Source organism: Pinus tabuliformis, chromosome 1_2 (genome assembly GCF_031772625.1).
Source record: "Pinus tabuliformis cultivar Carrire ecotype Pingquan chromosome 1_2, CPIR1, whole genome shotgun sequence".
NCBI classification, from domain to species: Eukaryota; Viridiplantae; Streptophyta; class Pinopsida; order Pinales; family Pinaceae; genus Pinus; species Pinus tabuliformis.
The window spans coordinates 775732376-775802658 of NC_142298.1; the positions used below are offsets into that span (position 1 = coordinate 775732376).

Genomic DNA, 70283 nt, shown 5'->3' on the forward strand with positions numbered 1-70283 from the left:
GCAGTTACAACTGTGTCAAGGTTCCTCTACTGCAAAAAAGCGGGGAGAAAAGTGAGACTCTAAGAGGGAGGTAATAGTACCACCTAGGAAGAGACACACATGAACCAGAAAGATCTGTCTGACATCCAGAGAAATAGTCCACAACGAATGAAGGATATTGGTGCTACAAAGTATATTTGAGCATGGAAATTAAATGAGATCGGGCAAAGAGGAAGATCTGGTTAAACCATAGGAAGTATGTCCATACAATACTGCAAAGGTTTAATATGCAAGATAGTAAACTGGTGAAGGTTCCTATTCTTGTAGGTGTAAAGTTATATGTTGAACAGTGTCCCAAGACACAAGAAGAGGAAGAGGACATGTCTCGTGTTCCATACGCAAGTGCAGTCATTAGCCTGATGTATGAAATGGTCTGTATTAGACCAGACATTGCACATGCAGTGGGAGTATTGAGCAAGTTTATGTCAAAACCAGGGAAGAAGCATTAGATGGCAGTGAAGCGGGTTTTCAGTTATTTGTGTGGCAATAGTGATTATGTTCTGTGCTACCAAGGAAGACCAGGATTGGATAAATTTTTAGACATCCATGGCTTTGATGATGCAGACTAGGCTGGAGATTTGGATCGGAGAAGATCTACAAGTGGGTATGTGTTAAACCTATTTGGAGGTCCAATTAGTTGGATGAGCAAGAGACAGTTTGTAGTGGCACTTTCAACTACAGAGGCAGACTGCATGGCAACCATTCATGCAAGCAAGGAAGCACTTTGGTTGCAGAGATTGTATTAAAGTATGGGGTTAGTACAACGAGTTATAAGGATAGACTGTGATAGCCAAAGTTAAATTTTCTTGGAAAATAACCCTACTTATCATTCAAAGACAAAGCACATTGATGTTCAATACCAGTTTGTGAGGGATATGGTTGAGCAAAAAAAGGTGTTGTTGGTAAAGGTGGACACTTTGAAGAATTTTCTAGATGCATTGATGAAGTATGTGAGCATTGAGAAGTTTTCTTGGTGTAGAGAAACAATGGGAGTTGCAAGGCTAGACCAATGACTAAGCTCTCCTATGACCCCCTATGTGGAAAAGAAAACAACAAGTGGGAGAATGTTGGGTGTGTGTTATATTATTTCTACGACGAGTCGCAAGTGCGAGGGGGTTTCAGGGGGACAGTAGCCCCCTTATATGGGGTCCATGGCAGTGCCCCGAAAAAAAAAAAAAAATAATAATAATAATAAATAAATAAATAAATAAATAAATAATAAATAATAAATAATAAAAATAAAAATAAAAATAAAATAAAATAAATAAATAAATAAAAAATAAAAAAATAAAAAAAATAAAAAATAAAAAAATAAAAATAAATAAAAAATAAAAAATTAAAATTAAAATAAAAATTAAAATTAAAAATTAAAATTAAAATTAAAAATTAAAAATTAAAAATAAAAATAAAAATGGACCCTATATTAAGTGGCTGGACCTACCTATGGTTTTGTGCATGGATTTTGCACATGGTTTTGGGCATGGGTTTTGCACATGGTTTTGGGCATGATGGTTTTCTACCCATCGTATTTTGTAGATCTGGTCAAGGGAACTACGGTTATGTTCTAATCTCGTTTAATGGATTGGGGTTTATGAATGTTTCGGCATGTATATATATGTATTGTAACATTTAAAGGAACGTAATGAAAACTCAATCTGGCAGTCACAGTTTCGGGATCCATGGGAAAATCTCTTTGTATTTTCTTTGTGTTTCTCGCCATTGTATATTTTCTGTTTTTTAAGAATTTGTTTTTCAGTTATTTTTGTACAGGGTTAAAACCTACAAAAATAAAATCTCATAAACACATTTGACACACAATATGACCCGGGAAACCCTTTCAAGAGAAAAACCTAGCTGGAAGGTGAGGTCACTCCACTCTCTTTCTCTGAAATGGAAATATGATTGTGAGTAAAAAGAAGTATGGTTTGTGGATGGTGAGCTGCTATAGTGAACAAATCCTCTGCGTGCTCTACATCCTATCCCTCTTGGATATTTTTTCTCATCTATGGAACAAATGCCCTTGAAATAATGGAACCTCTTTTCCTCCTAGTGACCCGGTCATAACGCAACCCAATAGCCTACTAATGGTTAGGTTTGACTACCTCAACTCTTAACGAGAGTTACAATATAGACTCTTCTGGAGTCTTCTACATCATAATCATGCGGCTAGACCTATTTTTCATGAATAATGGGGGCTAATGTGGTATCCTCTCGAATTATGGTGGTGAAAACAAGAAGGTCAAATTCTAAGTGGCATAAATTTCACATACAGACTCTAGTTGATGAAATTATTGCGTCATTGGAAATTTATTTGTGTGTAGAATAGGAAAAGAAAGGTGTTGAGATAAATCAGTAAAGCTTAACACCCACAAAATTTTGTGTTATGCCTTAAAACACTCTCGAAATGTTTCAAACCCCAATTTTCCAAATTGGGTCTCACCGGTAAAAATGGTCCTGAGAGTTGATTCCTCCACTTTTTCCACTATGGAAGCATCGGGATGGATGAAAAACAATATAATGATCCAATATCGATCACACATCCCCATTTTGGGAGGATTTTGGTCCCCAAACTCTTTTACTGAATGAGGTGAGGAAATTTTTCCTTTGCCTTCTCTCTATTGTACCATTTATATTTTCCTATAAATTTTCCTTTCGACCTAATATGCCAAAGGTCATGATGCCCATGTCTTGTAGTTATAGACCTCTTCTATAAAATTGTATTTTTTTTAACTCTCTTTGTTAATTTTTAGGGCTAGATTTCCCTTTGGTGAAGATAATTTCATTTATGAATTTTCCATCAATTTCGCATTACATTCACCCCATAACGTCATATAATCAGTGAAAAATTATATATAGATAACACTAACATCATCAATGAATCTTAGCAATAAATAAAATTAGAATAAAAGAATGCACAAGAGATACATTGGGATTTAGGTCAAAGAACAGGGAAAAACCCACAAGGGGGAAAACCCAACCAGATTCTTCTTCTAACAAATATTCATCAATTATTCAGCAAAGATACAAAGTACAACAAACATGACACATCTTCATCAATCATATTAGGCCACATAGGACTAATCCATTAGTCCACAACTTCATTTGTGAACTGAATGAAAAAATTCCAAGAGAGATACTACAATATCATATTTTCCATAGCAACAAAGTCACATTTGTCAACCATGTTCTTTTTATTGTCATCAAAGTCATTGTCCTAGTCATAGTGTTAGGTCATGAGCACTGTCATATCAAGATCATTATCATGTATGCCAAATAGAGGTTATTGTCATATCTTTCGTATTGGGGTGTCAAGGTCATTGATTTCAAGTCATTATCATCATTGTCAAGAGTCATCATTGTTGTCAAACCATACATCAGAGATGCATTACTAGAAATAGCCAAACATCAATTTTACTACTATCATGCATCACAAGAACAGATTCATCATCTTGTATCATAAGAACAACTTTGCTTCTATCATGTATTACAAGAACAAGATCATTGAATAATCACAGTGAGATCACTGTAATCATAAGGTGAGGTCGTTGTTATCGTAATAACACACTAGCAAAGTCACTTCTACCATAATACATTATAAGAGAGGTTGTCCAAATGTCACTGGTTAGATCTGTTAGGGTCAATGCCAATCACTGCCACTGCCAATCATCATCATAAAAAAAATCATTTCCATATAAAGTTTAATCCCAAATTTATTGCCATGAAGAGTATTATCATCACAACCATATTACGTTATCATTGTTTCACATTAGGGTTATTGTCAATTACAAAGCTAAAAGATATTGTGAGCTCTGAGATATAATGCGGGAAAGAAAGTCACAAATTTTAAATGTGAGAAACTATAATGTGGTATGAATGTAATGTGAGATAATAGTAAGGTAATGCCACTGTTGAAATTTATGAACCATACAACATATATTTAAGCCATTGATGACTAATACGTGCTACTCATATTTATGAAAACCACAAAACGATTCAGAGTATAGACAATGGAAATATGTGAGCTACAGGAGTATTGATTTGAGCCTCTGATGATAAACGAACTTCCACAGTAATATGTGAGCCTTAGAAGATGATGTGAGTTTCTTCTTACAAAGTGTAAGCCTTATAAGTATGGTGCGAGCCACTGAATGATATGAATGCAAAACAAAAAGGAGCCACCACATAATCACGATGCCACTGAAATATCAAGCCACTGAAAAATAGTACTTTGAGCCACCGAAAGTGAGAGCCTTAATCCACAAATAAAATATGTGTGAGCCATAATAAAATAGATATGATCCATATGAAAGTTGATTGAGCAAACCATTGTTTATAATATGAATTATACATATAAAATTTGAGCCACATAATGAATCACCGAAGTCATCTCTATCAATGTGATGAACCAAATGAGCCACCTAGTTGTAGAGTAAGAGAGGTATCTGAATTTTGTATCCATAGAGACATACGAACTTGCCACAGAGCCATATGAAACCATATGAATTTTCATAGAGATAATATGGACCTAAGCCACACAAAAATCTGAAATTCCAATACCAATGAGGAGGAATAGGGACCAATATATAGATGAATGATCATATGAAGGGTCACCTCTTGTGGATCAGCGAACTTGTTCTATTTGAGGGTCGACATATAATTTTATGAGGGAACAAATTGAATTCAAATTAATTTGACCACATTAAATAATAATCCTTTTGTCCAAATTGAATTTTTTTATTTGACCAAATTTGAATCTTTCTTGGGGTATATTTGTTTTCCTTTAAGAAAAGGGTATCCCAAGGAAAATTCATCCCGAAGCTACCCAATTTTCAACACTCCCTCTCAGTTAGGGAGGAATTCCCATTCACATCATAAGTCTCATCTCGAATGACATGTCTCAATATAAGAAGGCAGGAAGTAGCATCATCATTAAATTTGGACTCATCTCATAGATGAAGAAGAACGCACAATAAATGTTAGGGGAGATTGATCCTCCAAACCCTACTAGTCTCCAGGTCAAGTCCCATGAACTTCATCTCAGTTACATCAATAAGACATCCATTGCATCACATCTCATCTCAACATGACTCTTTTGATCATCGAATGAACAATTATCTTTCGATCTAAAGAAGAAAAATCATCATAGGGGAGCTCTGAATACCACCCTATATCCACAGACAATGGGGTATATTAATATACCATGCTATATATCCAATCGATAATAGGGAGGATACTCAACTTGTCATAAGTGACATGGATCACACATCTTATTTCTTTCTAATCTTCCCACCTTGACCCTCAAGAATCAAGTGGTATAACACATGCATCCCATCACTTGATCAAGATACCAATTACCATAAATGGTAAGGATCACAGTCTATCTCAAGTCTCCTCACCCATTGCCTAGATGGGGGGCAATCCTAACAAGCCTAGAATGTGGGTAGGATGCATACAAGGGTATACTTTGCCACATCCAAAGGTTACAATAGGTAGTATATTGCTTACTATAGAAGGTAAGGATTGCATTCTATCATATTGTCAGGAAATAGGAAGGATACTACTTACCATGGAAGGTAAGGATAGCTTTCTATCCAATTTTTGAGAGTTCCCTCAACCCCAAGAGTTCTTAAGCTCAATTCCTCTCCCTGAGAGCTCAGATAGGGGAGAAGAGCATAGCTTAGTGTCCTCAATCAGTTGTGACCCCTTCCTCTCATCACTTCCTTCACTAGCCTTACGGTTGTCAGTCCTAGCCATAGTGCATGACGCCTAGAGAATATCAGGTCAACCACAAGTTTACATGCTACAACACAAGTATTGAATTGTCTGCCTGCTCATCAATCAAAATGTGATGGAGTCTCATTTCTCTTTTCTGCACCATATCTTGAATATAGTGATATTTGATCACAATGTGCTTAAACCTGTCATAGGACACAATATTATTTGTATGTCATATTCCATAATATGTCATAGTATATCATAGTCGTGACCAACATATGCTCAAACATCTCTCCAAATATATTTCTCGGCCATAGTATCACGTAGCCAACCATGCTATCAACAATGCACATTGTCTCTCAAAGCAACAAATTTCTATGCCAGGAAACTAGGGTAGACCTAAGGTAACACTCAGATGTGCTTTCTAGTCAACAACATTCTCAACATCAGTGTATCCATAAAACCTCAAGTAACTGACAATGTGTCTTAGTTCATGAATGACTACATTGTATACGTATCCCAAAACCATATTTGTAATATTCCAATATATGTATATAGGCCCTATATGGCTCAAAGAACATACTGCAAATCAAGAATCCATCAAAATTGTATTTGAAGAGGAGGATCTCTCAACCTCTTAGTGTAAATCATCATTCCAAGTCTTTGACATCATACTTCCCTTGACAAGGACTTCCTCATCATCTCTTTGTTATACTTCTAATCTCAAGAAGTGGATCATCTTGGTTTCAAGAGTCAACTCCTTCTAGCACAGAATGTTGAGATGATCTTGATCCTGTCATAAACAAATTGTAAGCATATAAAACCAAATATCAAAGACATAACTTCAATTATGAGGATAGGTGGGGTTTTCATCAGATGTCTATCATTCTAGGCATGCCATGGCCAAGGGACTTTCTAGAGTCCATATGGAGCTTTCTTCAATCTGGAATCATGAGTCTACTATTCATACCCCTCAATTCCTGAGATAACTGAAAATATGCTCGTTCCTCCATAGAGGAAGCTTACTTCACTTATATATGATAATAATGCACTTGGAAATAGGAGCTAACATCTCATCATAACCTTCTTTCTCTAAGAGCATACTTCTTATCATAGTTTGAACCATATCATGAAAGCATCAAACACTACTACATCTTAGTCATCAAGAATGGTCCTTGCATGAAGGAAATATCACTCTCAGCATCATATCATACTGTTGCACTCAATCTACTCCCTTTGAATAGGAAGCTTATTCAATTATAGTTATCAAAAAAGGAGACCACAACCCTTCCTTCGAGGTCTTAAGCTCTTATCCATTTTCAAGTGTCACTCTAACCATGAAATGGTTCCACATCTTCCTTAATCTAGATATAGAGGACTTGTTACTTACATGTACCTGTTGATCCCAGAACAACAGCAAGAGCAATAATAGCAAAGTAAGTATATATGTTGAAAGTGTACTTGATAATAAGGCAGGATTATCTATATGAGAGTGGCTTCTTCATTTTCCTCCACCATCTCCCTCTTGGAGCTAACTCTTCCTACAATACTCTACATCTTGATGATCATGAAGATGAATCACATCTTCATCCAAGAATTTAGTTAAATAAGTGTTCAAATATTTATGTAAGAACAATAAACAATAGTCTAGAATGATAAATTTAAACAAGATCTTAAAATAATACAAGTCTTGAAAGTACTTATATTTCATGAGGATTTAAGAAGCTATCGGCTCCCTCTTGATCTTATCTCCATAAGTCACCACATTCCATCAGCCATCCGAAAATGTCATCTGCAGAAGGAATGTGCCACCTTGAATACCACATGTATCCTTAATTTCCTTCATTAACACCCAAGGTTAACTATCAATGACCATTATATCTTGCCTCATACCTCACCTAAGGTTTCTCTAAATTTATCACAGGTAGTTGAATAATTGAATGACTTCTTAATAATCATGAAATATTTAGAATAATACCATACCCTCTCCATATCAAGGCCACTCCTAGGGTTTCTCCTATCTTCTTCAAGAAAAAAGGTCTTCCCTAGGGTTTCCTTCAAACCCTCGCATTCTTTTAGTTCTCTTCCATCTTCATCCCTTTCACTCATCATGTTCTTCAAAAACGGTGTCTTCATAGGGGTGACCTGAATGACTTTTCTTCAGCCCAACTCTAGTACCATGTTAATTTTTAGGGCTAGATTGATCTTTGTTGAAGATAATTTCATTTATGAATTTCACATTGCATTCCCCCATAACATCGTATCATCATCAGCGATTATATAGATAGAAAAATAACAGCATCAATGCAGCGAAAAAATAAAGAACAACAGAGGAAACACAGGCACAAGAGAGAAACCTGGATTTCGGTTAAATACCAGGGGAATACCCCACAAGGGGGAAAACCCAACCAGATTCTTCTTCTAATAGATATTCATCAATTGTTATGTTGAGATAAAAAGTACAAAAAACATGAGAAATATTCATCAGTCATATTATACCACCTAAAGCCAATCCACATCAGTTCACAACTTTGTTAGTGAATTGAACGAAACAAGTCTAAGAAAGCTACTACAATATCATATATTCCCTAGCAACACAGTCACATCTGCAAACCATCTTTTTTCCATTGTCATCAAAGTCACTGTCCCAGTCATATTGTCACTTCATGAGCACTATCATATCGATATCATTGTTACGTATGTCGGATATAGGTTATTTCCATATTTTTCGTATTAGGGTGTCAATGTCACTGCTTTCAAGTCATTATCATCATTGTAAAGAGTCGTCATTGTTGTCAATACATACATCAAAGATGCATTACCAGTCATAGCCAAACATCAATGTTACTACTATCATAAGTCACAATAATAGATTCATCATCATGAATCATAAGAACAACTTTGTTGATATCATGCATTACAAGAATGAGATCACTTAATCATAAGAGTCAGATCACTATCATTATTAGAGAAGCTCGATGCTATCATAATAGAACACTAGCAAAGTCACTACTACCATAATATATTATAAGAGAGGTTGCCTAAATGTCACTAGTTAGATCTATTAGGGTCAATTCCAATCATTGTCACTGCCAATCACTGTCATAACAAAGATCATTTCCATACAAAGGTTACTCCCAAATTTCCTATCATGAATAGTATTACCATCACAGCCATATTATGTTATCATTAATTCATGTTAGGGTTAATATCCATCATAGAGCTCAAAGATATAGTGAGCTCTAAGATACAACGCAGGAAAGTGAGTCACAGAGTTTATATGTGAGCAACTATAATGTAGCATCAATGTAATGCGATGGCATAGTAAGGTAATGCAATTGTTGACATTTACAAACCATATAACATATATATATATATATATATATATATATATATAAGCCATCATTGACTAATATGTGCCACTCATATTTATGCGGACCATAGAATGATTCACAGAGTATATCCACTATAAATATGTGAGCTACAGGAGTATTGATCTAAGCCCCAAACAATAAATGAACTTCCATAGTAATATGAAAACCTTAGAAGATGATGTGAATTTCCTCTTACAAAGTGTGAGCCTCATAAATATTGTGCAAGCCACTGAATGATTTGAGTGAAAAACAAAAGTAAGCCACCACATAATCACGATGCGACTGAAATATCAAGCCACTAAAAAATAGTATTGTGAGCCACCGAAAGTGAGAGCCTTAATCCACAAAGAAAATGTGTGTGAGCCATAATAAAATATATACGAGCCATTTGAAATGTTATTGAGCGAACCATTGTTTATAATACGAATCATACATATAAAATATGAGCCACATAATGAATCATCAAACTCATCTCTCAATGCGATGAACCAAATGAGCCATCTAGATGTGAAGTAATAGAGGTATTTGAATTGTGTATCCACAGAGACATACAAACTTGCCACAAAGCCATATGAAACCATAGGAATTGTCAAAGAGATAATACGAACATGAGCCACATAGAACTCTAAAACTCCATGACCAATGAAGAGGAATAGGGACCATTATATAGATGAACGATCATATGAAGGGTCACCTCTTGTGGATGAGCTAGATTATTCTATTTGAGAGCCAACATATAATTTTTTGAGGGAAATAATTGAATTCAAAATACTCATAATAATGTTTTCTTTGACCAAAATAAATAATAATATTTTTGTCCAAATTGAATTTTTCTTTTGACCAAATTTGAATCCTACTTGGGGTATATTGGTTTTCCTTTGGGGAAAAAGGGTTTCCCAAGGGAAATTCATCCCAAGGCTGCCCAATTTTCAACACTCCCTCTCAACTAGGGAGGAATTTCCATTCACATCTTAAGTCTAATCTCCGATGACATGTCTCAATATAAGAAGGCAAGAAGCAAAAACATCATTACATCTGAACTCGTCTCATAGAAGAAGAAGAATCCACAATCAATGATAGGGGAGATTGATCCTCCAAACCCTACTAGTCTCCAAGTCAAGTCCCATGAACTTCATATCAGCTACATCAACAAGACATCCATATCAATACATCTTGTCTCAACTTGACTCCTTTGATCATCGGTTGAAAAATTATGTTTCGATCTAAATAAAAAGAATCATCATAGGGGAGCTCTAGCTAACACTATATATCCACGGACAATAGGGTATATTAATATACCACCCTATATATCTGATTCGCAATAGGTAGGATCCTCAACTTGTCATAAGTGACAAGGATCACACATCCTATTGTTTGATGATCTTCCCACCTTCACCCTCAAGAATCAAGTGGTCGAACACCTACATCCCATCACTTAAGAAAGATACTGTTTACCATAAATGGTAAGGATCATATTCTATCTCTAGTCTCCTTACCCATCGGCCAGATGGGTGGAAATCCCAACAAGCCCATATTGTGGGTAGGATGCATATTGGGGTATACACTGCCACATCCAAAGGTGATAATAGGAAAGATACTACTTACCATAGAAGGAAAGGATAACATTCTATCCTATTTTCAGACAATAGGAACGATAATACTTACCATGGAAGGTAAGTATCACACTATATCATATTTTCCAGAGTTCCCTCAACCCCAGGAGTTCTTCAGTTCAATTCCTATCCTTGGGATCTCAAACAAGAGGGGAAATCATAGCTCAATGTCCTTGACCAGTCATGACCTCTTCCTCTCGTTAGTGCCTTCACTAGGCTTGCAGTTGTTAGTCCTGGCCATAGTGCATGACACCTAGAGAATATTGAGTCAAAAACAAACATGCATGTTGAAACACAAGGATTCAATTGTTTTCCTACTCATCAATCAAAACGTGATGGAATATCATTGCTCATTTCTGCACCATATCTAGAATATAGTGATATCGGGTCACAATGTGCTTGAACTTATCATGGGACACAGGATTCCCTGTATGTTGGATTCCATAATATGCCACAGTATATCATAATCGTGCCCAACATATGCTCAAACAACTCTTCAAAGATCTTTCTCAGCCATATTGTCTCATGGCCATCCATGCTAGAAAAAATGCACATTGTCTCTCAAAGCAACAAATTTATACGTCAAGAAATATTCGAGGAAACCAAGGCAAACCTAAGGCAGCACTCATATGTGCTTTCCAGTCAACAACATTCTCATCATCAGTGTATCCATGAAGTCTCAAGTATCCAGTAGTGTCTCCCAGTTCATGAATGACTACATTGTTTATGTATCTCAATACCATCTTTGTAATAGAACATACTACAAATCAAGAAGCCATCAAAATTTTGTTTGAAGAGGAGGCTCTCTCAACTACTTAGTGTAAATCATTATGCCAAGTCTTTGACATCATACTTCCCTTGACAAGGAATTCCTCATCATCTCTATATTACATTTCTAATCTCAAGAAGCGGATCAGCTTGGTTTCAAGAGTCAACTCCATCTAAAACTGAATGCTAAGATGATATTGATCTTGTCATAAAAATTGAAAATTTAAGGAAAAAGGATAAATAAATAAGATTAATTAATTAATAAAATAAAATAAAAAATCAACATATAAAATCAAATATCAAAGACATACCTTCAATTATGAAGAGAGATCGGAGTTTGCAGCAGATGTATATCATTCCAGGCATGTTAAGCCCACGGGGGCTTCACTGGGGGAGCAATATCATGCCACATGGGTTCATATTGGGGGATATATATTTAGGAAAAAATGACATAATATATTAAGGGATATATAGGGGGGAAAGGGTTTTCATATTGGAAAATAGAAAAAATGGAGCTCAAAGTTAATGAAACAATATAAAGGGGTATAAAACATGTTAATGAAAAAACGGATACCTACAATATCTAGTGAAAGTAGGGGGTTTTTTAAAATTGGGAAGTTGTACTGGGTTCATATTGGTAGGGGGTTAAATAATGTGATTTTTAGAGGGATTTTCCAATATGTAGTCAAATTAAGGGTATTATTTAATATGCCACTAATGCACGTGATATGTCAGAGGTTCACTGAGTGAATCCCTCGTGGTTAAGCCCAAGGGATTTTCTAGAGTCCATATGGAGCTTTCTTCAATCTGCAATCATGAGTCTACTATTCATGCCCCTTCAAGTCCTGATATAACTACAAATATTCTCCTTCCTCCATAGAGGAAGATTACTTCACGTATATCTAATAATAATGCATTTGGAAACAAGACCTAGGATCCCATAGCTTTATTTCTCTAAGATCATACTTATTAACATAGTTTGAACCATATCACAGAAGCATAAAACGTTGCTACATCTTAGTCATTAATAATGGTCCTTTCATGAAGGACATATCGCTCTCATCATCATATCAGAATGTTGCACTCAATCTACTCCCTTTGAATATGAAGCTTCTTCAATCGTAGTTATCAAATAAGGAGACTGCAACCCTTCCTTTGAGGTATTAAGCTCTTTCCATTTTCAAGTGCCTAACCATGGTATGGTTCCACATCTTCCTCAATATCGATATAGGGGACTTATTCCTTACATGTACCTATTGATCCCAAAATAAGAGAAAGAGAAATAATAGCAAAGTAAGTGTATATTCTGAAAGGGTACCTGATAATAAGACAGGATTGTCTATATGAGAGTGGCTTCTTCATTGTCTTGCACTAGCTCCCTCTTGGAGCTAGTTCTTCCTGCAATAATCTACATCATGATTATCCTCAATATGGATCACATCTTAATCCAAGAAGTTAGTGAAAGAAGCATTCAAATATTTATGCAGGAATAATAAACAATAGTCTAGAATGGTAAATTTAAACAACATAAAATAATATGTCTTGAAAGTACTTATATTTTATGATGATTTAAGAAGATATCGACTCCCTCTTGATCCTGTTTCAATAAGTCACCACATTCCATCAACCATATAACAATGTTGTCTACAAAAGGAATGTGCCACCTTGAATACCACTTGTATCCTTAATTTCCTTCATCAGTAGCCAAGATTAACTATTAATGATCATTGGATATTTCCTAATACCCTCACCTAGGGTTTCTATGAATCTATCACAAGTGCTTGAACAACTAAATTACTTCTTACTGATCATGAAAGATTTAGAATCATACCAGACCCTCTCCATATCAAGGCCACTCCTAGGGTTTCTCCTAGCTTCTGATTTAAAGAACAAAGGCCTTCCTTGGGGTTTCCTTCATGCCCTAGCATTATTTTAGGTATCTTCCATATTCATCACTTTCAGTCTGCTTTGATCATGTTCTTCATCAACAATGTCTTCACGGGGTGATCCCAATGAATTTTCTTCAGCCCAATTCTAATACCATGTTAATTTTTAGGGCTAGATTGATCTTTGTTGAAGATAACTGCATTTATGGACTTTTAATCGATTTCACATTACATTCATGCCATAACATCATATCATCATCAAAAATTATATAGAGAAAATAATAGCATCATCAATGTAGCAGAACAATAAAGAAAAATAGAAGAAAAGCATGCACAAGAGAGACATCGGGATTTAGGTCAGAGACCAGGGCAAAAACCCACGAGGGGGAAACCAAACTAATTTATTCTTCTAATAAATATTCATCTATTGTTCAACTAAGATACAAAGTACAATAAACATGAAACATCTTCATCAATCATATTAGGACACCTAGGGCTAATCCATGTCAGTTCACAAATTTGTTTGTGAACTTAATGAAACAAGTCCAAGAGATCTACTACAATATCATATCTTCCATAGAAACACAGTCACAACCGCCAACCATCTCGTTTTACTGTCATCAAAGTCACTATCACAGTCATATTTTCAGATCATGAGCACTGTCATATCAATATCACTGTCACATATTTCGAATAGAGGTTACCGCCATATCTGTTGTATTGGAGTGTGATGTTAATTTTACTTAGGGTGATAATGTTCTTTGCTTTTGCTAATTTCATTTTAACCTTTTTCATCATTTACATACTTATTTAGCCCATTACATATTAACATCGGTTGAAATTATGTAGAAAGAACAATAACATCAATATAGCAGCAAAACATAAAGGAACAATAGAAGAAAAGCATGCACAAATAGGGACACCATAATTTGGTTGGAGACCAGGGAAAACTATCACAAGGGGGGGACCTAGAATTCAATTCTTCTTCTTCTATTAGATTTTATCGATTGTTCAACGAAGAGGTACAAGGTATAAATTCATCAGGCTACCCAAGGCATATACATGTCTTGTTCACAACTCTATTTGTGAACAAGTTTCATCGCCAAAACTACCACACAATATTGTCATAAATAAATCGATATACTGTCATTATAGTTAAATGTATAAATACTACCAATTCTCTTAATTGCAACGATTCCATATATATATATATATATATAACTATGAAAAAATGAGATTCCAATGCAGAGGAACTATGTGTGAATCATCCAAAATATGCTACTACACCGAGACCAACCATATTGTTGTAGATCTGAAACTGCCAACCATACAGCTATGCATTTAATGCACTACTAATACATATATGGTATCATTGAGACCATATATATCATATTGTTGTGAGACGATACCATACATATATTCTACTAGAACTAACAGTGCAGAGACAATCATACATAACGCTAAGATGTGTTTAATGTGATGCAAAGATGACTATGTAATACAAAGGTACTATACCAAAACCACAATATATATATATATATATATGACCAATCATAATGCAGAGATGTCATATATATACTAAGAATAACACAGAGAAATTGTGCAAGAGAAATCATACATGTGAAGAAATTATGTATCAAGGCCATATATAATTGTGTACCGATTGTGTATCGATGCCTTATATAACTGTGAGGAACGAAGTTAATGCCGTACATATTGCACAGAGAAGCCCTGCAAAGGATGCCTTGAATCGATGCCATATATAATTCTGAGAATACATAATGTAGAGGATGCGAGACCAAAACCATAGATGTGAGATTATATCCATTGGAGCAAGTTCATAGTCAACATTCATACTATACCAGAGCGATGAGATCATTGCGACAAATTGAAAGACCTGAAGCCATTCAAGGGACTCGTAGTTATGCAGAAATCTTGTAACTACAGTGTGAGATTCCATATCCACAAGAGCAATAACATATCCATAAGAGTGAGACCATATCCATTAGAGTGAGACAAGAGTCAAAAGTCCTGAGGCAATATGTGAGAGTCTTGTAGCTTGTATAATAATGCCAAGAGCATACACCCATGCGAGATACATCCATAGAGAATAGTGTGAACAACCTCAGATACATAGAGTCTTGTGAGAAACTCTCTCTCCTTGTACAACTTGATCCATAATGATTATAAATTTATAGATGAATCCATGAAGGGTTATGATCCTGGAAGAGGAGTTGACATATATCCTTGGCGGGAAACATCAAAAATTCAAATTCAAATTTTTGAATATAAGAGATTTCATTACTATTTAAAAAATAAAATTTGTGCTCAATAATAATAATCAATTTTTAATTTCACCATGGGGGTAATGGATTTCTCAAGGGAATATTTTCACGACGCTACCCAATATTTTAACACTCCCTCTCAGCTAGGGAGGAATTTCAATTTTCATAAATAGCCTCATCTCATCTATGCTTTGCACCCTCTCGGAACAATCTCATCTTAGATGACATGTCTTAATATAAGAAGGTTGGCAGTTGCATCATCATTGTATTTGGACTTTGTCTCATAGAAGAATAATAATGCACAATCAAATGTAGGGGAGATCAATCCTCAAACCCTACAACACATCCATCTCATCACATATCGTCTCAATTTCCTTTGATAATCAGTTGAACAATCTTGATCCAATAGAAGAAGAAGAAGAAGAAGAATCATAGGGGAGATCTGACTACCACCCTATATCCAAAAATAATTTTGTTCATCTTGAAGTATAATCATCATCATGTTCAAGTTATATCTCGTCTCATCTCATCTCTGCCCATGTCCATTTTTTAAACAATCTCAAATCTAAATAAGAATAATCATTGTAGGGGTGCTTCGGCTACCATCCTGAATCCAATACCAAGAATATTCTTAGCAAAAAGGCTAAGAATCCACATCTTAGAAGAATCATCATCCGAGAGCCTCCACTACTATCCAGGAGAACCGCCAGGAGGGAGCCTCTGCTACCACTCAGGAGAATTTTCATTGGGGGACCTCTACTACCACCACGAATTATCATCATCGGGAGAGACTTTGTTACCACCTAGAATCATCATCATCGGGGAGCCTTTGCTACTACCTGGAATCCACAGACAATAGGAGGGATGCCACTTACCTTATGAGGTAAGGATTGTGCCTATCCTATTTCCTAGCGAAAATAGGAGGGATACCACTTACCAAAAATGGTAAGGGTCATGCCTATCCTATTTTTTTTAATAATCCCAAATTGACCCTCAAGAGTTAGTGGTAGAATGCTTGCATTTTTAGCTTCAGCGGGATTCCACTTACCATAAATGGTAAGGATAGTTCCTAAATCAAGCAGTCAGCACCCATTGGCCAAATGGGTGGGAAACTAGATGCCAACTAGGGTATACTCAGAGGGGGAGATACACACTTATTGTGAGGTAAGGATCAAACACACCTATTGTCCACAAGTTCTCTCAACCCCAAGAGCTCTCCAGCTCAATTCCTCACCTTGAGAGATCAAACAGGGGGGAAGATCATAGCTTAGTGTTTTCAATTAGCCATGACCCTTACCCAGGAGGGTCACATCCATCAATCCAAGTTTCTCTCTGAATATAAAAAAACATATCAAAGTGTGCACATCCAGTACCAGCTCAAACAACTCACTGACAAGTTCAACCACATTGCCTTATGCAATAATTTAGAGCAGCAGGCCTCTGATTTCTTGTTCATCATAGCATCAAATTATGTTAGAATAAATACATGTCATAAATAAAATAATACCATATTTATCCTTTCTCGCTCTCATGCAGGGAGGCAGCAACCGCAATCCTAAGCTTGTCTCATATAGCAGCATTCTCTCAATACATGAAGATGTATTTTTCCCAGTTATATGTGTGTGTGTGTGTGTGTGTGTGTGTGAAATCTATCTAGCTCAGGGTGCATTCTTGCAACACAAGGATCCATTTATTGATTTTTCATCATAGGATCCACCAAATCTAGCAACAATAATCCATCAATGCAATCTCACATCCCATGTTTCTGACAATACACTTCCCCTAATTGGAAGTCCTCTACTACACTTTTGCACAAGACATGGATGTTGAAATTGTTTGGGTAAACCAATTCTATCATCAATGAACTGTTAGTATATAAAATCAATTAACAAAAACATACCTTCAATAACATCATATGTTCATTAATTCATGTCCATAAGACTTGCGTCATTCTGCAATCATGGGTCTTTTATTCATCCAACGCAAATAATAATAGGTGTTGGGATCTTTATCAAGAGTCTCTCCCTCTAAATGGGAAGCCTCTTTAATCATCATCACTCAACTTCAATCTTGTATATAATGTTATTGTCATGCATCCAGATCATTGTTTCTTCTGGGATAGCCATATTTGATCATACAAGATTGTCATATATGGAGTCAAAATATATCAATTTATCTCTCTCTCTCTCTCTCTCTCTCTCTCTCTCACACACACACACACACACACACATACACATATATATATTGATCATTGACATGGAAAGTCGTCATCAGCTATTCAATTTGTCTTTACTATCATATATATGTCATCAATCATTCATAAAGGGTTAGTGTCATACAATATCACATTTGTTATACAATCATTTTCATCAGATTCCTAATACCATCAAGTCAGGGCATCCATTTGATACATTGACACATTCACTATGTTGTTAAGTCATCATAGGAGATACAGTTATCAAAACCTTAAGAGACAGTCACTTACAACCACACTATTACATAATCATCACAAGCATTGTCTTTTTTTTTCCAAAGAAAAAATTGAACTTCCTATTAAGGCAATAAAAAGTTACATAGTATATGCAATTAAGAATTCTGAAAATTGTATGTTTATCGTCTAAACATAGAGTTTGACCTGAGCTGGTAAGAAAAAAACATATTACTTTCCCATCTCAATATGCAAAAGTGGTCGCTAAAACCAGTTCCTGGGCCTCCTCAAAGAGAAAAACAGCCCAAACAGGAAAAGGATCAACAGCCTGCAATCCAAACCAAAACTGATTTTTTCTTTGTTCCATAGCATAAGTTATAAGAACATATTTTAAAAGTCTGAGTGTCCATCATAATAAAGCATAAAACAAAATAAGAGTTGAGAAGTTAAAACTATTTAAACATTGACTCTGTAAATGTTCTCTCAAAAAGGAGGCAGATCTGACACACGGATCTCTTCGTTTTCAGTTTCTTCTATGCGCCAATGGTCCAAATCATGTTGCACACCCTCTTTAGAAAGTTGGTCTACTGCATTGTTTTGTTCCCTGTATATGTGACATATAGTAATATCATTAAAAAAAATCTTAAGATATATAGCTTCTTCTAACAAAGGAGATAGAATATAATTCTGACATCTGCTCTCTCCATTGAACCATTTGATAGCATTCATTGAGTCCCAAAAAATCTGAACCGAAGAAATTCCTAGGTGTGCGAGAAGAAGTTATAAGGTTTGAAGTTCAGCAAAATTATTAGATCCTTCACCTAGCCCCACTGAAGCTTTTAGGCTTCTTTGAGCATTCAAGTGTATCACCATGCCTGCCCCACATCTATTCCTTTGATCAAATGACCTGTCAAAGCAAGCCCAAGGAATGTTTCCCTTAATTTGTTCCTCCCTTATCCCCCTAATGGTTGTTTTCTAGATTGGTTCAGCGATACTCTCATAAATTGCAACACATTCAATAGCTATATGCACTAATGAAGGATCCTGATCCTTAAAGATACTTTGGTTCCGGGCTAACCACATGCCCCAAGAAATTATTAGAGGTAAGTTACACAAGTTTTCCTTCAGAGAGCCCTTCCATCCACACTACTCTACTGAAGGGGAACTTTAGAAATAGGCGTTGTATTGATTCTTCATCTTTTTTGCACAAGGAACACCAGCCTGGTCCCACCATGGAACTCTTCTGAAGATTTTCCCAAGTAGGGACTTTATTTTGTAGAATACACTAGAAAAACATTCTTTCTTTTGTTGGACATTTAAGCTTCCAGATGTGTTTCACCCACCACTCCAGAATCCCCCATCCCTTCTTAGACATAAGAAAGTTGTATCCAAATTTTTGGGAGTACTTCCATGTTGGAGCATATTCCCACCTCAGCCTATCTGGTCTGTCTCTAAGCCTAACATTCGATCTTGTCAGTTCCCTGATAAATTGTTTCCACTCCTCCTTCCATTGCTATTCCAGATTAAGATCTTCTCCAGATAACCATGCTTGGCCCCAGATCATTGATTGACCAACTTTTTCAATCTGGATTAAATGATGGATCCCTCTTGTTTCAAGTTGGTTGATGATGCCTGGGGATAGTGAGAAACCTTCATTGCATCCCACCCATGGGTCCTTCCCTATTCTTACTTGCTCTCCATTTCCCAGCTGCTAAGAGAGTCCTTGCTTAACAATTTTGATTGAGTCCAGAGTTTCTTTCCAAACCACTGATGCTTGAGCATTTTTCTTATCCAGCTTCCTAATCCATTCATCTAGGGGGGTAGGATAGATATACTTCATTTTTACTACCATTGTCCACATGTTTTCCTTCAATAGTAGTCTCCATCCCAACTTTTCTGCTAAGGATGGTCCAAAAGCTGTGAGATCTTTAATGCCCCACCCAACCCACTCCTTTGGCCTAGCCACCTTGTCCCAAGCCACCCAGGGGAGTACTGAGTCCTCTTTAGAGCCAGCCCACAAAAAATATGTTGCATAATCTCCTCACTCTTTCCAAGATTCCTTTCAAAACCCAGGTAAGTGCTGCCCAATATACAGGAAGAGTCATTAATACTGATTTAATGAGGACTAGTCTGCCTGCTCTAAATAACAATTTGGAGCTCCAACGATTAATCTTGTTTTCAATTTTAGCTACCAGCCAATACCAATCCTATTTTCTACACAAGTCAGACTTTAAGTAGAACCCTAGGTATTTGAAGTTGTCAGCCATCTTCTTGTCCTCAAATGGTAGATCCTCTGCAATATTTCTAGTTTCCATCCTATTGAAGTCTTCCAGAATGAGAGATGATTTTTCTTTATTGATGCACATTCCCGTAGCTTTGAGAAACAGTTCTAATATCATTTTTAATGCCTTTGTTTCATTCCTACTACCATTACTGAAAAGAAGAATATCATCCACGAATAGCAAATGAGTTATATATAGGTTGACTGCCACTACTACTCCTTTTATGTCTTCTCTTCTCCTCATTTCCAGTATCATTTGGCTAAGGCCTTCTGCTGCTAGCAAGAAAAGAAGGGGAGATAGAGGTCATCCTTGTCGCAATCCGCTTTGAATCTAAAAGAAAGGGGTAGCCGCCCCATTGATCAAGATAGCAAAGCTAATATTGTTCAAACATCCCATAATCTAGTTTATAAACCCAATGTGGAATCCCAAATGAGTCAACAGCATTCGTAAATATAGCCAATTGATACGCTCATATGCTTTAGATAGGTCAATTTTCAATACAGCACCTTTCCTTTTGCTTTTTTTAATGTTATGGATGGTTTCCTGAGCCACTCCTACTGCTTCATGTATATGTCTTCCATCCAGGAACCCAAATTGTTCTTTTGAAATATTCCTTGAAAGGATCGGTTTCAATCTGACAGATTGTGTTTGCAATTATTTTGTAGATGCAGTTACATAATGATATTGGCCTAAAGTCCTCAAAGATGAAGGGTCCTCCTTTTTTGGAATTAGAGCTATGAATGTGGTATTGAAAGGTTCATATATCACCCCTTTTATCCTGGATTCTTTGACCACCTCAGTCAATTCATTCCCCAGAGTCTCAAAAAAGTGTTGAAAAAGCTCTACTGTCCATCCATCAAGGCCTGGACTCTTATCCTTTTGCATTGACTTTAAATTTCCTTCAACTTCCACTCTAGTTACTTCCCCCATGATAGCTTCATTTTCCTCCTCTCCCAGATACCTTGGTAAAAATTGAGTTTTCCTTACCACCTTTGTGATTGACACTTCTGAAGGAGCTTTGAAAATATTTTTGAAATGGCTCCTCCCCATCATGGACAATTCCTCAAAATATTTGGCCTGCCTTCCATCATCCGATTTTAAAGACCAAATAGTATTTGAGTTTTTCCTACCTTTAGCATAATTTTGAAAAAAAAAATGAATTTTCATCCCCAGCACTCAGCCAAATTGCCCTGCTTTTAAGTCTCCATTGTTCTTCTCTTGTAGCTAGAGTATTTCTACGCTTAGACTCCATAATTTTGATCTTATCTCTTTTACCTTTTGTTTCATATGCATCTTCTTTCGGGCTTTCAAGTTGATCTAGTTCCATTCCTATTTTCTTTAGGTCTTCTTCTTCTTTAACTTTCTTCTCTCTGGCCCATTCAATAGTTGCCTTCTTCAAGCGTTTCAAATTTTCCATGAACCATAATCTTTTCCTCCTCTCTCGCTTGGGATCACAGATCTCCAGGTTTTTTTAAACAAAATGTTGTAAGAGTCCTTTAGCCATGATGAATTAAATTTGAATGGAGCAGACGGATTTTTATTTGGCCCTTTCATTTCAAGTAGAACTGGTAAATGATCAGAGTCTCCTCCTTCTCCTACCCAGTGTCTAAAGACTAGGATCTTGACCACTACTTCTTATCTCATGATAAATCGGTCCAACCTCTTGGCCACCTTGGTTTCCCCTGTTCTCCTATTCCTCTAGGTCAATCTTGGCTTCAACAAGTTTATATCCATCAACTTCCTCTCTCTGATTTTGTTGGAGAAGAAATCAGAAAGAGGGTCAACATGAGTGGATGGTCCCCAGGTGTCAAAGAGTCCTAGAGAAAATTTTAAATGCCCCCCAATCACCAAATTCGGATTTTCCATAAAATACTTTAAGAACAGATTATTCCAATATGATACCCTATCCTGAAAGGGACCATGGATGTTAAGGATAAGAAGGTTTGAACACGACTCCAACGAGTAGACTTTTACTCCTAAATCCTGGTCCAAACCCCACGAAGACAGGATCTTCAGCCTTCCCTCCATCACTCCAGTTGCCGATCCCCCAGATCTGCCTTTGGCATCCAATGCCCGGAAATTCCATCTAGGAAACATTTTCAATAGAGTTTTGTTAACCTCCACTCCAGCACCCAGTGTCTCTTGCAATAAGATCACATCTGGATTATAATTATTAATCAGCGCCTTCATGGCCAGTTTTTTAGGAACACTGGCTAAACCTCTACAATTGAAAGACATAATAATCATTGAGAAACCAAGGGGGGGTTATGCACTGCTCTAAGCACCCCTGAGATGGATATTTGCATACCATCTGCAATGTCAATCTTGGCTCTTTGTTGGGCCTTGGACGTATTTGATTTCCTCCCTCTAGTTTTACGAGGCCCCACAGGAATAGACTGTTGGTCCAACCCTCCCACAACCTCCCGAGGAGAGAGTTTTTTATCACGAACTCTGAGATTGTAGTGAGGTTTTACAGAATGGGTTACAGCCAAAATCTCAGCGTCTTCACCCGACCCAGGACTTCAGTTCAGAAGTAGTTTAGGGATAGAGGTGATAATAGTATCCAATTATTAAATTACACAGTTTACATGAATATTATCTATTCATAAGCCTGGAGGGACCAGGCTTGGACATTGACTTAAGCAAAGATTGCAAATATGAATTGAGAGTGGGGTTAGGCTCCAGAGTTTTACCCTCTGGCTGGAGAGTTGGACCCCTTCCATCTCCCTCTATTGACACTGGTTTGATCGAATCCTCCTATTGTTGTTGCATTCTGATGGGATTTTCTTCCTCTTGAACTTCCATTTTTTCTACTGTATCCTCCTGCGACTTATCTACTTCCATCTAATCCTCTCCTGAGCCCAGAGTATCCTTGTTCATGTTCTTCTCCCCATCAGGTCCTTCCCCTCCCCCTTCCTTTCTCTACCTCTTTCTTCATCTAAACACCAGAGGACATTCCCTAGCCAAATGTCCATATTTGTGGCATCAATGGCAACGAAAGGGCAGGTGTTCATAGTCTAACATCCGAGTATAAGAGAAATCCCTATATTTCAGATTTATTTGTTCTGCCAAACCTTCTCGAGGGTTTAAACTTACCAAAATTCTAGCCATCCCTTTATCTCTAGTTTGTAAAAAGGACATATCTCCTTCCAGAAACCATCCCAAGTGGTTCCCGATTGCCCTGAAAACTGAATCAAACCACAGAAAAGGAGGGTGCCCGGGCATTCTAACCCACACTGGGGATTCATCCACCTTTTCTCTCTATGCATAGAACATTGGGTTCCATTTCTTGAATAGTATCGGGTATCTCCCAAAGCATCAATTCCTTCCCAATACCCATTCCAAAGCTTCTTTCTTTGAGAATTTCATCATAAACCAGCCCTTGGCAAGAGATGAGACCACAAATGATTTGTCCGACGCATCCTGCCAGTTTTCCTCTATCCATTCTTGAATGTAGTTTGCAATGTACTTCTTCCCTTTTTCCTGGCCAACCAGTGTTAATTCTGAAACTTCCATGGCCTCATCAATTTGTACATCCATCCCAAGAAGCAGGTTAGTAACTTCCTATGTCTTCTTTATTAGCTTGTGTTTTTTCGGCTTTTCCCCAATCTTCCTGTGCCTCCCCCCTTCCCCCTACCCAGAATGATTCTTCTGGATTGACTGTGTCTTTCTGGAGCGTTTCAGAACGCCCCTTCTTTCTAAAAATTTTGAGACTGTCGAAATCTCCTCATTCCTCCTGAACTCTCTCCCTAGTCTCTAGTAATGGCTCTCTTCCTCTCGCAACCTCCGTGAAACCCTCCCTTCCTTCAACAAGTATTGAGTCTTCACCACCACCTTCCTTCCCCACCGCTCCCCTTCCTGTTCCTCCCGCCTTCTAGACGTCGATTTGTTCCTTCCCCTGACCTAGTAGACCAGTTATGCCCGCACTTGAAAATGATTCGTAAAGAGGGTTTTCTCCTCTATTTGCATGAAGAGGGCTTATGCATGTAAGGATACTATCCAGCCGAATCCCTTTCCCACCTTCTCCCAGGACCAAGTCTTCCCCAAGGAAGGATCTCAGACCTTCCTGGCCCTTGTACCCGCAACTAATAACAATCTCTTCTAAACCCCCAGAGCAAAACAAAAAACAAAAAAAAACTCTTTAGGCGAGAAAGGAATAGTATTACTTACTTGGACTACCGCATTTCCCGCCACACGGTGCCTAGGTAGTAAAGACGTCTGCTCCCATCCAGCTCTTGCCCTTCCCAGTTATCCAGGTAAGTTTGTCCTAGGCTTTCCTCCAAGAGACATAGTGTTTTAACCTGTTTCCGACCCGCTCCCAAGCCACCTTTCTTCCCTCCTGGTTGTCCAACGAAACGAATATACCTCTTGATGTTTTGATCTGTGACCTCCAACCCCCAAACCGACAAAATATTCTCAGGCTCGGGGTCCAGATCGACAGCATCCCTTTGTTTGACCATCTTCCACCCTACAGACTGTTGTTTTAAGATTTCTATAGAACATGGCTGCATGATCTTCTATAGCAGGCACGTGCAGATGGATAGAGATGGCAGCACAATGAGAAAACAAAATGCAAAAAATTACCCCATCCTCCATCTCTCGGTCTCCCCTAAGCCCCGTTTGCATCACTCCCGAGACATCAACCCTTGTTCATGTACGCTGCCATCTGCCTTTTCCTTCCTAACAAGATCCTCCTCATCGCGCCAAGTGTGTGAGGGTCATACTCGTTCCCCTCTCCTGTCATTGTCTTGGGCCTGTGAATCCCCCCGCCATGGCTATGGTTTCAAAGCCCCAACCGTCGCACTCCGTCATTGGAAGTGATTCCATCACAGGCATTGTCAACAATATCAAGTTACCATATATCAAAGTAAATGTTTCTAGTCTGCTTTATAAAATTAGGATATCCATCATGATCATATGACAGGGATCGTCTAATATATTCAAATGTGAGATACTTTCCAAATACCAAGGAGATTCAAGTCATGTTAATTGTTACTATAAAGTGCACTAATTTATGACATGTACCAAAGACCAAACTTACTTTCATATGTATGTGACTGGTGATACTTTTGTCATATCTCAAGGCTTAACTTGTTATCCAATATTGCAGCTAAATCATAACACTGAAACAATATTTTATACATACCTTGTAATATTCATATACCTTAGCAACTTTTAGTATATACATTTTGTTAGTGGCAGTTGTAGCACTTTCATACTGAAGCTTCCAAATTTTATGCTACTTTGTCAACTTGCATAGACTTGCATCAAGTTCCTTTTCCTACTTTAGCTTCTCTTCTTATTCTAACTTCTTCTTCCTACACCATTTATCATCCACATGGCCCTCAATAAGGATCTACTTATCATAGCCTTCATGAGGAAGTTAGCAGAATTCAAACACTCAAATATTTATGCAGGAAGGATAAGCAATAATCAAAACAATAAATCTAAACAAGAGCAGTTTTATAAATAAATAACATAAGTCTAGAAGTTACTTATCTTCAATGAATATTGAAGGAAGTGATCAACTCCCTCTTGATCCATCTTCCAAGAGTTATTGTTGTCCACCATTCAGATGACAAAGATGCCTTGAGAAGAAACGCAATCAGTAAAATCTTTATCATGAGGTACCATAGGTCATTAATCATATATCAGCAAAAGGGGAGATGCTTCAACTTGGCATCATCAATATTTTTCAGTCGACTTCATCAACAACTAGGCCCAACCATCAACACATCACCATCTAGAATCTGGCACATGAGCTAGAATAACTTATCATTACTCGTGCTCGGGTTTCAATACTGTCCAGCCCAGACTCTAGGGGGTTTCTTCGAAACCATAACCACCAAACACTACCTTCTCTTTCTAGAACAAATTTTCTTAGGGCTTCCTTCAAACCCTAGCATTATTTTAGGTTTCCAATATCTTCATCTCTTCCATCGATAGCATCTTCAATGACTTTTCTTCAGCCCAACTCTGATCCCATGTTAATTTTACTTAGGGTGGTATTGTTATTTGCTTTTGATAATTGCATTTTAACTTTTTTCATCATTTACATATGCATTCACCCCATTACATCATCACATCAATTGAAATTATGTAGAAAGAACAATAACATCAATATAGCAGTTGAACATAAAGGAACAGCAAAAGAAAATAATGCACAAATAGGGCCACCAGAAGTTGGTCGAAAACTTAGGTAAAACCCCACAAGGGGGAAAACCCAAAATTCTTCTTCGTCTTCTTCTTCTATTAGATTTCATCAATTGTTCAGCTAAGAGCTACAAGGTACAAATGTCATTAGGTACCCAAGGCCTATACATGGCTTGTTCACAACTCTATTTGTGAACAAGTTTCATCGCCAAAATTTGCCACTCAATATTGTCATCAATAAATCACCATATTGTCATTAGGGTTGCAACATATAAATACTAACACTCCTCTTAACTACAACGATGCCATATATATATATATATATATATATATATATATGATGCATATAATGAATTACCAATACATATACAGTATCATTGAGACCATATACATACTGCTTTGAGACGAGACCATACATATATTATACTAGAACTAACAGTGCAAAGACAACCATACATAATGCTAAGATGTGTTTAACATGATGCAAAGATGAAAATATGTAACGCATAGGTACTATACTGAAACCACATATATATATGTAACTATGACCAATAATAACGTAGAGATGTCATATATATACTAAGAATAACACAAATAAACTATGCAAGAGAAACCATATATGCGAAGGAATTATGTATCAAGGCCATATAGAATTGTGTAACAATTGTGTATTGATGCTTTATATAACTATGAGGAACTAAGTTAATGCCATATATATTGCATAGAGAAACCGTACAAAGGATTCCCTGAATCGATGACATATATAATTATGAGAATACATAATGTAGAGGATGTGAGACCAGAGCAATGAGATCATTGCAACAAAGTGAAAGACCTGAAGCCATTCAAGAGACTTGTAGTCATGCAGAAGTCTTGTAACTAGAGTGTGAAATTTTGTATCCATAAGAGAAATAACATATACATAAGAGTGAGACCATATCCATTAGAGTGAGAGAAGAGTCGGAATTCTTGAGGTAATATGTGAGAGTCTTGTAGCTTGTACAGTCATGCCAAGAGCATACACCCATGTGAGATACATCCATAGAGAATAGTGCAAACAGCTTCATATACGTAGTCTTGTGAGCAACTCTCTCTCCTTGTACAACTTGATCCATAATGATTATAAATTTATAGATGAAGCCATGAAGGGTTACGATCCTTGAAGAGGAGCAGACATATATATTCCATGGCGGGAAACATCAAAAATTTAAATTCAAATGATCGTTTTGAATATAAGAGCTTTCATTACTCTTTTCAAAATAAAATTTGTGCTCAATCATAATAATCAATTTTGAATTTCACCGTGGGGGTAATGGATTTCTCAAGGGAAATTCTTCCTGATGCTGCCCCATATTTTAACATGTCAAGGTCACTGCTTTCTAGTCACTATCATCACTGTCAAGATTCATCATTGTTGTCAATCCATACATCAAATATGCATTACAATTCACATCCAAACATCAACGTTATTGCTATTATGTGTCACAAGAATAGCGCCATCATCATGTATCATAAGAACAATGTTGTTTATATCATGCATTACAAGAATGAGATAATTGAATCATAATAGTGAGACCATTTTCATCATAAGGTAAGGTTGTTGTCATCATAATAGCACACTATAAAAGTCACTTCTACCATAATATATTATAAGAGAGGTTGTCCAAATGTCACTGGTTAGATCTATTAGGGTTAATTCCAAACACTGTTACTGCCAATCACCATCATAACAAAGATCGTTGCCATACAAAGGTTACTCCCAAAATTATTGTCATCAAGAGTATGGTTGTCACAACCATATTATGTTATCAATGTTTCGCGTTAGCATTACTATCCATCAGAAATCTCAAAGATATTGTGAGCTATGAGATACAATGCGGGACAACGATTCACAGAGTTTATATGCAAGCAACTATAATGCAGTATCAATGTAATGTGATGTCATAGTAAGGTAATGCCACTATTGACATTTACAAACCATAAAACATATATATAAGCCACCATTGACTAATATGTGCCACTCATATTTATGTGGAACACAGAATGATTCACAAAGTATATCCATTGTAAATATGTGAGCTACAAGAGTATTCATTTGAGCCTCAGATGATAAACAAACTTCCACAGTAATATGCGAGCCTTAGAAGATGATGTGAGTTACTTGATACAAAGTGCGAGCCTCAAAAGTATGGTGTGAGCCACCAAATAATCTGAGTGAAAAAAAAGGGGGGGGCACTAGACAATCACGATTCCATTGAAAAATAGTACTATGAGCCACCAAGAGTGAGAGCCTTAATCCACAAAGAAAATGTGTGCAAGCCATAATAAAATAGATATGAGCCATCTAAAAGTTGATTGAGCAAACCACTATTTAGAATACAAATCATACACATAAAATACAAGCCACAGAATGAATCACCGAAGTCATCTCTGGTGGGGGGCGGGGCACTAGACAATCACGATTCCACTGAAAAATAGTACTATGAGCCACCAAGAGTGAGAGCCTTAATCCACAAAGAAAATGTGTGCAAGCCATAATAAAATAGATATGAGCCATCTAAAAGTTGATTGAGCAAACCACTATTTATAATACAAATCATACACATAAAATACAAGCCACAGAATGAATCACCGAAGTCATCTCTCTCAATGTGATGAACCAAATGAGCCTTCTAGTTGTAGTAGAGTAACAGAAGTATTCGAATTAAGTATCCACAAAGACATACAACCTTGCCACAGAGCCATACAAAACCATATGAATTATCACAAAGACAATACAAACGTGACCCGCATAGAAATCCAAAATTCCATGACCAATGAAGAGGAATAAGGACCAATATACATATGAATGATCATACGAAGGGCCACCTCTTGTGGATGAGTCGACTTGTTCTATTTGAGGGCCGACATATAATTTTTCGAGGGAAATAACTGAATTCAGATTACTCATAATAATATTTTCTTTGAACACATTAAATAATAATCCTTTTGTCCAAATTGAATATTTATTTTGACCAAATTTGAATCCTTCTTGGGTTATACTAGTTTTCCTTTGGGGCAAAAAGGTTTCCCAAGGGAAATTCATCTCGAAGCTCCACAATTTTCAACACTCCCTCTCATCTAGGGAGGAATTTCCATTCACATCATAAGTCTCATCTCGGATGACATGTCTCAATATAAGAAGGCAAGTAGAAGCAACATCATTGCATCTAGACTCATCTCATAGAAGAAGAAGAATCCATAATAAATGGTAGGGGAGATTGATCCTCCAAACCCTACTAGTCTCCAAGTCTTCATCTCATATACATCAACAAGACATTAGATCTCATCTCAACTTGACTCATTTGATCATCAATTGAAAAATGATGTTTTGACTTAAAGAATAAGAATCATCATAGGGGAGCTCCAACTACCACCCTATGTCCATGGACAATAGGGTAGATTAATCTACCATCCTATATATCTAATCAACAATAGGCGGGATACTCAACTTGTCACAAGTGACAAGGATCACACATTATATTTCCTATTGATCTTCCCACCTTCACCCTCAAGAATCAAGTGGTATAACACCGGCAGCACATCACTTGAGCAGGATACCACTTAATAAATGGTAAGAACATGTCTCAATATAAGAAGGCAAGTAGAAGCAACATCATTGCATCTAGACTCATCTCATAGAAGAAGAAGAATCCATAATAAATGGTAGGGGATATTGATCCTCCAAACCCTACTAGTCTCCAAGTCTTCATCTCATATACATCAACAAGACATTAGATCTCATCTCAACTTGACTCATTTGATCATCAATTGAAAAATGATGTTTTGACTTAAAGAATAAGAATCATCATAGGGGAGCTCCAACTACCACCCTATGTCCATGGACAATAGGGTAGATTAATCTACCATCCTATATATCTAATCAACAATAGGCGGGATACTCAACTTGTCACAAGTGACAAGGATCACACATTATATTTCCTATTGATCTTCCCACCTTCACCCTCAAGAATCAAGTGGTATAACACCGGCAGCACATCACTTGAGCAGGATACCACTTAATAAATGGTAAGAATTAGAGTCTATCTCAAGTCTCCTCACCCATTGGCTAGATGGGTGGAAATCCCAACAAGCCGAGCTTGTGGGTAGGATGCAAAATGAGGTATACTCTACCACATTCAAAGGTGACAATAGGTAGGATACTACTTACCATGTAAGGCAAGGATCATAGTTTATCCTATTGTCAAACAATAGGTTGGATACCACTTACCATGGAAGGTAAGGATCACAGTCTATCCTATTTTCCAGAATTCTCTCAACCCCAGGAGTTCTCCGACTCAATTCCTCTCCCTAGGAGCTCAGATAATGGGGAAGAGCATACCCTAGCGTTCTAAACCAGTCGTGACCCCTTCCTCTCATTAATGCCTTCACTATGCTTATGGTTGTTAGTCATGTACGTAGTGCCTCAAAAAGGGCTCATTCCCGATGACTCCTTGTATCCATTATTGTATGCAAACTCCACCAAAGGTAGGAAATCCTCCCACTTCTTTCGTTGACGATGACATACATTCTCTACATGTCCTCTAGAATTTTGTTTTCTCTCTATGTTTGTCCATCTATCTAGGGATGGTAGGCAGTGCTAAAAACTAGTTGGGTTCCATAACCAACAAACAATGATTTCCAAAAATTTGAGGTGAACTTAGCATCCTAATCTAATATTATTTTTTAGGTACTCCATGCAACCTAAATATCTCTTTCATGAAGATTTGAGCTATCTCAATTGCTTTATGGGTGGATTTAACAACTATAAAGTGAGTTTCTTTGCTCAATTTATCCCCTACAACCATAATAGTCTCATGTTGCCTAGTTGTCTTGGGCAATCCCGTGATGAAGTCCATGGATATGACTTCCCATTTCCACTTTGAGATTGGAGTTGGTCGTAATAATTCAATTGGATGCCTACACTCTACCTTCACTTGTTGGCATTCCAAACACTTGGCAATGTATTCTGCAACATCCTTCTTTAATCCTAGCCAATAATACATCTTCTTTATGGATGTTATCATTTTTTAATAACCAAGATTACCACAGTAAGGTCATTTGTGGAATTTGTCCATTACAAGCCTCCTTGGATCAACTACATCAAGCACATACTTTATATTTTTGAACGACGACATGTTGTCATTCATGAGCTAGTAATTATTTATCATGGATCCCTCTGGCTCTTTCTACAAGCATGCCTTTACATGTTGGTCATGTTCATCTTGAGGCAACACCTCTTTAATCCTTCTCATGATGTCTACAGTGCAAGTACTCAAGGATGTCAAATGAACCTCTTGTATGTGCCTACTGAGTGCATCTTCCACCTTATTCTCTTTTCCTTTGATGTGTTTGATCTCGAAATCGAATTCGCTAATCAAAGTCGACCATCTCGCTTGTTTGGAAATTAGCTTAGATTGATCAAATAGATATTTGAGTCTCCCATGGTCTATCATCAGCGCAAACCTTCTCCCCAATAGGTAGTGTCTCCACATCTCTAGAGCGTGCAATATTGCTGCAATTTCTCGGTCGTGGGTAACATAGTTCTTCTCATGCTCATTCAATTTCTTCAACTCATAGCAAACCACATGTCCATCTTGCATCAGGACTCCACCAAGGCCCTCTTTACAAGCATCAATGCCAACTACAAAATCTTTCTTCAAATATGTTATCCTTAAGTTAGGTGCACACGTGAGTAATTTCTTCAGTTGCTCAAAACTCATTGTACATTCAAGTGTCCACTAAAATTTTACTCGTTTTCTCTGCAAGGAAGTGATTAGATGTTCAATCCTTCAAAAGCATTGAATGAACCTTCAATAATATCCAGCTAATCCCATGAAGGATCTAACTTACGTTACATTACGAGGAGTGGGCCATTCCATTATAGCTTTGAACTTTTCTGGATCTACAGCCACCCCTAAAATAACATGCCCGAAGTAGTGAACATGGGTTTGGAAAAACTCACACTTATTGAATTTGCATACAATTTATGCTCCCACAACAATTGCAAAACAGCGCTCAGGTGGTCCTCGTGCTCTTCTTCGTTCTTTGAATAAACAAAAATATCAATTACAAAGACTAATACAAAGTCATCCAAGTAAGGTCTCAGATCATTATTCACCAGCCATATAAATGTCATTGGGACATCTATAAGCCCAAATGAACACATTTCACACTTATTTCCACTTATTTCCCTATTAGTGTCACATTTTTGCTTTTGAACCTCTAATGGACTAGGTTTGGGCTTGTTCCTATCTAATAGCTAGCATTTGGCTCTCGTTGTTTCTGTCTTTGTAGCTCTGAAAAGCTCTACAGAATAATTGCATTTACTTTTGCTTACTTTTCCTAAGACACAACAAACCTTTCATTGTCAGCCTTATAACTCCTTGGTTCATCCCTTATGCTTTTGATGGTATCCTTCCAATTAGGAGAGTCTTCCCTTATGTTTTGTCCAACCAAGTCTTCTTCTTGTCCACTATAGGATTCATCGGTTTTATATTGCGCCATTTTGTGGTCATTCCTAGATTTTCCTGTTGTTCCTAGGTCTCTTCTCGCGTGTTGTTACAAACACATAATTGTTAGTTAACCGAAATGCAATTAAGCTTAATTATCCATCGCCTTGGTTTATTTGTAATAAGCATGTTGAGGTGGAACCATCTAAAACATCAAATCTTAGTCAATATATAATATCAGAGATAAAATAACCAATCTACAATCTTGTCAAACCACACATTATACCAGCATGTAACTATAAAATCAATGCACAACTATCAACAAAAACATTCATCTTTGTGTGTGCAATTGAGCCTTTTCATGTTCAGTGTTGAATTATGCTCTAATACCACTTTGTAACATGCTCTCTCACCCCCTTAAGTCATTCTTGAGCAGTGCAAGGTGTTATGTGGTATTTGACTTGACCTCCAAGGTCCATTATGAAGATGAGGTCCACAAAAAAAGCCTGCAGATCCAACGTCCTTGAAACTCAAAACAATTCCCACCATCACAATCAACTCGTTGAGAGCTTTATGGCAATGTAAATTTTATCAGAATGTAACTCCTAAATCAAAAGTTATGGCCCCTAAACGCTTGCCACATCATCATCGGCTCTACAACGTGGCATTTCTAGTGGCGCCGCTAGTTCACCTACAAACCCCAACATGGCTTATGCCATGTCACCACACATTCACACCTTTGTGTCAATCCTTTCGTAGTACTCTGCTAAACCTTTGTGGCGTGACAATGACCTTTTGCATCAATTGTCGAGCGAGTTTCCCATCCCCTTGCCTCCATTAACTGTCCTCTACGTGAACCAATCGCATAGCGAGAACCCCAGGGCACGACGACAATTTCTCTACCAAACGATGGGAAATATTCTCGCATCGTGTCTCCATCAATCTTGCCCGGGCCCAAGTTTGTGACCCAAGGCTCCTTTATGGCCCTGTGACCGTAATGACATGGTTCCTAGCCACGTATGTTTCCATGTGCAAAAGGGGTCAGTGAAGACGCAGTATGTATCCACAAATGAGCAAATCACAGACATCTTGTACAAGGCTTTGATGAAGGGAAAATTGGTATTCTTTAGAGATAAGATGGGGGTGGTGCAAAACAAATTCCTAACTAAGAGGGAGTGTTAAAACTGTAGCTCAATAAGTGATTATGCATTTGTTAAGTACCATGGCATGCAATTAATCACCAAAGGTTCTCTCACAAAAATTATTTAATTATTTCTTAAGTTTGGACCTTTGGCATAAAGTCGTTAATTTAATTTTTTTTTGCTTCTTTGGCCATTTTTTTATAAAGTTAGAAATGTCAACAGAGGATTATAACGTCACCATAAATCTAAGTATGGAGATGCAATCTCATCCCCCATAACTTTGAAGATTATGTCAAAAGATTATAAAGAGGGAAATAGGTTGTTGGAGAGAAAGATTGATTGGCACAAGCGCCTGGGCATTCTATTGAAGCAAGAGATTGAACTAAAAAGAGAGGGCAGCGAACAGATCAAGTCTCATGGGCAACAAGTAAGCAAGCAAGGAGGTTGAATTTATTTGAGCGTACAAGTAGAAAATCCTTAGGGTTGTACATGTCGAATTTGCCATGCCAAACAATGTGAATTAGCAAGGTCGAATTGGGTCAATTTGACAAGACTTAACTGGGTCGAATTGACAGGACCACAAAGGTTGATTTTGGCTAGGCTAGGCCATACAAGTTGATTCAACAAGGTCTTACAAGCCAAAAATCATCTGGTCATACAAGCCAAATTTCTATGTGGTCGTATAGCGCTTCGTTGGATCAAACAAGTTACATAGGGCTAAGTTGTTGCTAAAGTTTTCTAAAGTATACTCTCGTTGTACTCAAATATTCTAAGCTAAATAAGAAGCCCAAATTTGTTGGTTTTCCCCACATTGGGGTTTCTAGGGTAACCCTGTGTCAAATAATTTTATGCTTGGCTTTGTGCTTGTTTTATACTTCTTGTGCATACTAAGTTAGCAACCCAGTGTGTTTCATGTCATAAAATTTCAAATCTAAAGTACCTATTTTTTATATTCCGAGTATATTTTATTGGACATTAGAATTTGAACTAGGTTTAAAGGAAAACTAACAAAAGAAAATGCATACCAAGACACAATAAGTTGGAATATTTCAAATTAAATTTTAATTTATTAAAATTTATGCCCATCACCCCCTATTATTTGTTAATACCTCAACATTGCCTAAATTTATTATTACCATCATTTGAGTTAGAGTGATGTTGCCTTAGCAACATGGGCCATGTCTACTACAATCTCTAATAAGTGAACACCTAACGTGGAGGCCATTTTGTTAGATAAGATTAAAATCGTGATTATATGGAGGATGGACATTGAGACCTTATGATACAAGAGAAACTCACTGGTTAGAGGATGTACAGAGGATGCGTCAAAGGTGTCAAGGAATTGTGTTTAAAAGATATTCCAATGTATTTATGTTTAGAGAAAGATGATATGAAGAATGTCAACACCTTAATAAACACACAATTCTAGTCCAAAACTTTTTTGAATAAAAATCATTATATTTTCAAATCAAATAAGTATTAAAAATCAATTCATTATATTTTCAAAACAAATAAGTATTAAAAATCAATAATATATTTAACTTCGTTAAATATTTTAATATAATTTTATATTATATATTTATATTTTAATATAATTTTATATTATCTATTTATATTTTAATATAAGTTATATTATATATCATTTTTTAAAGCATTAACAAAATATAATTTTATATTATATATTTATATTTTAATATAACTTATATTATATATCATTTTTTAAAGCATTAACAAAATATAATTCTATGTTATATATTTATATTTTAATATAACTTATATTATAAATCATTTTTAAAGCATTAAGAATTGATGTGCAATGTATTATTTTGATATATCAGTTTTATCTTCACGCTTATGTAGCAACCCATCTACGTGGTGTTGTTTTAAAAGGGTGAAAATTGGATTTTTTTTTGTTATTATTTGATAATATTTTTTCCTTTAGTTCCAATTTTATCCTTCGACAATTGAAACGCTATTATTGCAACATTGTTTTGAACCATGCATTTTGGCAAACTAAAATGAGAAATATTGATTTCAATGAGACAAACAGGTTTGCAAAGGGTCTCCTATTTTATGATTGGGTGGGTGGTCATCGGTCATTATAACACTTTTATGATCTTGAGCCCTGCTGGTTAAATTGGAACCAGCCACATTTGGTAACAGACCAGTCAATTACTGGCTTTTAATTGTGGAACAAAATGCTTGATTTACTACCTAAGCTATAGATCTCATTGTGTCTCCTTGTGTAATCACAGATACATCTACAAGTTTTCTAAAACTGGTCAAGCCTGCTTTCTGTTTTCAACGCCGACCTGTCGTATAGCTTGCTATGAATTGTGTTATCCCTCGATGCCGCTACTGTTATTCTATGCTCGTTGCTCAGGGGAAATAATGTCAATCCAGCCATTGCTGTTTCCAAATTTTGAAAATAGCTCCAGTTGTGAACAACAAATGCAATTACTTGAATTTTAGTCCGAATTTAACAAATTCAGGAGCTCTGGATTAATCTTGGTATGATGTTATTAATAACTGCAATAGACCCATCACTATCATAATATGAGACAACCGGTTTCTTCTCTCGTCAGCAGAAATAGCTAATACAGTTAACCATATGACGTACACAACCACCACCGTAATCTCTAGTGCGCTCTCAAACAGAACCTTTGTGCATATCAGTGATCAATGGAGCTGGAATACCAAGCTAAGGTTCAAGAACTTGTGCAACTTCTGACCCTAGCTGCCAATGGGAGAAACTTGAAAGACTCCGCTGTGTTGGAGTAAGTTTCGGTGTAAGCCATCATTGACCATGCCTTTCAATAGAATCATTTCTTGCTCTCACAACGAGAACCCATGTCTTGTTGATCCAACAATAGACAGACAGTTAAAACATACTACTGGAATGATCCTAGCATAGAAGTACCTGCGTCTCCACCGCACTATAGATTCAGTTAGAATGATGAGGAAAGTTTCTCAATCTTCTCTGAACGTTCCCTACCAACTAGATATGGGCTAATGCCCGTACTGAGTTGCTGGGGTGAATCCATAAGTAACCCCCAACTATATTGTGTATGAATTCACCATCCTGTATATGTGACTGCTGAGATAAAATTTCCATAAATTGGAAACGCATATATTAAGATGCTTCATTGATTTCATGGATGATGCAGAGCATAACCATGATATAGTTAGAGGCAGAATCCACGCAGTATAGAGACTAATGAGCCATTCCTCGGCACTGCGACAGTATGTTCATAGTTTCAGTTAGCATCTTTGAGATTTGATGACAGGCGTGTTAAGACACTGAAACAGATAAACATCTCCAAGGCATTTCTCAAGGAAATGACATAAAATATCATATGTGGAGAACATTATAGGAATAAGTTTATCAATACCATCTTTAAGGAGGTGAACCATGTATAGCAACACGAGCATAAAATAATAATATATACATGAAGAGATAGATGAAATGTCTAAACATATTGGTTTACATGTAGCCAAAACAATTAAAACTAGGCAAGCCCAGACTTGGAAGAGAGATCAAAGTTGCTATGCAGCTACCGAACACAATTCCAGAGATACAGAACTCGATGAATAGTAAATTCAAAGTTGTCATGCAGTTACTGGACCCAATTCCAGAGGTACAGAACTTGATGAATAACAGATCTCCACGCAGTTACGCTGCTACTGAACTCAATTCCATAGAAAATAAGACCTCAACGAGTTGAAACTCAATCCATGGACCATCGAAAAATTACATCGACAGTTTCAACAATGCCCGTTCAGCATTCAGTCATGTAATGAGAATATATGAAATAAACCAACCCTATATATGCATTGAGAAACATCTAACGAACATTTTTGGCATCTAGATTTTGGCAATTTACTGGAAATGCATGAACCTTTCTAGAACCAGAATGGAACACTTTGGGAAAATGCATTCAATGCCTCCACAAGGCCAAATTTTGCCTCATTGTTAGTTAAACCAAAAAAGATGGACTGCCATATCAATATAGGATTATATAATAAAATGTTACTGAATGTTGTGTTGCTTTCACAATGTTAAGATCTTCTCTGCTCTGATTGCGAACTACATATTGCCACTGGCATTGCGTACTGCCAGAATTCAATAAAAAAATTATGCTACTTCTACAATTAAAAAATACTTGCTGAGAAAATCATCTTGGAATTATTGGATGTGTCCTCGCCTGCAAAGCAACTCTGGCCAGAAACGCTTATTTGCTCTCAACATTATAGAGATCAGATCTGATGAAGACTTAAGTCAAGGACATGCAATGACATCAAAAACAAATAATTTGATATTTATTCCCCTTACTCTGTAAATGCAACATAACCTCTGAAATAATTTTTTGTGTAAACCATGCAAGTCAAAAGGAGGAATGAAGGAACTTGGAAGAGAACGCTGAATGTATAAAGTCAAATGGACATGCCAAAAAGCAAAGCATCAATGAGAACCGTGAACAATTCAAACTTACTGTAAAAAAGGAAGGCAGGCTCTAGTTAATATTTGATCCACCCGTTCCCCGCAAAAAACAGTATAAGCAATCATGACAGAAAACAACAAATATACACCACCATACGGACAGAAACAATCGCTAGCTTGCATCTGCCATCCCTATTTTTCAGTGCTCGAGTATTTTACCCCCAAGGTTGGTCTAGTATAGAGAAAAAAAATAATAGAAACTGTGAAATGCGGGAAAATAGAAAAGGAAAATATCCCTTTGGTGAATGGGCCAAAGTTTTGATTGTCCAAAAGGAAGAGTGGAAAGGGTATCATGGATTTAAGTCTGTCTTTAGAAGCCCTGACGGCCAAGTTGTTGTCGAGCCAGGCTCTTCACCTAACAGCTTACGGTAGCAGATCCTTTGGTGTAGTTATGCGAGGAACAAACAAGTCAAATATTTTTACCTCTGTACAGTTATCAAGAAAGCTCAAGCATATAGAACAATGTGAAGAAGTTTTAATTTGATTCACAAAAGAAGCATACATTTTAGCATCATTATATTATCGGTAACCAACCTACTACTTCTTTATAGCTTAAAAGTCGAAATATTTCCAAGGTTGAAAACTTCAGGAAGATCAAAGTTCTTCTGAGGGACGGTGACCAGTTAGTGCTGCAGAACTTGAAAGTTAAATGAGAGACCTGAAATGCCACACAGTTTACTAGCTGATTATGATGACCTCTACATGGTGTTATCAGAGCATCAGATATTCTAGTTTGAGCATCAGAGCCTAAACTAGGAAACTACACATTTAAAGCAGTTTACTCTGTTTCAAAACTCTATCCTAATCTTTACGGAAAATCAAAATCCTGGTGGAAGCAGATCTGGAAAGTTCTTTGTTCTCCAAAGCTGAATTTATTCCTATGGTCAATTCTTCAAGGGTAGATTCTTCTTATGAGATCCTAAGAAACAGAGGTATTCAAGGTTCCCCCACACACACACACATATATATAAAAACCAAATTAGGAGACTCCTTCACATTCTAGTTATCTTTTCGGGAAAAGGGTATGGGAATCTTGTCTTGGTAAGGAGATTCACTTGAATTGCTTCACAACCAGTTCTTCCTCGTGTATCTAGAGGATTTGTATTTAAAAGTTTGGAGAGGCAAGCCTCTGATAAAAGAGATTTGGAATCTTCTCCTCAGGTTACTTGGTGGAGAATATGGCTTGATACATATAAATCTTCTTTAAGAACGTGGGTAGACGCCATTAAGGTAACCTCAAAAATGAAAGGATATGTCATTTGTTCCCCCTTCGTGCTAAGCATGGACCCATTTTGAAGGATTGGAAATGGTTTTATAGGAACGAGATCTGGCAAATTGTTTATTAGTCCATCAGCTTAACAGGAAGTGGAACGTTCAGCGCCACTAATATCTTGCATTGCAATGGGTTAACAATTAATGCAGTTTGTCTCAATCCTGAAACAGTTAAGCATGTTTTCTGGATTGTAAAGAAGCCCAAACATTTTGGGTTTGGATTGCTAACGAATTTAATGTTCTCTTTGTTTCTCCTCTACAGTGGAAAGACATCATGTCTGGGGATGTATCAGTGGGATGTGATCCACTAGACAGCAATTTCTTTCTCAAGGAAACGATGTTGTCAAGCAACTTCCTATCAGCTGAACGCTTCGTTCAGTTTGGAAGAAGTTGTATTGATCAGATTTGGCTATCCAGCTTTCAGCCAGGATTGCCACTTTTTGATAAGATGTATATGGTGTTCTCGTCATGCCAAAGTAGATATGCTAGCCCTCCTTGCTTAGGTAGGGAAAAGGCTCTTGTCTGACTGTTATTTGGCTCCTGCAGGTAAATATCTTAATATACATGTTTCTTTATTCATAGTGTAACATATACCGCATTTTAAAGAAAACAACCGTCAGTTGGAATATATTAGGCCAACCTACCTAAACAAGTAACTTGGCAGTGCTTGTGACTCTGCAAAGATGTGGCTCGGCCAGAAGCTGAAAGTAGAGGTTTGGTTTGCACTGGATACATGATTTGGACCTTGAAGGAATAATAATGACTCTGTACAAGCAGCAGTAATATCTTTGGGACTCCTCAAGCTCTTCAAGACAGAAATTTAAAAGAGCTAAAGCTTTTGGCAACTCTAAACTAATTTTCAATTTTCTTAAGCGAGGCATACCATAAAGACCAAAATAGGATAAAACTCTTTCAGCCGAATATTAGCTAGTCAATTGTAAAGACATCTTCAAGCATATTTGTAGGAAATAGAACTTCAAGGCGGATACATAGGTCAAGGAAGCTAAAACTTAGGAGATTGTATCGAGTCTGAAGAAGATTACCCTGGGGATTTCCCCCTATTCCATTTATTTCTTGCAAGTTATTCCAATTTTTTGTCCCACTATATCATCATTCTCAATTTTGATTATTTTCCTACAATGATGGCAATGATAGAAGGCTCCGGCACGGTCTAATTTTTATTGTTTACTCTGATGTGTTTGTATTCTGTTTCCTTTGGTGAGATGGAAATCTTTCATTTACAGATATCTGAGTTGAAATATGGCAGGCATCTCTAGCGAGATAGGGAGCTCAAGGATATGATACAAACAGCTTTCTGATAGAATAAGAAGCGAGCCTGGAAATAGGCTTAAAGGCAATGAATAGAATTGTCCCTTTCCTGTGATGCTCAAGGACTTTATACTGGAGCTGGATGACATGACTGAACAAATATAGAGGGAAGTTGAAGAGAGTGAAGAAGTAGAAGAGGAGCTGAGCAAGCAGGAATCAGGTCCCTTGGATTCAGGGGGATAATAGTCCCATTGGAAACCTCCATGTTTTGATATAGATATATTCAAGCGAGGATGACCCAGACTAACATGGCCAGGACAACAGTGCCAAAAGTGAGAAGAGGAAATGGTTTCAAGGTCAGTACTGGAAAATTTGTTTCTTAGTCCTGTCATTAAATCTTTTTTTATGTCTCAGGGGCAGCTCAATTGGTGATCGAAGTAATGTGAGTCCTAAGAAAACTAAGAGATCCAAGGTTCAAATCTCCTCCGTTGTGACCCGGTTTATGGAGAGGAGGGCAGTCTGGACTCTGTAGACCCCAGAGGTTTACTAGTAACTACATGTCAGGCGGGCTGCTGAGTTTCTCTGGGATACTCAAAAAAATAAAAAAATAACAACTTTATTTATATATTCACCACAGAGGTACCCATCCGCCGCATAACACAATGACAGCGATGAGGTTAACACAGAGTAATGAAGGGGGGCAGGCTCCCTCACCTGGGGCCTGCATGGCCACCCCACTGCCGAAAGGAATGATACGAAATTGGTAAGTTTGTATTCACTGCACCAGCACAAAGAGGAAGCGTGCAAGAAGTTGGGAAGGCACACCAGAGTTGGTAAGTTTGTATTCACTGCACCAGCACAAAGAGGAAGCGTGCGAGAAGTTGGGAAGGCACACCAGAGGGGTGATTTGCACATTCAAGGACCCAGAGCATCAATCATGGTAGAATATAGGCAGGGATGAGATCACTGTATAGAGAAATGGGGAGAACGCTGCAGCATATTGGGCAGGAGAAGCTCTAGTCCGCTTATAATCCACCAACCATGGCAGAATTTATCCAGGATTCACAACTCTAGGTTGTCAGCACTGCTTCATGGAGCACAGGCAGACAAGCTTTAATTATCGTCATCCATCTCAACAGCTCCAGACCCTCTCCGCTCCTACATGTCAATCTTCTCTTCTCTGCGGGGCCTTCGTTTTCAGGTTCAGCTTTTTCTTGATCTTCCCTTCAACTCAATTTTACATCTGAAGCAATTTATGTCCACTAATCTATCCTCTATTCTTGTCCCTGTGTATTTAGGTGGCTACTTCTCACCTACCGTTTGTTGGCCCCTTCGCCAGCTCGCCCTCATATTCTAGCCCAGCCCCTTCTATTTCCACCCCAGTTCTGGTGCCCTTGCCCTCTCTTGATACTCCATTGTTTACTCTTGCTCACACCTTTCTCTCTCAGCTCGTATCTCCTAACTCGGTCTCGCATGTCATTGCCCCCTTCACCATCATGGTGAGGAGTCATCTCGTTGGACCCTCCCACCAAGGAAGACCTAGAGCTCCCCCCTCTCCTGACTTCAGTCCCCAAACCCTAAGATGTACTCGTGCCCAATCCTCTACCAGGGCAACCATGTCTAGAGGGATATATCCGATGTCGAGAAGCAAATAAAACAAGCTCGCAGATTCATCCCAGATACACACGTGGAGCAGGAGACCAGAGATTGGATCCCTGATGTTCCAATCTCTGATGTTGGAAATTCCACTAGAGTCAGAGCATCTGCTTATATGCAGACCATCGACCTAGATTGGCACACAAAAACTCTCATAGGAGAGTTCTCACTAACAAGGCTGACACTCAATAGGAAATTATTATTTGTATGGCTGAGCTCCTGGAAAAAAAATGGACAGCATTAAAAGGAAGGTCACTCTTCTGACTAAGAGAATCACAAGCACAGACCCCTCATGTCCTTAGAGCATATAATTCAGCTGAATGAGGGAATTCATGGCTCATGCTCAGGCTAATATTTTATTTTCCAATGTGACAATGTCTTTCAGTTTATGTAATGTTTTCTATGTAGACCTCTTTGTTTATTTTGTTTTATTAGTTCAGCAGATTAGGAACAACAGAAACAATCTCAAAATTTTGAGCTTATGCTACTGATTTGGTTTCCCTGGTAGCAGACCTGTAGAGATTATCAATTTTGTAAATATATGTTTTTCACAATAATATAACCTATCTGTTCTTACAAAACAAAATATTGACATACAGCTATAACTTTTCCAAGCTCTATAGCATCGAACTTGAGACGCACAAAATGCAATGCAATAAGTAGAAAAAGTATATTAGCGCTTCCAAATTTAACCTCTTAAATTCAAAATTTGGCGAATTTCATGAGCTGCCAAATAAATTCGTTTAATTTCGACATTGGAAACATTTAAATTCGAAATTTGATTAAATTCATTTAGGTTTGAAATTTGATTAAAATTCAGATTATATTTGAATTAACATTATTGAATTCATTTAAATTTGGATTGAATTCCGAATGAGAATCATATATTTGATATTTCCTTAATGCTGACATAGTCTCTAGTAAGATACCAATTATATTTTAAGGTAGGAATGCAATTCATTATTTAAGGCTTTTACCTTTTTTCAATTGAAAAAATCGCGCCTGGCACAGCTCTCAAGCGTACATAATCCTCCCTGGGATTTAAAGCTTTTACTTGTGTGTCTCTTTCATCCACAGGACCCCTATATGGGGTTTAATTTGTTTCAATATTCATCCCAGTAAGCCCATGGAAACCTAGGTTTGAAATTCAAACCTCTTCTCAAATCAATGCCCAATCCCAAAACCCAAGAAACCAGGTTTGACACCCCGGCTAGCTTAACTTTTTGATATTTGGTGACAAATTCACAATGTGTGTTGCTTTATTTGTCCTGATTATCCCAATGTTATTTAGCCCCATGACCAAATGACCTTTAAGCACTACTATCAAAGCTGTGTCAATCAGTGATCATGCAAAGATTACTAACAAGCCATTGCTAATGCATACTAATTCAAAATGGTATTTTAAGGATGTTCCCTTTCTATTACATGACCAATATTGCTTTCAATTTTTGTGTCAGTCCCTTTTTCTGTAATCAATAAATCTATCACTAAAATACGGATACATTTTGCTCGAGGCCTTATACTAATGCTCATGTATTTTTCATTTGACTCTCGTGATTGAGCATTTCATCACCCATTTTAAGAACCGTTACCTGCTTTCACATACTGTCTCAATATTCATTTTTTTAATCTAATAGTGTGGAGTGCAAATACTGCTAACATGCACTAAGGCAGGCAATCACAAGTCCCTATTCAATATAGCACTAGCTGAAACGGACGCAACAATTTTTAAAGCCAATCAACCTAATCCATTGTCTATTATTAGCAAAACAGTGATTATAAACGGACTGACAAGTAACTCAACAAAAGATATAGGATGATGTTTTCTTTTGTCTCAGAACCCATCAACTTCTTCCAAAATGATTATGTCTGAAGGTAACAATTCAAATTAGTGTTGAAGATTGGAGAAACCGTGGAAGCTATTTCACAGTTCATTAGAGGATGACTTAAATCTGAAATCCAATCCTCCAGTGGTATTCATATTACAAGGATACCCACCGTGGACATCTCTTCCATCAAGATCATGAAGCATCAACATAACCAATAGTATTCAATTACTGTATTACCTTCAGTCTTTAATGACATCATAAAGTTCCTTACAAGACATGAGTTGTACATACTATGAATGTAGTCATTCAAGTGAGTTATCTTCATGTTTAACAATGCGCATTACTATTATTCACTTATGAGAGTCTCCATGCTTCAACCTAAGTCACCGGATTCTTCCTAAACCCCCTGCGAATCCCGAATCCGGCGAATCTGACACGATTCGGTCCGGATTCGTGTCCAAATCACAGGACACGTCGTGTCCGAGGGCGTGTCGCAATTTTCAAAAGCGTGTCGCGATTTTAGGACACATGTCTTGTTTCCAGGACTCGCTAAGCTCAGCGTGAGAATGAAAAGGGCATGTTTGCTCATTAAAATTGTCATTTGGCAAGTGATTTGTGTTGTTGGAGCAAGGAGTAAAGCATTTTGGCAGCTTCATGATCAAGTCTAGGCCCTAGTATTGATATGCTATTCATGGTAATGTTAAATTCTTAAAGTAAAAGTGACATTCTCCTTAATCTTCATTTTCATCCTTTTACTTAAATTTTTAACATTACCATGAAATGACTCAGGATGTTTGAGAGTGGTTCCGGCCTCATTGGTTTTCATATGGAGAAAGTAGAATTTTAGATTTCATTCAAAATCCAGCAGACTTATCAGTTTTTCAGGATTTTAGGATTGGGGGATTGCAATGTTTCCATTGAATTTTGTCATGTATTAGGGTATGGAACTCGTATTTAATCAAGAGCACCAAACCAAGAGCTTCTGAATATGTCGCTCCCGCTCCCAAGTAACACTGTTCTTGATGATATGGGTCTAGACACCACTGTTGAGTTGGCATTGGCCAACATGGATCTCAATGATCCAGTGCTAGACCCTGTTAGATTTGATGACTTAGAGGGGTCAACCTCCATACTAGCAGATGCAGAGGCGACTATGGATACAACGGAGTAGGAGGATGTAGAGGAGAGCAGTGGGGACCATGATGATGGGGACAGTGATGCTGATTCTGATGCTGATTGATGCCTTGAGGCTTGTATACCTGTAGTTGTTTTATATTTTCTATTTCTATTTGCCATTGGCATTGCACCAACACTACCTATGTAACACATTTGATTTGATGACTTAATGAGAAAACTACAGTTGTCAGTGTGTTTATCTTACTATCTTGTAGTTGTAAGTTGTCTTTCAGTTATGAATTATGAATCATGATTTAAATTTTTAATAGATTTATCATTTATGTGACCAGTACCACTGACATTTATTTGAATTTTGTATGTACTATGCATGCTAATAGTTATAGATGAAGATCTATGTTTGAAATCAATAAATTTGTATCATTAATTAAAATTTGTGTAAGAAATATGATGATATCTAATTTTTAGTATATATGTATATTTTAAAAAATATATATATGTATATATATATATATATATATATATATATATATATATAATGTGTCCTGTTCCGGGGGGTCAGCGTGTCCGAATCCGACACCACGAATCTCGAATCCTACGTGTCCCGAATCCCCGTGTCAGGTGACTTAGGCTTCAACACTCGTGACTTTTTGCACTAGTTCTCAATGGAAGATACCTTCAAACTTCAAAGTGCTCAAGACTATCTCTAGGGATATAGAAATAACAGTCAATTGACAAAATGTAACCGAACACTAGTTTTTTACCACTCGAGTCCTAGTTGGAGGCAAAATGACTCGTGGCACCACTCAAAAGGCAAAGTGATGAACATTAACAGAATATGTCATGTACCATTTCTGAAGCAACTTGAAAGTTGAAGGAAACAATTCTCAATTTCTCCTTTGAATGACAAATTGTGACAAAAGTTATTCAAATAAAGATTAATCCTAGAATATGTCTAATGGGCATTGTTTCATAGAATTGGAATTGGTAGTTTATGAGCAATACATAAAGCATGCCACAGAGGTTGGCATGAATGAATGACATCTTTGGCAAGACAGAAATAGTGCAAACATGCTCAATGCTTGAGTTTAATCGTATACAAAACTAAGAAATTCAATCAGATGTAGGAGGCGAGAAGAAGAAAGACATAGGCAGTCTTCCTTCGTGATTTCAGATTAAATCTTCCTCAGCACAAAGATGTCATCATTGATCCCGTATCCTGAGTTGAGTCAAGCACTAAGTTTTTATCATACATAATTAAGGTATTAAATTGTGGTACTAATTAAAGATATTGTGTCAAGAGTGATAATGGGATATTGAAAAGGCTTCACGACTGACAATAAATCTATGAAGGGTTGTTGTTTAGCATAGTGACGAGGCAAACTGAAATGCCTGTCCGCGGCTAGGGTTTCTACCGCTGCCACCACAGAAGAACAGAGTGGTCTCAACCGAAAGCTACCAACACGAGAAACAAAGGACTCAAGAGACTCTGTCTAAGCCACGACAACTAATAGAGGTACAAGAGCCCATGACTGGAAGGGAATTGTGCTGCCATAGAGAATGGAGAAACCAATTCCTCTGCATTTAAGAAGGAGGTCATTGCTTTCGAAGTCCAGGTTGTAGAAACAGCAAAGCCAGAAAAGAGGGCTTGAGTTGACAGAGAACGCTTTGTCAAGTGGCTAGTACGCATCCTAGAAACCATGACACCTCAGCAAAAAACCCTTTCTTCTCAGAATGAGCACTAGTGAGAAAATTTATAGGGATAGGGCACTGGCAAATTCTGAGAGCCTCAGAGCTATGGCAATAAAATACTGAACTACCTTCATAAAAGGCACAGTGTCTTATTTCAATGGAGGAGGCAAGATCACCTTCTTATTTATGAACGAGGAGATCGAGCCCTGATTTTGAGAAATGGTCCATATTTTATCGGCCCGCAAAGTGTCTACCTGAACCAATGGGCATTAGATTTTAAAAAATCGCAAGGAAGACATTCCAAAGGCAGTGCCACTTTGGGGTTCGCCTTTTGCACCTTCCACTTCCATTAATATTCTGGGATGATCCAAATTTTCAGACTATAGACAGAAACACAGACAAGTACATTGACAGAGCTGAACCAAAGGCAAATCAGTGTGCAAGTGCGCAAATCTGCGTGGAAGTTGATCTGGAGAAGGGATTACCCGAGGCTGTGGAATTGAATATGCATTGATGGTGCCACCTCTAAGAGCTGGATTATAGAACAGCTCTCATTTAAGTGCAAGAAGTGCCAAATACATATAGCCAATTTGCAAAAGATTGTAAGATCGGACAGCCACCACCTGTGTCCCAGCCAGAAAAAACCAGGAAAGAAACCTGATAACCCATGCAGACAGTACATAACAGGAAGAGAAGGCAACCCATACGTCCGAAGCAGCATAAAGCCCCCACTTCTTCAACAACAAACCAAACCGCATTGAAGTTCTGGAGTCAAAGAGGAAGAGAAGATTTCAAATGTCAAAGAGGAAGAGAATGGCCACACCGCAAAGGATACTGCAGTAGAACAAACCAAACAGGGGCGGGCTGGACTGAAGGAATATAAAAAGGATAGGAAAGTCAACCTCCTATCTCAGAAACCAACAACAAACGCCAAGTAGAATGGTGAAGTCACTGGAAAAGGAGAAGGCAGATAAGAAAAAATAATTTTATTAATATTCAACGGAACACGAAAATAATAGGTCAGTGGGACTCAAAATTACATCTGGCATAAGTACAAGAGTATGGGAATGTGAAGGCATATCCTATAGGTGCTCTATCAAAAGAAAAAAAGAGCAACAGAAAAAGCACCAAATACCTAGCCACAGGAAGTACAAAATAAGTGAAAAAACAAAACCATTTACAAGTCTCCAACATATACTAGAGAACTGAGAAAGAAGCCCACTCACTCTTTTGGCACTCTTCCAAAAAGGACCAAAAATGAACCCAAAGAAATGGAAGCAAATCAAAGCAAAGCAGTGGGATCTCAATCTCTGCATGCTAGATACTGTTACAATCTGATAACGAACAAGGTTTAGGCATGATATTTCAATATGTTCTGCTCTGTGACCAGCTTGTAAAACAATATACATTGTGGAAGTCAGGAAAGAAAGCATTCAAAAATCAACCATCTCCACATGACCTGGGGACCAGATGAAGTGTTTCAGAGACAAAAACGAAAACTCTCATTCTAGTACTAGTTTGTAAAGGTATAACAGTAGTCCTCTGTTTTGTTTATATAACTGATATCCGCTACTGGAAAAAAAGGAATTGAATGCTCACACTTTGTCAACCTAGAATTTGCACCGTAGCTTGTTGTCAATTCATCATGCATAAGGCTGAAATTATTGTCATCTAGCCTTTTATTACAAACACCTTGGTTTTAAGTTTTAACATTGAAAGCTTCTTAAGGAGATTGTATGCACAAAAGTATTCCAATATTTTGTGCTCACTTTTGCATATGATCTATCATTGTTATATACCACAGAGTAGTCTCCATTTTCTGCTTGGTCTGCTTGTTTCATAATCAGGTGACCATGTATCAGAGACCCCCTCACTGGTGGTCGCCTCCATGCTAATAAGTTAATAACACATTTTTAACCGAAAATTGCAACAGACAGGTTCTATCATGATCCAAAATGGGTCTACATAATTGCTATATTGATATATTGATGCTCTATAATGGAGAAGGAAATATTTAAGACCTTTAAGGGGCACTTTGGATCAGATATTTAAAACTACACTAATGAACCAAAACTTAAAATACTCTAGTTCAAGGTCTTAAAAATAGAATTTCGGCGTCTCTATCCTCTTCGCCATATTCTAAAGGTCTATAATTTCCAATGGTGGGTCATTTGCCTCAAAAGTTGTATGTATGAAGAAGTTATGCCTATGACAAGGCAATGGTCCGATTATTCTTCGTAAGTCCATGTGTTAGTTAAATCCACTCACCATGATCCACCCACGTTGCATTAGTAACTTATGGAAATTCACTAGAAACTCCAAGAAGCATCCAAGAATCCAAAACCCTAACCATGATGGCAGAGGAAGGGAGTTAAAACCCTAGGCAAAAGGAGGGACAGGAGTTCAGCTCCTCTTTTAGCCCTCTGATGTTCCACAGTAGAGTAGCCACCAAGGGGAGTAGAGAAATATCAAAACAGAGGGAAAAGAGCAGTTTGTATGGGACTGTAACCATAATGACTCATATAGCTCCATAGCAAGTTCAATGATCTCCGTATTTTGCATTGTACTTTCATTTACTAGAAAAGAAAGGCACGCCACACAATCCTTCAAGAACTCATTCATCTATCATCTATGTCACAAGGTTCAGCAAACTTCAACCTTGAGGTTCAAAGTTCGGCTAACCTAAAGGAAAAATAAAAATTTGAGGTTCGGCAAACCTCATTGAACCTCACGGCCATTGATCACGCCCATAGCTCAAGCTCATAGCATTATGTCACAATTCAAGTTTGTAATCTATTCCTGAATTTTCCAAGTCCATGATTACATTTTTTTAATACTTATTGAGATTGGGTTTTTACTATTTTATGTTATATTTTCATTTTTAAGTTTACATATATAGATGAACTTAATGGTGAATCTCATCCGAATCTGATCAAAAAATTCAAACTCGAATCAAACATAATCATTGCTGAACCCAAACCGTGTGACTTAGTCTATCATTGCCATATTCCACTTAGTAGTCTGTGTTTTGAGTGTGGTCTGTTTGCTTCATAATCAACTTATCAAGTGATTGTCATTTTAATTATCTTATGTTAAACATAAAGCTATAATGGTTCCATTAACTAGTAGTGGCCTCCGTCAACAGACGGTTACAACAGACCTTTACATGCTATGTAGTAATGTCAGTCACAACTGATTTGATAGATGGTCAAAACAATTATAACTTATAGGTAAGACTGTTGTAGGGATACAACTTACTGTCATTGGACCGCTGAATTTATTTTTTGAAAAACGAGGGGTTTCTAGGGTAGAAAAATGATTTGCATAACATTCTTGATCTGTGAGATTCTGTAAGAAACCTCAAACCAGAAGAGGACAACTACATGGAGTTTAGCTAAACAAACTATGTTATTAGGCGACCTCCTACAGCCTATCTGCCTATGGGGTTCTCTCGTACAGTTATGTTTGGTGTAGCCCATGGATATAAGTTATAACTCTGTTAAATAGTGCCCAGCCAGCAATCGAGCTCATGACACAAATGGATCATAAAATCTGCTAAGAAGCAATAATCAGTTAACATAGGACTACGTGGTCAATGCAAATAGGTTAGACATGTTTGCACGAATGTGTAACTTTCAAAGAAAACAGTAAAAGAATCAATCCTTGAAAGAACAGTTTCTACGCATGCGATTCGATAGCTCGATAATGTAACCATCATCAATCATGCGGTATTTACTGGAAGTTCGTTAAGGTGGAGTTGCTTAAAGCAATGGATACTAGATTTGCTCAAGACTAGTTTCTCCTTTAGCGACTCCGGGAGGTGAAAGGGGTTTACATGTAACTGATGTTAGTGAAATACGGAGATCGCTGAGGCCATCTTCATCAAAGATAGCCACTGAGATAAGGTCTAAGATTCTTGATGATTATTTTTTGGATGATATGAAATTTTCTGTCGCTATTTTTAACCAATAGGTAATGCGATCCTCTGTGCAGATATACATCGCCATGAAAACATTGACTCTATGCAAGAGAAGATTAAAACCATTGCCAACAAGAGAGATCTCGGCTCATATTTCTTATGGCATTAATCCCAAATGACATAATATATACTGAACAAACAAAGAATAGATCTCCTTCAAATGCAAGAGAGTTCATGGATGGACTCTTGAATGCAGTAAATAGGGTTCTAGTTCAGAAGAGGAAGCGTCCCTAACACAAAGTCAGTTTGCCCAATTTTCATGTGAGCGAGAAGAGTTTGTACACAATTGAGGCTATTGGATAGACTTGTGGTCAACTCATGGTGTGCAGACTTCAGAAATATAGACATATGTTACACATTTACAAATAGCTAGCCCTCATCTTATGAGAGAAAGTGGAGTACTGAGGATTTTCATTTTACTTGTTGAATGAAGAGGAACTGATTGGAATCAAAAAAATTGCAAAACCTATTCTACGCTTATAATACCTTTAACTTCTTGCTTAGAAAGATACCAAGTACAAGCAAGGCCTTTCCAAAAGTGAGACAAATTCGTAAATGATATTATGCGTGGACAAGGAGACCAAATCAGATGGCCCTGTTGGGTTATTTACAATTAGAAGTCTAGGAGATAAGCCAAAACTTAAGAAAGATAAGTACCTAATGAACATCTCGACTTAGCATTTAGGAGATGTAGATCACGCAAAACATCTACTATCTACTATCTGGTATTGAAGTTGTTAACTTATAAGTTATGACAAAACATCATTGAGCATGTTGATGCATTTGTTTGCACCTTTTGATTTTGAGCTTAGGATTTTAATATAAAATTTTGATTTACAATATTATTGATTTTTTTATTGAGAGTATTATATATGAAATTGTTAATATTTTATGATTTTTAAATGGTAGGATTTAGTTTCTAAGTGGTTGAAATGAGTACTATCCGTCTCATTCTGTATCATTGAAACTGCTTTAAATTTTATGTTGATCTTGAGTCTATTGTTGATACAGCGTCAAGCTTTTGTAAAAGTTGATTTATCTTGAGTATCATCCTCTAAATAAAGAGAAGTGCCCGATAAGTTTTTCCAAAATATGTGTTTCAAGAAAAAAATAATAATAATAATAATTAAACTTTTTTTTTTTTTTTTAGCCCCAAGAGTTAGCTCAATCGGTCAAATCAAGTGCCTCGCCAATGGGAGGTCACAGGGTCGAATCCCGAAAGCTCTTGGGGTTAGGTCAGTAAATAGGCCGAGGGGTGTTGATGCCCTTCGGGTGGCGTCCACTCAGTGTTTAAAACCCTGGACGTAGCGGCTACCCACTGACCCGGGTATCCGTGAACCAGTATGTGAAAAAAAATTAAACTTATTTTTTAATAAATTATAATTCTATATTTTATTTTAACTTGTAATTTTATTTTTTAATTTTAACTTAAGATAAGGAAGACCTGTACAATCCAAATGGGAGAATATATGTCTTTGGGTGCCATTGTCCCTGATTAAGAAACTTTTTATTATTTAAAGAATAATTATAAAAACTTGCAAATATACATTTTAACCTTAAATTTATTAATCCCCGATTGAGGTATGAAACAATTGGAGGCCTGCTTGGACTTGATTGATATGACAGAGCATTTATTGGTTTGGGACGGTGGGTGGTATCCCCCACACCCTCACACGCTTGTTCACTGTGATAACATGAAGTGTCGTAGATCATAGCAGATCCACGACGTGAAGGGTGGAAGGTTGGTAACCCTAGGTGCCTACAGGTGGTGGGAGCAGAGGTGGAGTTAAGACCATCTGTCCGACGTATAAACTCGGGTCCTCAGCTTCTTAGGGAGCCTAAATTTGATGTTTACAGGTTCGCGGCGCCAAGAACACGAGAGGTATACCCAATTGTTGCATGTCTTTGTTCGAGGTTGGCGTATAAAGTCTGGTATGTTATAATGCTATCTTTGTATCTTGGGTTGGGGGCTACTACTCGTGATAAGCTTCGCGTCTGGAGGGGAAAGGAAACACTGGTTAAATTAGCAGTTTTTGTGACTGGCAATATTGGCCTTCTCGACTATGTAATGTCGATTTCTATCTTTTTTGGCAACATCCTTTCTCGCATGGGCATGTTTACTGGTTTCCGGTTTTTTCTCATGATGTTTCCTCTGCATGTTGATAATTGGGTTCCCCGTTTTAAGTTTGAATTGTCTAGGCAAGCCCTGTGGAGAGTAAGGGTTCTGGTAAATGATCAGGGTCGAGTCTACAAACTCAGGGCTCAGGGGTGCATGGGAGGCATCGTTTTCATTTTGGTGGTACCTCACACTCTCGAAGGGTTACCGCTTATGCATGTTTGTTGGCTCGAGTGGTGGCATAGTTTTAAAACTCCGACTCCGACTCCGACTCGGCCGAGGATCGACTCCGACTCCGACTCCGAAATGGTAATGACTCGGTCGTTGTAAAAAATACATTAAATATTTATTTTTTTTATAAAAAAACATAATTTTAAAGATTTTAAACATAATTTTAAAGATTTTCATTCATGTTTCCAAACACACAGCATTATAATATAGATGGAAGACAAAATATGATCAAAGTAGGCTCATGAACCAATCCATTATATCAAAATGGTACCCAATGGCAATACATAGTCAACTGTCATACATGATCAAAGACTCAAAACAAAAAACACATAACCAAGGAGGCTAGAAATGGCCTCTACAACAAAAGTAAATTGTGACGGTGACCAGACTCCAGTACTAGTACTACTGGCTAATAGCTACTGCCATAGGAGCCAAGATCATGTCGATCAATCTTTGGATCATCATCATCAAAGTCAGACAGGGAGCCCCATGGCTCCTCATCATCATCATCATCTCCAACTGCAACTGTAGAAGTGGTACCACTAGCAGGCTGTGCAACTGCAACAGATGCAAGCTGAGATAGAGTAGATATGCGGCTGCGCTTCTGTCGTGGCTGAGCAGAGGAAGCACCTACAACTGGAGTCCTTGCTGGCTGTGAGACTGAAGCTGGTGGATTGGGATCTGCATTCAACTGAACAGGCTAAAGTTGAACAACATGTTCAAGTTCAACTGATGTCTCCATATCTAAATCTAAATCAAGATCCTCATCAGGATCAAACTCTGCCGGACGACTCTCCAATACCCAATCTGATGTTGGATCAATGTCTTCCAACACAATGGGATCTGAATCAGGTCTTTTGTTCAGCAAATGGTTTCGTCTGAGCCGAAGGTTGTATTGGACATAAACTAGATCATTTAACCATTTTTTATCCAAACGGTTTCTCTTCTTTGTGTGAATCCTCTCAAAGACAAACCAATTGCGCTCACACCCAGATGCACTGCAAGTTTGACTCAAAATACGAATTGCAAACCTTTGCCATTCAGGACAATGGCCACCAAAGGCCTCCCACCATTGTGCTGCAAAACACATAGGAGTGTAATGAGTTAGCTCAACAAAATTACAAATTATATCTAACTTTCAAATTATAAACGATTTAACAAACTTTAACAAAAAAAGTAAAACTATTAAGAATTTGAAAATTGAAATTTTTGTTTACCTGGCTCATCTGCTTCTCTTGCAATCTTTGCTAGGTTCTTCCCAAAGGTACCGAAGCATTGCTAAAGATTGTGGCCTGTCAGTGTATCTCCAGCTGATCAGACTCCAGTGGGATCATGCGATCAATGCAATCAATCAGTCCATCTCTGACCTCCCCCCTCAAAGCTCCTGACTCCTTAGCTTTATAATGATACCGTGGGTTCAAAAAATACCCAGCTGCATTTATAGGGCGATGGAGTTGATTGTTCCATCTTTCATCAATGATTGCCCAAATGGGCCCATACTTTGCCACTCTATCCTTGTATACCGTCTTTATTTGCTCCTTTGCTTGATCCATAGCCTCATAAATGAAGCCCATAGCCAACCTTTCCCCATCCACCAACCGCAACACCTTAACTAGTGGCTCAGCAAACTTCACAATCTCTGCTACCTTTCTCCAAAAAGTTTCTTCATAGACTTTCCTTTTCAATTCTTTGCCTTCGGTTTGTTAGACCAATTGCTTTGATTCCATTCATCACTGGAAAACATCTTTTGCAAGTTTCTATGTTGGGAAAGCATAGATTGCAATGTCAAAAAATGTGTAGCAAATCTAGTGATGGCAAGCCTAATAATATCCTTGCCCCCAGTGTGTTTCCTCATGAGGCTCAAAATCAATGTATGATTGTAGATAAATTTTGTTATGCTTTTGGCATGATCTATAGTGTTTTTGACCCAATCTAATTTTCCAATATCCTCAAGCATGAGGTCTATGCAATGTGCAGTGCATGGGATCCAAAAGATGGTCTTGTGTTTTTCCTCTAACAGTTTACCAGCAAGAACATAGTTAGAGGCATTATCTATGATGAGTTGAACAACATTAGCCACCCCCACCTCCTCAACAACCTGATCCAATAGCTGAAACAACAAGTGGCCATCTTTTACCTTATCAGATGCATCAACTGATTTTAAAAACATGGTTCCCTGTGGGCAGAAGACAAGAAAGTTTATGATGGTACGGTTTCTTTGATCAGTCCATCCATCTGACATGATGGTACACCCTGTTCTTGCCCATGAGTCCTTGAACTCTTGCAAATACTCATTAATGGATTGAATTTCTTTCTGCAAACGAAACCCCCTTAGCTCATGCATAGTAGGGCCTTTGAAGCCTTTTCCAACAGCATGTATGGCATCAAACATAGGCTCATAATATGGTGAACGAGCAGCATTAAAGGGGATATCAGCATCATACCACCATCTAGCTATGTACTCACAAGCACTCTCCCTCAATTCTTTCTTCCAGTGGTCACCTAAAGTGGGCTGCATTTGAGTTTTACTAACTTCAGGACCATGTGCATCTGATGGAGAGGAGGGAGTGAAATAACTTTTGATAGTCACATCACCCTTTTTCATTCTACCCTTTCCCTTATCTTGAACAGAACCAAAAGAGGGAGTAACATATCGGAAAGGGTTGGATGTATCAGTTTGAAGGATAGAGGAAGAACCCTCAAAATCATAATGGGGGTTGGCAGCCATCATTTTTTGTATCTCCCTCTTCCTCCCAATTTCAGCCTGTATGTCTCTTTGCCTAGCCTTATCTTCTTTAAATTTCTCAAAGCTGGCCAACAAATTCTTCCTAATCTCCCCAATTTCTGGTGAGGTACATGGGGTAATTTGGCCTCTAATCCCTGCCAAGTGTTGTTTCAGCCTATTAATGCCCCCAGGACCTTCCTTAATTTTCATATGGCAAAATTTGCATTGCATTTGACTATCAACCATTTCAACATATGCCCAAGCAGGATCTCTTGCTCTAGGTGCCATTTTTTTACTAGGAAATGAAAGCAAACAATCTGAAAATGAGAAATTACAACAAAAAAAAAACTTGATTAAATGTTCATTTATTTGACAAAAAACACTCTCTAAGCTTTCTAGATATGCACCTAAAATTTACTAAACAAAAACAGATTTATAAAGGTGAAAAAAAATACCTCCAGGCACAAAATGCCTCCTCAAGCTTGCTCCAAGAATCAGCTCCTCAATGCTGCTCCAAATGGCTGCCCAAGAAGCTCCTCACTCCAGCTACAATGCTCCTCCAAGACTCCTCACTGCTGCTCCAAAACAAGCTCAAGAACTGCTCATTAACTATTAAAGAAGACTCGCACTCAAATGCATAAGATTGTTGTGAGAGAATGAGAGCACTTGGGTGTGTTAAATAGGGTTTGGGAGGGGGAAATGGACCCCAAAAGTCATTTAGCAAATTCATATAACTGCTTGGAGTCCAAACCAACCAAAAAACACTTTAAAAATCCATTAAAATTTTATTAAATCGCAGTTTGACGTGTGCCTGGGCGTTTTTTTGTGACTCGGCCGAGTCATAACGGAAACGGCCGAGTTGGCCGAGTCAGCCATGACTCGGCCGAGTCATTGAATGACTCGGCCGAGTCATGGCTGACTCAGCCAGTCGAACCGTTCCAAGGGTCGGGTCACAGCAGAGGGTAATGGCTCGGATCAACCCGACCGTTTCGGTATCGAAACGATCGTTTCTTAAAACAATGAGTGGTGGAATTCTAAAGGGACGCAGTGTCGTCCGGCATTTCATTTGTTTTTTTTGTCATACATTAAGTTAATGCTTGTCTTTCGGGTGGTTCTCTTTATAACTCATATTTTAGGTCCGCCTTCGCTATCTCCACTTTCAACCTCTGTAGAGTGGGTTGGTTTTCAAGCGCGGGAAGGTGGGAGAATGGAGAAAGGGGACCCAGCCTTAGCAAATATGGTGAAGTCTCAGCCTCGCGATGAAGCCTCGAGCCGAGGCGAAAGGGGCCGCAGACACCAAGAAGAAAGGTAAAAAAAGTTGGTTCGTCTTCTCATCGGACTGTGCGGCAGAGGAGTCAGAAAATGAACTCTTAGATTCTTCATACCATGGTTCAGGCATACTGCGAAGGGACCCTGGCGCAAGTGAAACAATTGATTGCGACCTGGGATTCAAAGTTGAATTTGAAAGCAGAGCTTGAACCGCCAGCCAAAGACTGTGGGGATCTAGTCACAAACCCTGGTTACACTCGCAATCGTTTCACCTTGTTTAGACAATCCATCCATCTCTACTGGTTAATGAAATGCATAGTGGCCAAAGCAATGGTTGCGACCACCAACACAACAATGCAAAGTGAGGCCGAGTCGAGCCTCCGAGACATTCAAAAAGAGCTCTAGCTCATTCAACTTCAGTTGCAGAATCAGAACGCTCGCCTGGGCCGCATTAAGTAGCATATCCCATGTCTGTCGCAATCTGAATTGCCAGGATCAAGTGCTAAATATCCTGCTCCGGTGGAATCGTTACATGATTAGTTGGTCGAAGTTATACCTGTTAATTTTGGTTGTATATGTCGGGTATCATTTATGTTTTTAGTGTTATGCTTATTAGTTGGTTTCCAGACTATCAGCCTTATAAGGCTTGGTTAAATAGACTCAAACTATTTATGTTTTGGATGGCTTATAATGCGATTCGGTGGCCAACAAACCTGGTTTCCCACTGGGCAGGTTGAGGCCACCAAATGACTTATATATTTGTAACTTGTCTATTTATCCTATTTATAGATGAATAAATGAAAAGTGCTGCTAAAATTACAACAACAACAACCACAAAAACCCTAAATTTATTAAGAATTGTCAAATAAAATTACTGTAAATTGTAAATTTTAAAATAAGTTTTAAACAGAACAATAAATATATATATATGGGGATAAAACCAAAAATAAAAACAATTTATATTAATCATTACATATTTTAAATATATCCAAACTCAATATATATGTTAAATAACTTCCCAACCTTCCCACCTTGATTTTAAAAATAATATCAAGCACTAGCTGCTCAGGTTCATTCCCTATCCAATAGGGTTGACCATGTCACTTACGCTAAAAAATTTAAATCTATCAGGATAGGTTCATATCGTGTGACATATAACTTCGGTGATTGAAGATCGGAGAAATAAGTCTTCCAAAAAAAGGGTTACAAGAATAAAAAGTAGATATGCATATATTTAATCCCCGAAAATGTCGCCATGAATGATATAAACCTAAATGAATAGGGAAACCAACCATAGAAGACGTAAAACCAGGTGCACGTCAACACTGAAAAAGGCTAAACACCATCTATCTGTTATCATTGACGCCAGATAAATAAAACGAGACAGCAATTACAATTATTGCAATTTACAGTGCCCTAATTTCAAGCAGTTCGTTCTGAAACCCCGGCAATGGAGCTCCTTCCCCTTGATACTCCTTTATAGAATAAAAAAGAATTTGAAAACATAAAATCAAAAAATAAAAGGATTGCCCGAATGGTTAAAGCACTTATCTTTCAAGACACAGGGTCAAATATCAAATTTCGTGGACTCCTCCCAACCAGGTTAGAAATAAAATATGGGTTCAAAACTCCCAACAGTTCAAATGAACGCGGTTAAGCAGGTCAAAATAAAATATAAATAAAATAAATGTAGAAAAAGGATACACCAAATATGCTCCATGAAGGAATGCGCCGCCCAAAACAAGGAAGAATAAGCGATCTCGTAAAACGGGTTGCCTCTTCAAAGTTATCTTAACTGTAAAAATCACACATACGAGCATATCACAATGGGAATGGGTTTTATTTTCATTTTGACAAAATCCCTCGATATACAAGAAAACCCGAAAGTTTATAATGAGCGTACAATTCAGGATAAAACTGAGAAGAATGAGAGTTGAATCTTACTGAGAGGAAGAGCCGGAGCATAGATGAGAGGTACCAAATATTTAATAGGGGGCTTCCTCGGCTGCCTCCTCAACTCCTCTCTGCATCGCGAATCAACCACAACCCTCTTAATATGACCTCCAAAAATTTCTGATTGTATACTTATTTTTCATTCTGAAGCTACAATAATTTTGCGTTCATCAAAGAAAAAAAAAATGACCTATCAATTATGAATTGAAAAGAATCGAACAAGGAAGATAAATACCCAGCCATAACGGACGGATCCGATGATGCTTGAGAAGCCGCCATTGAGATTCGAAAGCAAGGAAAAGCGTCTATGGAGAGAGTATACACGAACCCCTCGTTGAAATATTGCACCAAACGATTTATGCGGGATATTTTTTCCTACAGACGTTGCAGAGGGAGGTTTGCCCTCGGGCTATATATGTCACGAGGTCGAAACCCAAGGAAGGCGGTCGAAAACCAAGGTAGGCGGATACTTTCAGGGCAATGGATCGCCCCAAAAAACGTGTGCTCCAAGGTAAGCATCGACAAAGTGCTTTTACTCTTTTCGCACTTTGACCAAGTATGCTCTTGAAAATTGCGAAAATCGATAGAGAGCTTTTGTAAATTTTGGAATCCGGTGAAGTTTTGTTTCATCTGCTTAATTTTTGGGATTCTCAAAGGTTTTGGATGTTCAAAATGGACCTGAAACTTAGGAGCATAATGTTGTGATAGATGAAACTTAGCTTTTTGGAATTATGATTTCGGTGATGTAGAGTTGGATTTGAAATGAAACTTATTCTTCGAGGAATTATGAGGTGCTTTTGAGTTGAATTTAATAAAAAATCTGATATAATGCATAGACTTATATTAATGTTAATTTTTAAAAAACAAAGAAATAAATAAATTATATATATATATATAATAAATAGTTATGTGTTTTTGTTTTTTAAAGTAATTATATGTTTTTGGTCATGGAAGTCTTTGTTATGGAGGGAGGAGGTTTTTTTTTAATTTGGACCCAGTTATGTTAAGCTTTTAAGCATTAGTAGTATCTTTGAACAAAATAGCAAACCAAGCTCCTCCTTACTTTGTCAAGAAGATTAATGAACTTCCAATTATTCTTTTACCTTCAAAATCATGTCAAATGGCACACACTCTAGCAAACAAGGGTTTGGTTGGGCAGTTCAATGGATTATGGTCATCTCCCAAAGCTATGGTGGTATAGGTCCAGAAAAATTAGGAACCTTTAGTTCAAGGCAAGGTCTCTTTTCAATATTGTGGGTAGGGTTACTTTGCTTTCTCTTCTCGCACAAGGAGGATCAAGATTTGATCTTTTGAAGCAAAACATATTTTCGTGGAGCTCAAGGCATACATTTTAATTGCTGGACCCTAGATTTCAATCAAGAAAATGATATAGTTGTTCCAATCTTGGTACGTCTTCCTCATCTCCCACTTCATTATTGGAATGATTAATCCTTGAAATCCATTGGTAATGCTCTGGACAGATACATAGACTATTCAATTCCTAAAGACTAGATCTTCTCCTATGCTAGAGTCTACGTAAAAGTAGACCTAGAAAAGGGTTTGTCAGAAGTTATTTAGTAAACCCTTGGGGATTCCAAGCATATTGAACAAGTAGATTATGAATAACTTCAATTTAAATGTTGGCATTGTCACAAGTATGGGCATTTTTCCTAGTCATGCGCTAAATATGCCCCTCAAGAAAAGGATGCTCTAGTGAACATGGATTAATGGCAGACAATGAAGTGGACACAAGTAAAGAATAGTCATACTAATGCAACTCAAGTCCCCCCCACATCTCAAGACAAGAAACCTCAACAAAACCCTGCTACATTGAACACCCCCATAGTCCAGTTAGAATTGCAAGAACCCCCTCCTTCAAGTCAATGAAATGAAGAAACAATTGGTGCAAAAGAAAAACCTAGGGATGACTTTGTGAAAGAAATCCCAAGGGGAAATGAACCTGTATTGACTTAGATTCATAATAGTTTTGGAGCCCTAGATGATCTCGAAGACCCTGAGATCCCTCTCAATCCTCAAGATTCCTCTTAGCAGGGAACTAAAGTTGGCGACCCACTCTCTTGTGTAGTAGTTGTTCCAGCCTCTTCTTCCCACCCTTGCAATTTGCATTCCTCTTTAATCTCATCCTCGGGTGTGGATCTAGAGAGCCCTCGTTTGTTCTTTGACTTAAGGAAAGATTTTGCTTCAAATCGGTGTAAGCACAGGGATCATCCCTTGAATAGATATTTAGGGAACAATCTGCAAAAATGAATAAAGGTTTGGGAAAGCAAAGCATCCTAGAAAGTTTTGATTACAATACCATGTCAAAAACTCAAAACAACAAAACCTCCTTTCAAGGGAGACATCATAAATCTCAAAATAAATGATGAAGATCATCTTCTGGAATGGTAGGGAAGTAGGTTCTAAATCAAAAAAAAAACTCTAAGAAACCTTATTCAAATCGAGAAGCCTATGATCCTACTCATTCTGTAAACTAAATTAAGTGCAGAGGAAGGTATTGGACTTGGGGCAAGCGTATGGAGGAACCATATTGGGAATGTAATTGATTCTAGGGGCACCTAAGGACACATATGCACATCATGGAATTATACTCTATTCTCTGTAGAGGATCCAAGGTCGCCATTGACTAATGACCTCCTTGAGGCATCTATAGTCGGGTTAGTTATTTTTCATTTACAGTATTTATATGGCTATTAACCCTAGAGAAAAAACAAAAGTGTTGGGATTCTTTGAACAAAATCCAAGAATGTGCTATCTTAGGCAGAAGAATTATAGGAGGAGATTTGAACACAACATCAAATTTGTTTGAAGGGGCAAGGTGGTGGGGGGCGCGCTATTAGAGTTAGAGACCCTTTTGAGTAAAATATGGAAGTTCTCATTCTTTCTTGGGATCTCTTAGACATTAAGCCCCACTCAAGGAAATATATTTGATTTAATAAAAGACTTGACCTAGGGCACATTGCAACTAGATTGGATAAATTCTTCATTCATCGTTTATTTCAATTGGATCTTAGACAGTACATTCAAGAATAATCCCTTGGTTTGCCTCTAATCATCACTAAATTAGTTTAGAAATGAGTTGCAAAACTTTGGACATATTCCCTTCAAGTCCAATCCACTCTAGCTTCAAGATAAGGAAGCGATGGATGCCTTGAAACAAGCTTGGAGCACTTGTACTAAAGGCTCACTAACATACATTTGGGAGCAAAAAACAAATCTTTCCAAATCAATTTTGAAATCTTGAGCAAAAAATTTCAACGCTCCTTTATAACAAGAAATTTCATCATGCAAGAAAATCGGAAAGCATTCAACATTAGTTAGATCAAGAACAAATCACCCCTCAACTTCTTCAACATGAAAGAGAAGCTCACTTCGTTTATCAAAATCCATAAAAAAAAAAAAATGAAATAGAATGGAGACTCAAATCAAGGAGTTTATGGCTCTTTGTAGGAGACAACATAAAAATAACTTTCGTAAGGAATCAAAAGTCACGTAGTGGAAAAATAATGCTATACCCATCAAAAAATAAAAGGTTGATTGCTAAATAATTTCAATGATATAAAACAAGAAGTTGTCTATCATTATGAGGATCTTTATTCAACCCCTATAGATCTCTATCTAAGAGAGATAATGGAGATGCTCAAGCACATTTCTATTCTTATAATTGTTGAAGATAATGATATCCACATGAAAGAAATTGAAGAAAATAAAGTTAGGGATGTAATTTGGAGCCTTGAGTTGAATAAACCCCTAGGTCTAGACAAGTTCTCCATCAATTCTACAAATCCTGCTGACAACTCATAAAATTTAATCTAATTAGAATGTTGAGATATGTGCAAATATCTTTCAAACTGGGAGGATCTATAAATTCCACATTTATGGATCTAGTACCCAAATAAGCAATCCCTCCTCTTTCTCTTGATTCATACCCATTTCCATATGTAATTCTCTTACAAGATTTCTACGAAAATCATTGCAAATCACTTAAAGCCTTTCTTTCCTAGAATCATATCATAAAATCAACGAGGCTTTCTTTCAAATATGCAAATTTTAGACAAGAACATGATCATGCAGCATCACATTCACTCAAACAAGACTATAGGAGACAAAGACAAGGCAATCAAACTTGATATGGCTAATGCCTTTAACAAGTAAGCTGGAAATGGAAGATTAATAAGGAATATTCCAAGAATAAAGATAGTTTGAGGAGCTAAAAGATTCAATCATTCAAAGTCTGCAAGCGATATGATCCTTTTGTGAGGAGCCTCAGTTATCATGGCCACTAGATTTAAGAAATTGCTTGATTCCTTTCTGAGGGTTTTAGGAGGCAAAATCAATAATCAGAAATCCCATATGTATGGATGGAATGTGGGTAAGTAAGTATTGAGCTCTACTGCAAGAATTCTTTCCTTTTCCTTTAAACTTGAAGGAGACTCTTTTATTTATTTGGGAATTCCTATTAGAATGCGCCCTCTCTCCTTTTCCCATGAGCATAAGGTCATATCTAAAACAAAAAGCAAGGTGAACTCATGCAGATCCCGATGGCTAATCCCAACTAGCAATTTGGTTCTTTTCAAAGTAGTTTTATTAGCTATTTTAATCTTCCAATTCTTTCTAATTGGCTCTCTCTGGTATTAAACATCAAATTTCCAAAAAACTTCGAAAAATTTTATGGGGAGGGGGAAAATCTTTTCAAAGGAAATTTCATCTCGTCAAGTGGGAAAAATTCAAAGCTCCTCTAGCTGCTAACAACCTAGGAATAAAAGACTTTGTGACACCCCCATCAATCCCATACACCATCCTAAGGGACAAAAGAAGACATTACTATCATTGACTCGACCTCCATGGTCCTATCATGGAAATGGGATCTTAAAAATTCCTCTCTTTTTTTTTAACTTCCTGACAATTCAAAATGAACATCACTAGCGCATTTGGTTCATCAAGACCTTTGTAACGATATAATTTTTATTTTCATCCGACATATGAATCAAAAGTTATGGATGTTTAAAGATTCAACCAATAACCTTCTGCTACATTAATTGGCTTTGCCATGTGGCACTCCACATCAAGTGCCAAGTCACCCTCAACCGTAGCCCACAAGGCCCAACCCATAACCTTGTTGTGCAGTTGAATCTCGTTATAATATTTCCTCTGTGTATCAGCCTACATCGCAATCCCACGTACTAAGTGCTTTTGCACTTCACAAATGCCCAAGGTGAGACAAAGATCATTCCTCGTTAGTCGACAATCCCTTACAATAGCCCCAAGGCAAGACGAAAGTCTATCCATGGCAGTCGACAAGAAAATTTCCTGTCTCGAACCTCGTCAGTCTCGCTCGTCCACCTTGCTCTCATTCTCGGTGATGCTCCTCTATGGCACTCCCAAGGGCCAAGGTCTGTAATAGGAAAAATCCTATTATTCGTTAGGGAAATCTTCATCTCTTCCTCTGTTACTCTTTCCCTACTCACTACGTTGCACTTGTCAACTCCTCTTGAGGTCCCGAGATGTTGTCAGCCCAAGATGATGTCATGTTGATATCATGATATCCATGTAGCCTTCCTCCAAGGTCACCATGTGTCACATGTATTTAGAACACTTGTCCCTCTAACGTGGCCTTTTGCACCTTCCACGTGGCGCACCCCCCCTCATGCACCTCGTAGCCCCAATTCCACGTCATCACGTTATCTTGGCCCAAGGCTGGGTCCCACCAGGGTCCCAACTCCTTTGCAAAATATGTTATTTCCTTTATAATTTACTTGGCCCATTTTCCTCTTGGTTTATTAAGGACTGTGGCACTTCCACTGTAGATCCCGACAATGGGCATTCATATCATCACCCCCTAGTCATCTCCGATGCTTCCACACGAAGCACCACCTTGCTTAGGCCCGAGGCTGAGACATAGACCTTTATGTCTCACGTTGAAAATGCCCCTCCATTATTTGTCGCCCAAATCTCACCTTTCCCTTCATATTATATGCTATAACACGAGAATACCTTCGACGTCCCCCAACGGTAAAGGGGGGTTGTCTTTTTCCATGGATTTCTCTGTCCCTCAGCCCCGCCACTCTCAACCCTTCTCCTATGTGCACAACACAACTCCTCCTGAGATTCTTAGAACCCGAGGGTTTGACTGTCAATTAAAAGAGACTTCTCCATCTCAATCTCCATTGTTCCTTGGCCCTTTCGTAAGATGCACACCACATGCCACCTCGAGGTCTAAGGCCTCAAGGTACCAAGATGACATCACCTTGATATTTGTTGACACCTAATCCTCTGCGATTGGGTGAATTTGTGTAAATAGTTAAATTAGGAATGTGAACAGTCATCAAGAGATGAACTGAGCAGTCACATCCTTTGTATATAACAATAGCTACCTAATGAAATAAATCGAATCAGTTTTCTGCCAAACTGGAGTTACTCCTGGCCTGACATGGTATCAGAGCCAGCTCCCTGTTTAGTCTTTATGTCTTTGTAACTCCTGATCTGCTCCATTGCTCTCTCTATAATTCTGTCTGCCATACCTGCGTTCTGTCTGCCACACCTGCGCTGCCCTGACATATTCTATTTATGATTCCTGCGCCCTCTTCAGTTGAATACGCTCAGACTCCATAAACGTTTCATATTCTCTGACCACTGACCATCCGTTTGAATGCGTTGCCTGCCTGCATGACTGTGCGGATGACTGATTCATAAACGTTTCTGCCATGGACGCAGGCTTTGCCAGAAAGTTGTAGTCTACGAGCCCTCTCTAGATTCCAATCTCTGCGTAGTCTATTCGTCTCTCTCATTCTGCTGTTTGATATGATTATGAGGCTTTGAAGTCTATAGCATACAAATCTTGAAAAACAAACTACTGTCTCTCCGAGCTGTGTTGGAAATTGGCGCCGTTGAGTCTCAAATCAATTCGGAGCATAACTATCAAAGATTGTTAAACGCGAGAGGAAACCTCACATTACCCCGTGCTGTCAGCAGAACAACACGACTGAATGATGAGCAGGGTACTGTAGAGTACCACCTTTTGCTTGCATTTTATTGCTGCCGTTGATCGAACTCCTGAATAAGAGATTAAGAGAATAATCTGATTTCTTTCTCCTGAATAATCCGATTAAGAGAAGGACGAAAGCCTGATTTGGAATGCGATGCGGTTAAATTCAGGGCGCGGAGGAACCAAAACACGAGCGAAGAGGTGCTTATTCCATATTTAAATCATATTGAATACTGTGGGTCTGCGGCTATTATTTGTGCGACCAGTTTCGGAGGTATTCTCAAACTGTTCAACGAAGCATTTACAACGTTGTATGTGGTATATGGTATATACCGTTGAATGCGGTATATGGTATATGGTAATAAAAATATGGTATCAGTTGAGTGCGGAAGGGTTTTTGCATTCCCATTTGAATACGTTGAATGCGGTATATTGAATGGTATATATTGATTGGCATATGGTTGGACAGCGCATTTTTTTAGTATGTCTTTAAAACGTCTTTAACGTTGTCCCATATTTTTTAACGCTGCCATATTTTTATTATTGGCTTCAAAGTCTAGAGAATCAAAGGGATTTATGGTGATTTTTTTAGTCTTTTCAGTGAGCTTTGAAATTGTGATGTCGTTGCTGCTCCAACTTTGTAGAGCTCGCGGTTGATGCCGTTGCTGCTCCAACTTTGTAGAGCTCGCGGTGAATGATTGATTATTGACTGTGATATGAATTAAACAACCAAAATTGTTTCCCACAGAAATTTTTGAGTACAATTTCACTGTATATCAGCAGAAGTATTTTTTTACAGAATGCATTCAATCATCTCTATGGTAGGAATAGTTCTCACTGGCAAGGAGAACTATCCTGAATGGTCCCGGATGATAAAACACACCCTCATCTTCAATGAGTTGTGGAAAGGAGTGTGTGTTGGAGAAGGAGACAATGACCCAGTACAACCTACATCAGACAAAGAGCTCGTCATTTGGGAAAACAAGAACATCAAAGCCTATGTATTAATCGTCGCATCTGTAAATGAAGAGGTGAGTCGCCATATTTCATCATATTCAACTGCCTTTGAAGCTTTACAAAAGCTGAAAGAACTCTCTGACTCACATTCTGCACTTGAAGTTGTTTAGCTCATGATTAAACTCTTCACTCTTGAACTGAAAAATAATGATCCTGTTGCTCTTGCATCTGAAGTAAAGTCTATAATGCATGATATCAAATCCACTAAGGTTGAGCTGGATATCCCTCTTATTGCTTTTCTCAAGGCACTCTGACCTACTTACTCCAATTATCTTGAGTCTTTACAAGCAAATGGAAATCTTAAAGATATAACCTTTGACTCTCTTGTGAAAAAATTTGTTGAAAGAGAGAAAGCCTTTGGAAAGAAGACAGCCCCTGAATCTTCTGAAGAGACTGTGTGCCTCGCTCATAAAGAAAAGCATCCTGCTCAAGATTCTACAAGAGGAAGAGGTGGATGAAGAGGAAGAGGTGGATGAAGAGGAAGAGGAAGATATTTCAGAGGCAGGGGGGCAGACATTCTCGAGGAGAAAAGGCAGACTTACACTGCATTCGCTGCAAAAGAAATGGAACACATGATGCCTCTACATGCAAGCTACCATGGGACAAAATTGAGCAGAAAAGAAACCAACAGAAAGGTAAAATTGATGATACAGACAAAGGTAAAGCACCTGAATCCGCTCACTATATTGAGGCACAATGTAACATTGGAGTAAATGAAGATTTGTTTAATGCTTCACTTGCTTCTTCGAAAAATGATTGGTTGCTTGATTCAGGAGCAACCTGTCACATGACTCATAGAAAAGATTTTTTTGAAGATTTCACTGACAATGTTGATGGAGCAGTATACTTTGCAGATCAGTCAAAAATCAAGCCATCAGGGCTTGGCACAATCAGGCTTAAACTGCTTGGTCTTCCAGACTTTCTTCTGGATCATGTTCTATATCTCCCACAGCTCAAAAGAAACTTGTTGTCCTTGGTCCACATCCGCCAACAAGGTCACTCCATTCATATGTTTGATGGCAAACTTGAGGTAAGAAAAGCATCTGACCACTCACTTGTCATGAGGGGAATAGAAGAAGAAAGGCTTCTCAAACTGCAAGGAACCTCTGCTCATGCACAACATTTCTCATATATTTCTCATCATGAAGAAGGTACACTTCCATCAAGTTTATTATGGCATGCTAGATTTAGACATTTAAACTATGACAGTCTCTGCTTATAGAAAAATGGTGTTGCTGGTTTGCCTACAATTCCTAGGAAACATAATCAATGTGATGCTTGCATTCTAGGAAAGCATAGCAAACAGTCTTTTCATGATTCACATTCAAGAGCACATAGGAAGCTTGAACTCATTCATTCAGATTTATGTGGTCCAATGCCTGTTCCTTCTGCAAATGGAAATAAATATATCATGACATTTATTGATGATTACACCAGAATGTGTTGGGTTTATTTATTGAAGAACAAATCTGATGCTTTTCAAACATTCAAGAATTTTCATAAATGGATTGAAAATGATGCACAATCTCATATTGGGTCTATTCGCACTAATAATGGAAAAGAATATACATCAAATGAATTTTAAAACTATCTTCGCCAACATGGGATCAAACATCAAACCACTGTGCCTTATAATGCCCAACAGAATGGTGTAGCTGAAAGAATGAATAGAACAATCTTGAATATGGTACGATCCATGCTTTTCTTCAAAAATGTAAAGATAATGTTTTCGGTTGATGTTGTTCTATGTGTTGCATATATAAAGAATAGATGTCCATCTAATGATATAAGAAACAAGACTCCTTATGAATTGTGGTATGGACATGTTCCTTCGGTAAAACATCTCAGGGTCTTTGGTTCCACCTGTTATGCTTTGATACCAAAGGTACATAGAAACAAACTTGGTGCTAGAAGTCGTAAGTGTATCTTCCTGGGGTATTCAAACACCTCCAAAGCATACCGCCTCTATGATAAAGTAAATAAAAAGTTTGTTGTATCTAGAGATGTAATTTTTCTTGAATCATCCAAAACTGACAATGTTGTTGAGCGGCAACTTGATCGCTTGGATAGATTCGCTAAAACAAAATCATTTCAAGAATTTGATAATCAAATTCCACATCTTGAAGGGGGGATTCCTATTCTAGATCAACATGTGGAATCTTCTTCTGAAGAACACTCTCCCCCGAATGAAACTCCAACAACGGATGATGCTTTAGTGATGTAATTGATAGAATTGGGAGACTCAATCTTGATTCAGTCCCAACTCAATCAACAGAGCAGCCTGGACCATCTCAAAAAGGTCCCCCAGAGTGGCTGACAAAGACACTTAAAAGTGTTCATCCTGATGAAATTGGAAAAACAGGAACCAGAAATTCAAACCGATAAAATGGAGGTGATGTAGATGACTCTAATTCACCTGTTGATATGGATGTTTCTTATGATTGTGAATTGAACTTGTCTA

General features: G+C 37.7%; 2 protein-coding genes across 2 annotated transcripts; both read right to left on the reverse strand.

Annotated features, from left to right (window-relative positions):
• Positions 1-38173: 38173 nt before the first annotated feature.
• Positions 38174-60346, reverse strand: LOC149208152 (SH3/FCH domain protein). The gene is made up of 4 exons (XM_089395945.1): positions 60038-60346; positions 59794-59873; positions 59554-59644; positions 38174-38439 (listed from the first exon to the last, which is right to left on the reverse strand). Exons 1-4 carry the CDS (start codon positions 60079-60081, stop codon positions 38409-38411), a joined length of 246 nt encoding a protein of 81 aa, XP_089252071.1. The 5' UTR covers positions 60082-60346; the 3' UTR covers positions 38174-38408.
• LOC149208153 (uncharacterized) lies at positions 38371-59536 on the reverse strand. The gene is made up of 3 exons (XM_089395944.1): positions 55073-59536; positions 46476-54932; positions 38371-45081 (listed from the first exon to the last, which is right to left on the reverse strand). Exon 1 carries the CDS (start codon positions 56866-56868, stop codon positions 55537-55539), a length of 1332 nt encoding a protein of 443 aa, XP_089252070.1. The 5' UTR covers positions 56869-59536; the 3' UTR covers positions 38371-45081; positions 46476-54932; positions 55073-55536.
• Positions 60347-70283: the final 9937 nt, after the last annotated feature.

Coding starts and splice junctions, on each gene's coding strand:
- LOC149208153 (XM_089395944.1), bottom strand. CDS start 56,868: ATGGCACCTAGAGCAAGAGATCCTGCTTGGGCATATGTTGAAATGGTT.
- LOC149208152 (XM_089395945.1), bottom strand. CDS start 60,081: ATGGCGGCTTCTCAAGCATCATCGGATCCGTCCGTTATGGCTGG. Junction 59,645..59,793: donor TGCTCCGGCTCTTCCTCTCA/GTAAGATTCAAC, acceptor TGATTTTTACAG/TTAAGATAACTTTGAAGAGG. Junction 38,440..59,553: donor CTTCATGGAGCATATTTGGT/GTATCCTTTTTC, acceptor AGTCTTCATCAG/ATCTGATCTCTATAATGTTG.